This window comes from Athene noctua, chromosome 4 (genome assembly GCF_965140245.1).
Source record: "Athene noctua chromosome 4, bAthNoc1.hap1.1, whole genome shotgun sequence".
Lineage (NCBI taxonomy): Eukaryota > Metazoa > Chordata > Aves > Strigiformes > Strigidae > Athene > Athene noctua.
In genome coordinates, this window is record NC_134040.1 from 66,708,967 (window position 1) to 66,780,595 (window position 71,629).

The window sequence follows — 71,629 nt, forward strand, 5'->3', positions numbered from 1 at the left end:
GCTGTGATTTCGGCGACAGCAGGTGGTAAATGAGGAGATATGTATTGACGCACCACTCAGACAGCTCGCTTGGACCACGACCCCCCGAGGAGGCCGAGGCACGGCCCCGCACGCCGCTGCGGCAGCCCCCGGCGTTTCGGTAGCACCGGCCGGGTCCGGAAGGGGCCGCGGCGCCGCTGTCCCGCGGCCGGGCCGGGGCTCCCGGGGCCGCCGCTGTCACCTGCCGCGGCCCCGCCCGCGCCGCGCCTGCGCGCTGCCCCGCCCCCGCCCGCTCCGCCGGCGCGGCCGCGGCGCGATGGGAGGAGGCGGCGGCGGTGGCGGCACCGGGCCCTGCTGCGCGCGGCGCCGCGTGCTCCCGCGGGCGCGGAGGTGAGCGGTGGCGGCAGGGGTGCGGTGCGGCGCGGCGCGGAGGGGGGGGGGGCTCCGGGCGGAGGCTCCGCGGTGCCGGGGGGGTGGGGGCTGGGGGGCGCGGGGCGCGCAGGGGGCTCGCCGCCGCCTGTGTGTGTGTGTCCTTCTCCGCCTTCCCGAGACGGCGGAGGGGACAGCGCTCCCGGGAAAAGGGGGTCCCCTCCCCGCGGGACCCCGGGGTCCGCGGCTCCCCCGCCGCTTCCTGTCACCGTGCGGGAGCCGCCGCTGCTCCGCCGCTCCTCTGGCGCGGTGGGCGTGTGCGGTGGAGTGGGGGGCTGCGCGGGGACCGCCGGCTCTCTCCGCCGGGCCCGTTGCCGTCGGGGCCAGCCGGTCCCGTCGCCCGTGTGCGTTCCTCGTCCCCCACCCCGGGGGTCGGGCAGCGGAGCCGCGAGCGCGAGGGCGCCCCCTGCGGGCGGGGCGGGGCGCCCCAGGGCCGCCCGCGATCCGGCGGGAGCCCGAGGCGAGAGGGTCGCGGTTGTCCCCCCTGCGCGCCCTCCCCACCCCTCGGCAAGCCCTCGGCGCTCCCCCGTGGCCCGCGGCCTCGGCTGGAGGGGGTTACGGAGGAAGGGTCTCTCTCCGGGCCCCGGGGGTGGTCCCGGCGGCGGGTGCCTCAGTCAAGCACCAGCTCCGGACGGAAAAGGCGGCGGTAAGGCTGAGAGCGGGTCCCGGTCCCCGTCCCCGTCCCTGCGGCGGGGCGAGCGCAGCGGCTGGGGCCCGGGTAAAAACCAGCTGGAATCGGGCCCCCCGACAAAGCCAGTACGGCCCCTGCCGGCCGCGGGGGCCCTCTGTCCGCTGCCTCTCGCGCGCGTGGTGAACACGCGTGGGGTTCCCTTCGGGCAGGGCGGCCGTGCCCTGCGAGGACTCGTGTTGGGCGCGTTAGGTGGTTAAGCGCTAAGCTGCTGCCATAGCACGAGCTGCGTCTTCTTTGTATGTAACCCTCACGTTTTGGCAAGATCAGGGGATAGTTACACGAAGCCGTGTTTGCAGTTTCTTTATCTGCAGTTAGCAACTGGCTGCTGCGTTTACCTTTTCGTATGGCAGTTGCCAAGACCCAGACACCCAAATGCTGTGGTTGGGCTTTGGTGTCAAAATCGGCGTTGTTCTCATGAGAATTTGGAGGACGCCTGAAACAGAAACGTGGGCAGTAGAGAATACAAGGCTTGAGTTAAAGGGAGTAATATCTTGCAGTATGAATTATGAAATGCCTTTCAGCACATCGTGCATTTGACCTGTTAATTTGTGTATGCAAATGTGAGGTACGTCCGTCTCGGTGGCAACTGCCTTTTTTGCAAGAAACAAATTACTTCAGAAGGTTGGTCTTCTTACCTGGGGAGAAAGTTGTCCCCACCCTCTAACTCTGAAATACATTTCCAAGTTAGATTAGGTTGGCTAAAACAATGAATGAGACAAAGAAATAAAATATTTCTTTTATGCCAAATATGGGCACAGTTAAAACGTGCAGTAAAGACATTACTTTAGAGCTCTTGCAGTTGGGCTGTTTTGGATAACAAACATGCAATAATGAAGTGTAATTGAGACATCTTAAATGTTTGATCTTGGGTCCCTTTCTCTTTTTTTCCCTTTAATCCTTTGAAAAGTGCAGAGAGTCTCCTTAGGAGTTAAAATTTTGTTTGGGTTTTATTATGCATCCCAGTCCCGGCATGTCTCGGTAATCTGTAGTTCACCGTTGGAACGGCTGCGTGGTTCCCCACCTCCTCTCGCCGTACTTCCTGCTCGGAGGCACCTGCTGATACCAAGCAGCGGCCCAGAGCCTGTCCCGCCTGCCAGCTTCTCTCCTCTCCCACCCACCCACAGTAATGGCGGGGGTGCTGGGAACATCTTCGAGCTGGTCCTCCGAGAGGCAGCAGGAGAAGGGAATTTTGACCAGTCTCCTGGCATCTGGTAATTCAAGACTGCTGTCCTCTTACAGGCAGGTGACCTCTGTCACCTGCGTTGTGCTTATCTGTCAGAAGACAAAGCTGAATGCCAGCCTTTATGCTGTGTCTTTCATTTCATGCCTGCCTTCCAAATGCTGATTCTCCCTCTGGCTTCTGGGTGACGGTTACCTCATCTAAAGCAGTACAGGGCTCACTGGCTTGAAAACAGTTTTTCCTGTTCTATCTATCTATCTTTACATCTAGGCTGGGATGTTTTCTTCCCCTTGCGTTCTCCACTCCTTTCACTAGGAGTGTCCCTTGTCTAACTCAGAAGAGCTCAGGTCTGAGATCAGTCGTTTTCCACTCTTGTGTGTTAGCGCTGGGACTCTGATGATTCATTGCCTACAACTTTGTTTCATTAGGATTTGATCCCATTTTTCTTAAAGCATCTAGATTTATTGGAACTTTCACAATGAGGTTCTTGCATATTGCCCAGAGGCATGGTCGGTCAGTCTGTCTGTCTCTCTTTTCTTCCTTTTTATTTTTTTTTAAACTGTGGGAACCCAAGTTAGAAAATAATAGCTGTTGAAGACTGACTGCTTTGTGTTGGTGGAAGACTAGCTAATGCATTTTTCATTTTTAAATAAGTGGTAGGGAGGAAAAGATTTTTTCCTACTGGAATATTTCTTTAAATTAATGCAACACTTACTTGCTTTGAGTGGTTAATCTCTTTCCACCACCTTGCACCTGCTTTTTTATGCCTCTTTGCTTCTATGATCATGAACTTGGGAGGAGAGACATGAACGTACAGAGCTCTGTAATAGCAACTGGATGTGAATGCTGACTTAAATTTGAAACCCTCTATCCTCATCCACTCCCTTTGTAGCTCTAGCCCTTTTTACCCCGCCATTAAAATATTTTCTATCATTCCTATGACTTAAACCTCATACAGGTTTTTATATATGTTTTCTATTCTTGTGAATACCTTGATAGTGTAGAGTATAAGGTTAGAAAATCTGAAGCGGAAGAGTTTGTTGCTACCTACGCAAGCTTTTGACAAGAAAAGGTACAGTGGATCATTTTGTGTCATTTTCCATTGACTTCAGTGAAGCTGTGAGTGGCTGAGTCCTTGCAGATCAAGAGAGAATTTGCCCTAAGGCTTGTTTCTGTGACTTGGGTCTGTTTGTTCGTGTACACTCTAATGATGGATCTCTGGCAAAAATAGCAAAGGTTTTTCATCACTATTATACAATGTCAAATTGATCTGAGTTGCTATTAGCTCTATGTGAACCCTGCTGAAGAGGCATACGGCTAAATCAGTGCCAAATTTCTGATCTGATATTGTTCTTGTGCCAGTGCATTACTTCAGCTTTTTCTGTTGAGCTTTCCTGCAAGTGATTTTTGCTCAGAAGCTGTCTTCATTCATTTGTATTTTGTGGTATCTTTGTTTTTTGCAAATTCCCAAATATTTTCTTTTGAGATACCTTACAAATTTCCATGAAACCATGGGGTTCTTTATTGGTCTGTAATTGAAACACCTTAATTTGCTTTCTCTGAGACTTATTAAGTAGATCTGTTTTAATAGATTTGGCTTGTCAAAATTGTGCTTTTTGCCGAAGTCATGCTCTTACTTGAAGGTTTACTGTCAATAACAGCATCTTCATTTAGTAGGTGACAGTATAAGAAAAATTGCTCAAAACTGATGTGATTCGTGTTAAGCTGCTTCATGAGGTAATATAGGTGTAAAAGCTTTCCTTAATGTTTAAAGCTTTGCATATGTACAGTGCTTAGGATGTGTAGGTTACTGTTCCTATCAGCTCCTCTGTCCTGTCTCTCTCTCGGCTTACTGAACTGGCTATGTTAGCCTAGATACTGAAGTAACTTATAAGGGGCAGCTTAGTCAAACTGGGGTCTTTCTTCCCTTAGTGCATTTTAGGAAGTAGTGTAACCAGACCAGTAATGGTAAAATACAAATATGTGTATGAGTTTATGCTCAGTGAACATAGAGAGTTTAGGGACTGCTCACAGTTTTTCTCTTATTGACAACTGCATGAAAAATACGAAGGAAAAAAGCAGTACATTAGGTTAGATTGTTCAATCATTGACATATTGTTCGTTACTTTAATGCAGCTTGGATTAAAGCCATGAAGTAAAAGGATTCAAATAGGGTCTGTTTGGACCAGTTAATTCCGTGTAATAGTTAGTACTTGTATTTTCTAAGTGTGTGTAATCCTCTTTTTAAAAAAAAAAATAGGAGTGGAATAGTATTTGTTTGTTTTAGTAATTTGAGAAAAATATATTCTCTTACAAAACTGCACTGAACTGAGAGTAATAGGTGGGTTCAGTATTTTTATTTTCATATACGTTCTTGACATTGAGGTACCCAAAGCTATTTGAGATCCTGGTGTGGATAAATGTCATACAATTGCCATGGGAAAGACTTTTGATTCACTAAATTTCCCTTTTGGATTAAAAACTTGATAGCTGTTATACCTTCACTTTAGCGTCTTTTCAGGGCGAGGAACAATATCCAGTCTCTCTGATCTGAGTCTCCCTATTGTCCTTTGTTGTAGGTTGCGAAGATGGTACAGTCCCCTCTTGTGTTGCTGCTGCTGGCAGACTAGAGTTTGAGAGATCGTGATACCAGGTGCTGTTGCACTCACTGTTCAATGGTTCAAACCGATCCAAGGAAGTAACACTCTCCTCTTTGGAGAGGCCATAAAATGCATGTTATGAATTGTCTCTCCTTGGTCAATGATAAAGAAAATGGGGCTATTCCAGTTGCGACGGGATTAATGAATGAGGATACGACGACAGCATCTCAACTTTCTCAGCCTGCAGTACCACCGCCCCCTCCGCCATGTCCCCTCACAGGGGCACCCCCAGCCCCACCGCTCCCCCCGGGGATGCCGCCCCCACCCCCACCCCCTCCTCCACTGCCTGGGCCAAACATACCTCTGCCTCCACAGCTGATAAATGGGCATGACAACCATGGCAAAAAAAAACGAATGCGGAGCTTTTTCTGGAAAACTATCCCTGAAGAACAAGTCCGTGGTAAAAACAATATCTGGACGATTGCTGCAAGACCGCAGTATCAGATTGATACAAAGACAATCGAGGAACTTTTTGGGCAGCAGGAAGAAACGAAGCCCCAGGACCCCCGAAGTCGATCTTTAAAGTCTCCATTTAAAGAGACTAAAGAGGAGGTAAGAATTGAAATAAAACCTCTCTTTTACATAATGCTGTAGGAGTTGGTGTGAGTTCTGGCTCACCTTTGTCTTTTTCTCTATCATGTTTCATCCTTGTGGCAAATTTGTCTTGATTTGAAGGAGAGGGGAATGATGGAGAGGATAAACTCTTTGTTCTTAGTGGCATACATTTGTTTTTCAAAGAACTAACAGTGTTTTATTATTTTAACTTGGTAAGTGCTGTGATTTGATCATCTGTTAAAATCAAAGAAGTGGATTGAGATGAAGGCGTCTGTATTTACTCACGTTGGATAGCCCTTGAGTTTTCAGGGTGAAACATAGGTGTATTGTAACTTTTATCTTTAGCTCTTCTGCTGTGTCTGTTGTGCAGACAAAATGTTCTGCATGCAAACAGGCACCAGGCAGGAGGGAAGAGAATCCCCTTGCGAGGGTTAATGCTGTATATACCCTTGATGCCCTAGAGACTTCAGGAAGGGAAGTACCAGTATGACAGTGGGGAAAATGAGCATACTATAGTGATTAAGGGAATTTGTTGTTTAGGGGAGATAATTTTAAAATTGCAACTTTCATAAATGTTGCTTTCCTGCTAATGAAAACTTTATTTTGTCTACCCTGCTTTTTCTGGACACTAAAATGACCTTCCAAGAAGGTCTGAAGATTGTTACTGATTTCTGTTCTGGTGGTGAGAAGGTATATACTGAACACTTTCAGGTTCAAACACTCTGGTGAACTGATAAGTAGCTTTTCTAGTTCTTAAATCCCGATTTATAGACAGCCTCTTTGTGAAGCCTGAATTGAATTGTCTCAAGTGATCTTTCTATGAAGTAATTGGAGGGTGGAAATGCAGATTTAATCGCCTGTGTGTGTCTACATACATGTTAGCTTGTAAACAAAATACAGAGAGCAGAGGGTTAAGAGAATGTGTCAGTTTTTAGTGAGAAAATAAGGTCTTGAAGCTAGTGGTATCTTGCAGGATTGGGGAGATGTCAAAACAACATCAGCAGGGACAAGGTGAGAAACCAGTGTACCGATAGAATACATGTTGCACAGAGAGTAAAATAAGGGGTTTAAAACAGGCACGTGTGTTGCAGATGCTGAAACCCTGATATCAGGAAGGAGTAATTGGGGCCGTCATCAGAGGTAGTCATTAGCCTCTGCGCTGTTTTCAGGCTATATTCATCTTCAAATCATGATTGCAGCGAGTGGACTTCCTGTACTGCATACAGATGTACACAACTCTGGTCCTGCTTTTCCTTAGAAGCTTCCTTAGAAGCTCCCTCTTTCAGGACTGTCATGTGGTGAAAATCTAGCTATAGTAAAAACAATGATAAGTTTAATAAATGGGATGTGGCCCGTACTGTACAGTAGCTGGGGTAGAGATAACCCCAGCATGCTCCAGAACTCCTGTTTTCTTGTACAACTTGAAACTCAGGGCATCCTGGGGAGGTTAAGACCAGTGTTAGAGATTAAAATTACAGGCCTTCAAAACAAGGGTTTCTCCAAGAAACAGTGCTCTGGAAACAAAAAATTGCCTTCCTACAGGTTAATGTTTTTGTGCATCCGTCTGGAGCTGATACGGTGGTCCAATGCACCTCCACAGCTTGATGCGGGTCCACTCTGGTTCAGGGCTCCCACGGTGCCTTTGCATGTGGCAGGTGACGAGGTACCAGTACTTTTCTCTGAGTTATGTATGCTCCTTGAGTGACAAAATGTTCAACGCCGTTGCTAAGCTTTGTCAAGCATGCCGCAGCAGTGTGTCAGACAGCGATGAGCAATTTCTTGTGTGTTAATGGACTTTGCAGTACTAGCTGCTTAGCAAAGGAGGGAAGGAGATAATCATGAAGAGCTGTGTTATTGGAAGTGTGGAAGCACAGATACTCAACAGCTCACATGCCTAACGTCACTACAGGCATCATTCAACAAGAGTATGGAGATTCGAGGCTCAGGCAACGTTTGTGATTTCCGTCATCAGTGCTGTCAGCTGCTGCTCACTTCCTTTAATGTATGATGGTTATTCTGTAGTAAAACCTACAGATGTTCAAAGGGGTTGGGGCAGGTGGAGGTGTACAGCACCCATGTGACCTTGTGGAGAGCATGTTAGCATGGGGCTGAGGAAGCTGTAGTTCTGTTCCTGGCTGTGACACTGGCCTGGCAGGGGCAGGTGGACAAGACTTTTTGTGTTTCAGTACTTCTATTCCTTTTGTGTGAAGCAGAATTGATTTTAGAAAGTGCTTTATGGTCTAGCTGTGAAAAATGTAGTTTAAATAGTGGATTTAGTCTAGTCAGTGTAGTATGTCAACAACAAATTTTGAAGATAACTTCAAGTGCGTAAATTCAAGTATCACTTTGATCCAAATTCAAAAAACCCCGAAGCACTGTACAAAAGCGCGTGGCTGGAGAGTCTGCTCTTTGGCTCAGCGGGGTTCCTCTCGGTGCAGTGGCATAGCTTCAGTGGAAGTGGTGAAGAGTGCCTCTTCAGCCAGTGTTGAGGGCACTGCCCCAGATGCTGTGGTGGAGATGGGGGTTCCATACCTTCTCCAGAGATTGCTGTTGATTATGAATAAACTCTCTGTCCATGTAAAAGATTACGATATTGAACATCCTTCTAATTCCTCACTTGCCAGTTATTTATACAGGGAATTTAGATGTCCAACTCAGGCTATTGCATCCCAGTTCTGGAGGCTCAGCACTAAACATCATCATAACAGATGCCCTTTTTGAGATCTGAGTTAAACTCCTAAAGCAAATACTTTACTTTCTGTAAACAATCCCTCACCAAACCCTTAGGAGATTAATTAACGTGTTTCCTTGACTAAAGACTTAATTTCCCCTATGGTTTCATGTAATTTGAACCTCTGAAAAATAGGGGGAGTAGAGTAAGTTTGCACACCAATTTACTTTCCCCATCCTTTAGTGGTGTCACAGCATGGCACAACATACATTCACCTAGACTGTAGCTAGCCTGGCAGCAGAGCGAGGAGAACAGCTTGTTGCCTGCAAAGAGAGCTGGTCTTTCTTTCTCCTTCTGTCTCTCTGGTCTTGTCCCTCACCTCCCCCCATCTGTGCACAGGCTGGGGCAGTCATTGGACCCTCTGTAAACAGATTTAAGTAGCTCAGCAGAATGCTGTTGGGATTTGTTTTTTTTCCTACTGGAGTAGTTTTCTGCTATTGTAGTGAGTTTTAATGGCTTGTGAAAGGGTGCGGTGAATTCTAGAGCCTGTGCAAGGGACTAGTGAGTGGAGGAGAGAGAAGGCAGATGGAAGAGATGAACAGGATGTCTCTTCTCCCCTCCCGTTGCCAAGCCCTCTCTCTGTCTTCCCAATGCTGGCTCTGATGCTCATTCCACCTTCTTGAGAGCTGATTCACCCTGTTAATCCAGCAGAGGACTAACACAACAAAAAACCAATGAGATGAGTACCAGTGCCTGCCTAAGGGAAAGAGCAGGCTAGGAACGTGACACGGGAGGATGACATGGAGCGGGACAGCCCTGCGGGTTCACTAGCTGCTAGGTTCACTCTGCCGTGCTGTGGAAGTGTACCATTTCTCAACCACTCCAGGCAGTGCGTGTGGCTCTGAGAATAGACGCCAAAATATTAAACTCGACAGTGATGGTTATTGTCTTGTAAAGTCAAGAAGAAGCTGAAGCAGGAAGTTGTTTATACCCTTCCTAACCTCCAGCACGGAGCCTGCACCACCAGGCAGTTCCATGCTTGCTGTAGTTTGTAAACTGTATCCCACCATGTGAAACCTCATTGTTCTTATCCAGAGAATATATATGGTGTTTTGCTTTCACTGATCTGTCATAAATCCCCTTTGTTAAATTCCTATTCCTCACTGACAATCTCACGGCAAGAAACTCCTGTTGCATTTCTGCAGTCACTACAAAGTCAATATTGATGTGGGGCTCTTTGTGTCTCCCAGAACACTCCTCTGAATCTTTTGTGTTGGTTGCAAATTTGTGTCAGAGTTCAGGAGTAGATTTCCTTTTACCATCACATCTTCACCATGTTACTCAAGCTAATTTTCCCCTTAATACATATAACCAGCAGTGGATTAACATTTGTCAAACTGATGTTGTTACTACCCCACATCATCTGTGCCTGCTGCAGATTTCAGAAATACGCTGAGCTGAATACTATGGTGATGAGAAGTAGATTCATGAGTGAGTTGGCTGTCCTTGCTTCAAAGATTGCACTGTTTATGAAGGAAAGGTGGCAAGTGTGTGAGGCAGTGACATTTGCATTGGCTGGCAAAGTGCAGGTCTTGAGATGGTGAAAAGTATCTGAGAGGATTGTAGTAATTCCAGAGTAGGATAAACAAAAATTGAATAGTTTCCTCTGGCAGGAGAGTTGAAGAAGATAAGAATGGAGAAAGCTCTCCTGAATTTATCTAAAGTAAGTAATAGGAAACCATGTGAGAATTTTCTTGGGTATAGAGAATCCCTGGAGAGTCTGTTCTCAATTCTTACAGTCCAGAGTAACAAGAAGTCCAAGGGTATTACTAGTGGACAGCACATTAAAATGTATTTGAGTGGCAAACGGTGATTTGGAATGTGCTGTGCTGGCACCAGTGCTGAAGGTGTGTATGAATAGGAGATAGGAGCAGGCTGTGCAGAATTTATAAAAAGCTGGGGTAATATTTAAAGGGTAAAAAGCAACGGCTTTGTAGGAAGTCATAGGCAGATGGCTTTCTGCAAGGACAAAACTGAATGAAAGCTTGGTGGGGAAGAAGAGTAGACATTATGAACAGATGTTGAGGCTAAGATTATGAATCTAATATACAACTGAATGTGAGATGGACGATACCGTATTTGTTGGTATTTACCGTATATTGCAAGGAGTAGGAACTTGTATTTATGACGTGTCTGCCAGGTTCCCCTTCTATCCTCCTCATACTCCCATCTAGAAACTCCATGAAGGTAGCTAAGCAGTGACAGTTTTTTCAAACACTTTTGATGATCTGGAAGTGGACACCAAGCAAAGAGTGACCAAAAATTGAGCCGTGTGTTTTAATTGTGTACTTGAACAAGAAAACAGAGAAAAAATAGAGTATGGTCATATACAGAGCATGAAGTGTGTATAAGATTCTTGTACTTATGAACCCCTGTGACATTTGTATGTTGTGCTGATAAGGCAAATGCAGCTGTACATGTTGCCATCTGTTGTCTTCCAAGAGAAGATGTTAAAAATTTCACTAGTTTTGTTTGAGGTTGTACTGTAAATCTGAGTTGTGCCATGGAAACCAAAAGTTTACCCAGCTGATGGTCAGTCTTATTGTAACAGTTACTGCCCGTGACTGAAAATAATATGTACAGAACGTTAACGGTGAAACGTGCTTTTAAAAAACCCAACAAACAAAAGCTAAATGGTGATGGCAAATCTTATAGGCTTAAACTAGTACAGAGAAATCAGAGAATTAGGAGTGACCATGGCAATTGGAGACTGGAGCTGCAGTTTGAGAGGTCAGTGAGAGGTCCTTGCAGTAAAACAGTTGAAAAAGATTAGATACTGCAGGGGGAGAGATAGCTGAACCTGTCCCCATGTTAAGGGACTTACCCTTAATGATCTGTTGGGGGCCTCTCAACTCCTAAGATAACAGGAGAATAAACCATAATCTGTCCTCTTATCTTTGCATATGCTAAAACTGAAGGGCTTCAGGCTAGCAGTCATCTAATTAAAACTAATGTGCTGATATTTCCTGTGTTTTCTAGTCTTTCCTGGTTTCAGAAGAGAGGAAATTCCAAACTTTCAGAAAACTTTAATTTGATTCACTCTTTTCAGCAAATGAGGAGGCTGTCTCCTGGGTGTATGTTGAGGATAGCACATTAATCATACCTATATTTTCACTGTCACCAGCTGACTGCAGGCTAATTCAATTTTGTGATGATGCCAGCATTGCATTTATATATGTATTTCTAATTTGTGCACTGTCACAGAGGTCAAGACACCTTTTCAGTTGTCAAAACTTCAAACATCATGCGAGTCCAACAGCAGTCTTGAACATCTGTGTGTGCTGAGTTCATTTGTTGTAGCAGTTGGGTGACACAGTTAACATGAAACAATTCTCTTGTCCTTGTAAATCTCATGACTTTTGTAGCTGTTATCACCAAAATAGTTGTGGTAGAATTTTAACCTTAAGGACATGATTCGCTAAAACAGAGCAAACATCTCAGGTTTGAATTTGTGTGCTGTTTTAGGAAGAAAAACTACCATAAAAACAATTAAAAAATAAAAAGATAATTAGGGGAAAAAAAAGGTGGTTTTTTTTTCTCTGCTTAATCTCCAGAATTGTACACATAAGATGATATAGCAATTCATCTTCAAAATGTAAAGTGGGGGGAGATTATTATTTTATTATAGGTTTCTGCTTGCTTCTAGATGAGGCATACAGATTGGAGCATTATCTGTCTCAGGTTTTGATTCAAGATTGACTTACTTTCTGTGCATCAGCATGGCTGTTAGTTTGCGTGAATGAAATCAGTAGTGCGTATTGACCTCTGCTTAGAAAGCCCATCCTCACATTTGTTACAAAACCTCTGAATTAGGTGGGTTTTGAAGTGTGTTGCTCACTAACCATGGGGTTACAAATGCAACACAGTGTATTACTTGATAAGCAACACTTTGCAGATGCCACCTTGTGAAATAATCAAGATTTACTTTGTAATGAAATAGAACTTACCTTGATTCCTCCCTTTTATAAATGTTGCTATGGGGTTTTTTTGCTTCACTTGGAAAAAGGTGTTGTGGGTGTGTTGTGTATTTCCCTGGCAAAAACTGTAAGCTCTGTAATATATTATCTTTGTGGATAAGAAGTGACTATCTATTCATTTGGCCTGTGATTTGGTGGCAACTGCAAACAATTACCTGTAGCAATTTAAGAAATGATACCTGCATTATATACTATTTTCATAGGTACTGGTAGATTAATTTCTCTTGCTTTTTCTCTCAGGTTTCCATTTTGGATGCAAAAAGAAGTATGAACATTGGGATATTTCTCAAACAATTCAAAAAGTAAGAGTTGATTTTTCCATGCATCTAGTGCAAGCTACAGATGTGTGAAATTCTGTGTAGTTCTTATCAAAAGTATTGTACATTGTGCCCTGTTCCTTGCGAAGTTTACAGTTCTGTACAGGTTTGTCCTAAGTGACTACATTTCATAATTTGTTTTCTAATATGTTTAGTTTTGAGTGCTATTATGACTAAGCATCAAACATACAGAGTTTGCTACTATTAACCAATTGAAGTGAGTTTTCAGGTATAGTTAAGGGAAACCCTTATACAACTGCTTTTCACTGGTTTCCTTTCTTTATAAAGAATAAATAGAAAGGGGTGAGGTGACAATATTTTTTTTAAGAGCAAGCTGTTTCAATGCTATCTTTATTCACTGATAATGTTGCCTTTCAGTAAAGGCACAGTGAACAGTGCTGCTGTGGATGCTGATACATAACCTCATTATAATTCCTTTGAGTATCCCAGCCATGGGGTTTTTTTCAGTTTGTGTGACTATTCACCCTGCAAGTGTTAGAAATGTGTATGCTCATTTTTTTTTCAAGGTCTGCTGAATCCATCATTGAAGATATTTATCATGGAAGAAGTGAGCCCTATGGTTCTGAACTGCTGAATGAATTTCTTAAATTATTACCAGAAGCAGAGGAGGTAAATAATGGTTTTACATGGAACTTTTTTTTTTTAAGAATTCTACTGCCTGGGATTCCAACAGGAAGGTCTGTAAAAGAGGAATCCCAAAGCCTTCCTTGAGGCCAGGGTATGTAGGAAACCACTGAGTGCAAAGGTTTAATCTTGGTGTTGAGGTTGCAGTGTAGTCATTCCCTTCACATGCAGTAATTTCACCTACTTTTAAGGTGCTTCTTCATGAAAGTAGTGATAAGGCATTTTTGTTTCTCTGATGTCCTTTATGATGTCCCTTTTGTCTGTAAACATTTTAACAAGACCTGGAACCCTCCTCTCTGCAGAAAACTGCTTGGGGCAGTGGGCTAGAAAACTCAGAATCAAAGTGTCTCCTAATGCAACCAAATTAAGCTTCATTTCTTTGGCACCTGCCTCATGCTTTCCCATTGCAGAGCCTGCAAGTTGAGCATTGGTAGCCCTATGCTACTGTCTCTTCTCCCTTTCTGGTCTGCTGCCTGCTTGGTGCATCTGGATCTGCCTGCCCCTGGGCCTGGGTCACTGGTTTCCAACAGGGCAGAAAGGCTGCTTCACTGTGCAGCACCCAAAGAATTTACTAATATGGCTTAGTACTCCAAAGGAGACATGTTAGAAGGCACAGAATTACCAGCAGCACCATTTGCAATGTCCCCGTGCTCACCATACCACCAACATGCAAGTGCCGCTTTCTACCCTCCTGGGCCCAACCTCCAAGTCCATTCACATGATTAAAGAGGTGAAGCTTCATCGGCTAACCTGGGAGCCCTGCTTAATGATGCACAGTTCCTTGTCTGCTCATGTATTTGCGCTGACCCATTTGTATGTACTTGAGAGAAATGTATACCACAAACTTGACAAAATTAGCATTAGAATTGCTCGAGTGCTTCGCATCAAAGTGATGGCTGAAACCTGGGAAATTGCTAGTTAATGTCCACATACAGCTCAACCTCAACTGGCATGCTTTACCACTTCAAGGTCATGCTGTCAAAGCACTCTGTTTACTCTGTGCAGCAGCAAACCTCACATCCAGTCAACAGCAAAACACGTTGTATTATTTTGCTGTCAAATATATAACCCTAAATTGGGATGCTTGTGCAGGGAATTTTGTAAAAACTGCGTTATGTTATAATATTTGATATGTGTATTTTTTAAGAGCTGGGGGATATCAACAAGTTGAAATGTAATTAATCTGAAAAAAAAAGAGGTGACAGTAATTCTGGGAGTTCAAAACTGTTTCCCCTTCTCTCTGTTTGAATTTCAGTACATATTCCTGTATTTAAAAAGAATTTATCTCCCTCCTCTGAAAGAGTCAGACAGAGGAGAACAGTGAAGGACTAACTTAAAAAGAAAGTGACTCCTAGTTAACTTTGTGTATATTCAGCAAATTAGACTGAAAGAAAGGTATTTCTTCTTCTTTTCCTCTTTTTGGTTGTTATTTTACAAGTAGAAAACAAGTAGAAAATATTTCAGCTAGAACTGTAATGTGAGTTGTTCAATTTTATCAGAATTTTGCCTGCATTACTCAGCTAGATGCTTTAGATATCCAGTAGGTGTTGCTAAGCGTGAAAAGGTGTATTTATTACCTAGTAGATGATTTGACTATAGGACTTCCCCTCAAGATAGTGGGGTCAGAGCACTTAAGAAGTGATTTTAAGGAGACACTTGAGACATTAATAGAAGAGATTTTATGATGCAGAGGGGCATTAGAAATTAAGGGGCATTAGACATCAGATTTGTTGCTGTTCCCAAGGGGAGGCTGGAAAGAGGCTTGTTCCAAGTGTGCAGGTATTTGTATGTATTTAATTAGTTCCATGCTCCAGAGATCTCATTGCTCACCATCAGGAAAAGGAAAGACCACCTTTCCCTTTGTTATTCTCTCTGTAATTGTTTAACTTCTTGAGAGCTTCCCCTGGGGGGGCTGTGGGGTGGGTGGGGGTGGCAGAACAGGGAGCAGATCCTGAGTGTGCTTCTGTTGGTATGGAAAAATGTTTCAGTGCCTTTGTGTCCTCATGCTTCAAGGAATAAGTGGGTCCAGTAGCTTGTTTACTACTGTGGCTCCTAAAATGTTAGTGTGGTCAGTTAATTTTTTTTTTCTCTTTAGGAGCCTCAGAGCTTTTTTGTTCATCTTTCTCAGGATTTTCTTCCCTGAATGTATGTTCACTGTTCTCCTTTTATGTCCCCTTCTTTTTTGTTAATTATCTGTCTCGTAGTCTGATAACCTGTCTCCTAGAGTAGTGATCTACCATTTGCTAAGGGAAAGCCATCAGAACTATACAGTCCCTCTCCACATACAAATAATCCAAAATCAGTAGAGATAGCAGGTGGTGTTATTGGTTCTGCTGTTCCCTATTTTGTTTAATAGTCCCTAATTTTTTATTGATCTGGTTGTCATATCACATGAGATAGGTGTCATTCGGCAAGGTGTCATTACATTGGCCCGTCCCTGCAGAACGTTGCACCCGGCCTCAGTAGGGCTTCCCGTTCTCCTAAAGACCTGCTTTGTCGTTGTAAGGATTGCAAATTACTTTGAACAGAGACTTAAGCAGTCAGATCCTAAAAGGTTAGTTATTTAGTTACCAGTGCTGACTGTCCTGGTGTAGCCGTAGGGGGGCTTCTGCAGTTCCACTTTGTATACTCTTCTTTTCCAGAGCTCAGGTATTTAGAGTCACATTTCCCTGTAGCAGAGTTGTCTTGCAGGTTGGAATGAGAGACAAGTGCCCCCTGCCAGGCATGTGCTCCACCCCAATAACTGTATCTGGAGATGTCTACTACTTTTATATGATACCATAAACCTTTAGTCTGTAAAAAAGAAAGGAAAGAAAGAGGAACACCTTTCCTGGTCATAGCTGTAGAAAGGGCTACTCCAGACCTTCACTTTTCTTCTTTTATAGCAACAACCTTTACAGTTTATCTATTGTGAATAAACACTGACTTTATACTCCAATCTTATCTTATCTAGAAGTGTTGTGATATATAGTCACATTACCTGAATGTTCCCCTGGCCACCAGATTGACGTATGTGACATATTTTACATCATTTACATATTATCTCAGGCACACAATGGACATTTCAACGTCTTTCAGATGGAACAGCTTTTTGACAGTGGAGGCTAAGTACTCAGGCTAACAAATACATTTAACATCTTTTGTCTTTAAAATTATTCTTTCTTTTTGTAGTATTGTAATGTGGCAACTCTGTTTACATGCAGAAATAGGTGTCAGCACTAGTAATTTTCTACCTGTTTTCTATGAAAGCTGTTGAGATTGTTTGATATAAATAGCAAATACTGGCTCTTTGCTGAATGTTTTTGTCAAACTAAATAAGATCATTATTGAAATATTGGCACTGTGGTGAGGTATTTTGTCGAACTGAAAATGTTTGGGCATTTTCAAATGTTTAGTTTGAATAACTTGACAAGTTCTTGAAACTGGTAAACCTGGAGCTTGCTGCAGGGTTCAACAAGGTTTTGTTCAGGGCTGTGGGTGTGGCACTAGGTGAGCTGTCATACAGTGATTAAAAAATAAAGGCCAAGAAAAGGTATAAAAACTCAATACATTAACAAGTAAGATAAGATCACTGATTTTCCTTGTAAGCCTTGTTAGAAGTCCTGCTGTTTGTATCTTACCGTGGTTAGCAGTTTTATAAGAGGAAGGAATGCCCATTTGGAATCTCCTCTGCTTCATCCCTTTCACAGCTTATTTTTCCAGAGAGCCTTTGTCTTGACTGAAGCAATGGCCGCCTTTGCTATATCACTTCTAAAAAGATTCCTAGCTGGTTCTTAATGATACCCTGTTAAAATGGCTGACAGCTGTCATTTACTGGCATCCTGAGCAAAGCAGAGGAGAAGCTTTTAGCTGCTTTTATGTGCATATCATTGCACTCTTCAGCAGGCCCAGACTGGTAAAAGTTGAGCGAGTCCAGTGTTTAACAAGCTAGAATAGCCAGAATTTGTACTTTAAATATATACAGAAGAGAGCATATCATACTGCTAATCAGCTCACCCACACACATGCACGCCCAGGTTATCGACACAATGTCTTAACTTCCTTTATAATGTCTCAAGCCTGTCCTTTGCTCATACGCTCTGTTTTAAAACCCTAGTCATCTGTCACCTGCTTTACTGGAATTGTTCCTGTCTCTCAGCTCTACCCTTTTCAAACCATGTTTGTGTAGGTAACTGCCCCCTCCTTTCCTCAGCCAGTGCTGTATATGGCTGACTGTCCTTCATAGCTTTCATCTCCTGCTTCCTTTTTCACCCCTTATGATAGCTGCAGGTTTTTCTCCTTTTCTTTTTATCATTTGCTGATAAAAGTTTGCCACTGCCCAGGCATGTGCCCCATGGTGCCTCCCCACTTAATACATTAGCTGCTTTCCCATGTACCCCTGTAGCTGGATTCCACTGGGTTGCCTTTTGGGGTTTTGGTATTTTTTAACTCTGCTTTTCTTTAGTGCCCTGAATGTTTGCAATGGTATGGAAATATTAGGAAAAAATCACAGAGAAAAATGTTTACTCCTCTGGACTATTGCGCTTGGCTTTATTTTTTTATTTGTAATGTGGGGAATACTTGACTTAATTGATCAGAATGTGGAAAAGTACTTAGTTACAAGCATGTATGAGGATGTACTAATTTATACTCTTCTTCAAAGATCCTTTATAGGAGTGCAATATACCTGTTTTGTGCCATAAAGTAAAATCCCACTACTTGTAAATAAGTGCTACTGGTAGCTCAAAAATGACTGAAAACTTGAGTGGCAGGAATTCAGTAGCTTTCCTGTCTGTGAGGAATAATAAGACACTTGCAATAGGCATATCTACTCCAATTGTTCAGAAACCAAATCAAAGATCAGGCTTTCTCTGTGTCGTAACTGTTTTTAAAATGCAGCAAATTACATATGTGAGAACTTTCTGTATCTAAAATCTGATTTAGTGTGCATGGGCGTGCATGAACAGTGCAAATGCATATTCCATATACAAATACAATGAAAAATTAAATTAGTAGCTCTGCACCCAATTTGAGTAATACAGAATGGAGCATACAATGTAATTATGCTCTCTTGCATGTATACATTACACTGCCATATCTTGGTATGTGGCTGCATACTCTTGTGGAAAACATTTTGTTGTACTTGAAGAGAGAAGGTCGAGGCCAGAACCGATAGTTCACTGTGATTATAAAATAAACCATGTTTTTCAGCTCTACGTGTTCTCAGACTAATTTATACAATCGTAGAATAGTTTGGGTTGGAAAGGACCTTAAAGATCATCTAGTTCCACCCCCCCTGCCATGGGCAGGGACACCTTCCACTAGCTCAGGTTGCTCAAAGCCCCGTCCAACCTGGCCTTGAACTCTGCCAGGGAGGGGGCAGCCACAGCTGCTCTGGGCAACCTGTGCCAGTGTCTCACCACCCTCACAGTGACGGATTTCTTCCTTATATCTAATCTAAATCTACTCTCTTTCAAGTTTAAAACTGTTACCCCTTGTCCTATCCCTGATAGAAAGTCCCTCCCCATCTTTCCTGCAGCCCCCTTTAAGTACTGGAAGGCCGCTATAAGGTCTCCCCGGAGCCTTCTCTTCTCCAGGCTGAACAACCCCAACTCTCTCAGCCTGTCCTCACAGGGGAGGTGCTCCAGCCCCTGATCATCTTCGTGGCTTCCTCTGGACCCACTCGAGCAGGTCCATGTCCTTCTTATGTTGGGTGTCCCAGAGCTGGACCCAGGTGGAGTCTCACCAGAGCAGAGTAGAGGAGGAGAATCCTCTCCCTCTTCCTGCTGGCCACACTTCTCTTGATGCAGCCCAGGATGTGGTTGGCTTTCTGGGCTGTGAGCGCACATTGACAGGTCACATTGAGCTTCTTGCCAACCAGATCTACTCTGTCTAAATCTGTCTGTTAACATGATTAATAGTGAACATTGTTGTCAATTCCCATGGTTTCTTTGCAGTTCCTGGCTGCATTTGGTATTTGAATTTGAGCCCCACTTCTAGGAGCCATCAGAGAATCTCAGTTCTTTTGGGGAAGACTTGGACAACATGGCTGCAGAGAGAAGAGGCAAATCCCACGGGCTTTTGAGTAGCCTCCCTTGGATTGTGTAGGGGCAGCCATCCAAAATGTGCTTCAGTAATTTTTAGCTTTGGGGTTCAGAAGCTGTTCTTTTGGTTTATAGGTAGTGTCAATTCAGTCAGATAACTTGGGGTTTTTCTGCTTCATGGTAAGATAACTGGTCTTTTACAATTATGAATTTGTAATAAAGAGGGAATACAAAATAAATTGTTGTCCTAACTTTACCTTAGCTATTCCCCAGACTATTTACTGTTTTAAGGTCAAGTTAACAGAGGGTTTCATCTCCTGTGTCAAAAACTTAGACACGTATGGAGAAACAGGCTATGCTGTACTGAATTCCAGGATGAAAAGGACCTTATAACTCTTTTGTGTTTCTGTTTTGCTTGTCGTGGAATGGGTCACTATCCTCCACCTTGCTTGGGTTTTGGACTTGTCAGCTGAGCTTCTTTGCTGCTTCTTATAAAGGTAGTTTTGGACATCTAAGGCAAAACCAATGGGGGTTAAGATGGCTGCTGTGGGATGGAGAAAGTGTAACCAGGTGGTGAGCACATCTCTGCTTTAAGGCTGATTACACAGACTGTCTTTTGGGTTGATTACTGCCCAAAGCTTTTTTCATTTTGACATTCACACCCCATCCTACCCATCAGAAGGCAGCCTCATCAATGTCTTCTGTTGTGCATGTATAGGAAAGTTCCTCCTCTGCATGAATTCTACGATTTAGTACTCCCTTGTACCACTCTAGGCATTTTTTCCTAATATAATAGAAGAAAGAGGATTTCATCCAGTGTCTGTAAAATTAACATTCCACATAGGCAACATTGATTGCTACTTACTGTCAAAAGTATATTTAAATATAGTACAGGCAGCATGAGTAAGTTAATATTCCTGTGAGTATCTCAGGCTCTCCTGTGTATCCTGAGCTCTCAAATGCACTTTTTGTGCATTTAAATCTTAAAATTTCATCTTCCTTTAATCACCTGTGGTTTATATGATCTTGATTTTGCTGATATGGGGTGGGGTTTTTGGTGGGCTGATTTTCATTTTTTCTACCCCTTCCTCCACCCCAGATCTGAACGCCCATATCCTTTTCAGGCAAACTTTGATATTTGCAACATACTAAAATGAGGTTAGAGAATTTGCAATTTTTGTTGTTTAGGTTACAGACTACTATTTTTTGGAAGCTAGGTTAAAGAATACCTGCAAAGACTGAGATAGTATATGTGTCCCACTCCCCAGTTCATGATGTAGGAAAAAGTATTTATTTTGGTTTTGTTTCTTGCCATTTAACACCTTAGAAACATCAGGAATGTCAAGTCTGGTCTTTCCAGTTTTTTGTTGGCAGACTTCGTGAATGACTCTGTAAATTAGGAGTTTCTCAGGCCTCAGAAAAATGGGTATGCTGTTTATCTTCAGAAGGAGCTTTTGTCTGTCTTGAGTTAAAGGGAGGGGACAGGTGGTGTTAGGAAATGGAGTTGGATAGCCTGAATAAAAATTGCTCTTTGATTGGAATTCACTTTCTTGGTCATTTTTGTTGGTCTTCTTTTGTTGTTTGCGGGTTTTTTATAATTTGAAAATGGAGGGTTTTTTCTATTCTGGGTTTAATTTGTAAATTTTGTTTTTTCTTTCTTAATGTGCTCTCAACATTTCTACTTTTTTACGATGTGGAAAAAGAATAGGAATGAAGCAGAACAAAGCTGTTAAAAGAATCCTTTTCTTCTACTAGTCCAGAATTTATTTTAAATCCCTGATTTAGCATAGCATATGTTGTCTTCCACTGCAAATCAGTTACTTCTTTACTGTGAAAGCAGCAAAATAACTTCAGTGTTTAATTTGGTGCATGATGCTTTAAAAAACCTGTGGCTATCTTGCTAAATCGTGGCAACCTGGTAAATGTTGATGGCCTGATGTAGTGTGTCTCTCTCCAGGGTAGCTTAATATGCTTTCTAAAACTGAAGATAGTCTGTGTAAATGTGGTTGTGAATGGGCTTTAAGTGTAATGTTATAAGAAGGAAGGATGATGGGCTGGTGTGTAAATCAGTGAAAACATACAACCTATACTGGGTGTGAACTTGTTGGTTGAATGAAGAAATAGTGTAATTGAGAGTGAAATCTGCTTTTGGACACAGTTGCTGTGTTGGAAGATGTAGAAGAAATTCCAGTTACACTTAAACATATGTGCATGTATTTTCCAGTTCTTCTATTATAAACAAATAGTAAGTATGTGGGCAGATCAGTGGCTTCCAGATCATGCAAATGTATGGATTTTTGTGGAACTGGGAAGGAAGATCGGCAAAATTAATGCAGTGATATTTCTTTTGCATGTAAATGATGCTCTCAGAATACTGACAACAAATAACTTAAAATGCAAGATTGCATTTATCTTTAAAATATTTTGTGTGAATGAAAAAAAAAACGAACTCAAGAGCATGAAGTTTACCCCTTAAGAGAGTTTTAGAGGAAATGCTTAAAGAAAGTATCTGAAAAAAAACCCCATAACTTAAACCTCAGCTGCCATTGTGCCAAAGAGATCTAGGCAGTCCTATGCTGGAAATGCTGAGCACAGTCAAGTTTAAGCTATACGCAAGTGTATAACCCAGTTATTGCAGAGCTGAGGATAATTTTTCAGAACATCACTTAAAGCAGCTATTTCCTGGGCGAACAGCTAGAGCACAGCAAATGGACCAGTTGGAAAGAAAAGAACCAGTTCTCCTGGGGAAGCTGAAACAGCAGTGTCCTAAACATAGCGATGAGAGCAGTGATTGATCAGAGATCAGAATGATGAATTGGAAATCAGAAATCAGAATCACCAGTCAGAATGATGGCATCGTATTTTTTCCACTGGACAACGTAGCTAGGTTTCTGGGAGAAGAGTGATGTTACTGGTTTTATTTTTTTGTGACTGGGGTGTGCACAAATTACAGGAGCTTGGACAGTGAAGCCATTCAGTCAGTCACTGAGTGGACTCTCTAATGCCTCCTGCTAAATTAACTGCTTTTCAAGGTGTTTCCTTCCAAAGTCAAGTTAGTCTTGATCTTTGATAAAGTTCTTTGCTAGTGTTTTTTTCTCTTTTCTAGGTAAAGAAATTAAAAGCCTTTGATGGAGATGTATCAAAACTGTCTCAAGCTGATTCCTTCATGTATTTACTAATCCAGGTGCCAAAGTAAGGAGATTGTAGGTTTATTCTGTTACCGATAAATGTTCTCTTTTGGCTGTCAGTTCTAAACCTGTTTGTTTGTGTGCCCCAGTTATGCTCTTAGGATTGAAGCCATGGTGTTAGAGAGGGAGTTCTCACCCTCCTGTGCTTCTCTACAGGATGACATGAAAATTATAAGACGGGCAACAAAAGGTAATTAAGCATGTTGGGACATGCATAATACTCTTGTTTTTGTTAGCATGCTAATTACTCTGCATTATGAAGACTAGAGCTTGAATTTCAGGTACTTTAGCTATTAAAAGAAAGCTAACTCTCCTCTGACAAATGCCATCAGGGTGTGCCTGGCAAATCTTTGCTTCCAGAATCAAAAATCTGGAGACTTTGGACACACGAGCAATGAGTTCATGACCAATGCCTACAAGCAGTGTATCAAAACTGACAGAAGCAAAGGTGCCCATGGCCAAATTGGGATAAATCATCTTTTGGGTACCATTTGCTCATTCATGCATCTCAAACTCTCTGATTGAATGCATTTGTTACACCTCTCTGCTCACTCTTTCAGAGATCCATGGAGAAAATCACTGTACAGTTTCCAAATTCCTCTACATGCTGTTGCCTTTTGAGGTGGCAATATTGATGGGCTAAAATCTTTATTGTAGAGGCTTAATGGTATTGCTATTCCTTTTCTTTTCTGTTTTTGTTCTGTTTCTCTACATTTCTCTTTTGTTCTCTACATTTCACAAGTTTTGAAATACCACATCTGGTTATTTGTAAGGTAATCTGGTGTCTTCTACTCTGCAGGAAAATATTCCATTTCCTGGTTTCAGTTAAACATTAATGATGACTTTTTCAAATTACTTGAGTGCCTATTTGTCCTGTTCCTCAATATGAAACTCCTATTTCATGGTGGCAATTTTTTCTGACAGGCTACTAGAGCACTGGTTAGACAGCTTAGTGGTATAAAAAGGCACAGTAGTAAAAATATTCAGCCGTGAGCACCAATGCTTAGGATAGTCATTTTTTTGTGAAAGGAAAGGGAGAAAAGCCTGGTGTGTTTTTCCCACCAGTGGGGATTAAACTAGTCCTCCTTGACTCAGAAAAATGTACCTTTTCTTAGGCTGAGGTTTGTTTGGCCTTTTATTGGGATGTCTCTCAAATCACTGTTCTTTGTGTTTTGAGCAACAGACATATGTGAGGGAATATGTTATGTATAAAAGCAGCCATGCCCTATTGTCCTTCATGTCCTTCACGCAGGACATCTGTGAACTGATGCATTCATTCCTTCCAGAGGAGACGCTTTGGTCTCCAGCTCCTGCACCAGGCCAGTCATGCAAATCAGACTGACTGAGCTTCCCTGTTTTCAGTCCACTTGGGTCATGTGCTCTTCTCCATTTGGTCTTTTCACTTCAGGGTTTGTGGATAGCCTGAAGTTGTTTAGGAGTTATGTCTACTTTTCTATTCCTATCTCCTATGTGTCTTTCCTTGTAATTAAGCTGAGAGAACTCTTTACTTAAGCTGATAATCACTAAGGGTTAGGATGGTCTAAATAGCCTGATGGATTCTTGTCTGGCCTGCAAGTGGATGTATCTTATAGTGATGCTGAGCAGGCTCCTACTATGCAAAAGCTTTAGAAGTTGTCTTATGAAATTTGGTATTCTCTTTTGTATTCTCTCCTCTTTCTTCCTCCTTGCTTCCTCACCTATAGCTTGTTAGATCAAAGGTTATTTAAATTAGTTCTATTTTTTCAGGCTTTTAATACTGAAATCCAAAGATACAAGGGCTGCCTGCTTCCAAAATGATGGATTAGTATGTTAAGCAGTTAAATGCAGGGGAAATTACAGAATGTGAACTTTGAAGCAAAATAGTTTTCGAAAGTATTTACGCTGCAGTCAAAAGTATTCCACCTTTTATGACGTTCATCAGTGTAAAATACAGTACCTTACATTAAAATCAGCTCACATTATTTTTCTTGCCGTATGGTACTTGCAAATTTGGAGTTAATTAGTTTGCTGTGCCACTTGTGTAAAGCCCATTTATTAACTCTTTATAGTTCTGAATTTCTGTATCTTTTTCCTGAGGCAACCCCTCTGGTAACTTTTAAGCACAGACAAAAAGTATTGTTTTGTGTTCATATGTGGCTGAGTGTATGAATTCAAATAGAGCACTAATGTGCATTTTGCAAAAGATGGAAATATGTACAAAACAAGCTTCTGTGATGGAAGAGCTTTAAAAAGCAGTTTTATTCCATTTGACTCTTTGCATCACGCTGAATATAACTTTGTGCTAAATCATCTTTGATGTGGCTGAAGTAAAATAAATGCTGCTCTGAGCTGGTGATCATACAGAAATAAAGTCATGATTCATAGTGAGAGTGGGATAAGCAAGGAAAATTTAAACATTGCCTGTTATCTTTTCAGGCCTGATGGCTAAGGCTCCCAAAAAAAGAATAATTGTTCAAAAGCCCAATCCCAGCAGATGGTAAATGGAACCTGCAGGGTGCAGAACATTTGCCTCATGCTGGAATTAGTAGGTGGTGAGGATACTTAACCACTTGCATGAGACACTGCACATTGCAGGATTAGGCAGGATTTGTTAGCTGCTGGGGGTTGCCTTGGAAGTACTGTGCTTGTTAAACTAAGGTCTGAACATCCACTTGAGGTCTGTCAACAGTGCTTGTGAATTTGAGTTATATAGCACCATATTTTTTTGCCACTACCTTTTCAGTTTGTTGTAGTTACCTGTTAAAATACACATTTTCACCTTTAAAAGCTTGAGATGAAGAGGAGTTTTGTAACTGACTGTGTGTTTTTCTAAACAAACAATTGTTAAACTGCAATTTTCTTGTTCCTTACAGAGTTAATGACTTGTGAGGAGCTGCATTCCATATTGCACTTGGTCCTTCAGGCTGGGAATATTATGAATGCAGTAAGTGACATCTGAAATGGAGATGGCTGATTGACCAAAATTCCTTGTTAGTATTGCAGTCCATTGATGTCATGCCTCAGCTGTTTGCTTATTTCTTTTTAGGGAGGTTACGCTGGCAATGCTGTTGGATTTAAACTGTCGTCACTGCTCAAGCTGGCGGACACAAAAGCCAACAAACCTGGGATGAGTCTGCTTCATTTTGTTGCTCTGGTATAGAAAAACTTTTTTGTCGGTATAAGCAACTGCTACAAATGTAGGGCCATAGATGATAGACAGTAGAAGGGGCCATGTACCTCAGAAAAAGCAGCTTTTTTACAGCTTTGATCCTAATCTTCATCTTTATTCTCCTGCCAAAAAATTCACCAATTTACCTATGTCTGGTCATCCTATCCAGAAACCCATGGAACACTTAAGGGGTTTTTATCTCATATAAAAGCTTGTCTTCATCTAGCTTCATCACTAGCTTTTCTCTTATCATCCTGAATTCTTACACTGTGGAAGTGGCTTATTTTGATAAATATTCTTTCAATCTTCCTGTTGAATCTTTTGAGTAGCGTTTTTGGTAGAGACTTTTTTTCTCCCTCGGTGACTGACATGTGTTTTTAAGGCTGCTGCAGATTATTTTTCAAGTTCTTTTTCAGACTTCGTTTCAGAGTTCCTGATTTTAGAAAGGAATTTAAATGCTTCTATATGTGACTTCAGTAATCTGTGTACAAACTTAACAGATTTCCAGTCAGCTAACAATAGGGTATTAATTGATGTTTGTGCAGGAAACATCATATCTGCTTGAACAATGGGCATCAGTAAATTGTTCTTTCCCTAACATTCCCTATTAATATGCACGGCAGAAGCAGCTATTATTGTATGCTGCAAAATGGAAGCTGTTGTTTAAAGTTTCCAGTTCTGATCCCTGGCTTTTGTTAAGGGCTGTCTGCCACTCAATTGTGTTAGGATTGAATGGGAAGAAAAACAGTGCAGGAGAGAAACCTTTAAGTGACCTCCCAGAGGCTTTAGAACTGCTGGTCTTAGGGACTTTGGCATGGTGGTGGAATGTTAATGGATTGTGTGTGTTTTGGTTTTGTTCTGTTTGTTTCAGGAAGCCCAAAAGAAAGATGCTGCTCTTCTCAACTTTTCAGAAAAAATTAAGGATGTTCATGATGCCGCAAGGTAAGCCGAAAGAAAACTGAGAACTTACGGTTGGACTGTGACTTGGAATTCTCTTATTTGTGAAGCAATGAGGCTTATTCAGAGAAGTCTTGGCACAAAACCTGAGATCTTTACAAATGTTTACTATAGCTTTGAGGGCTTCATTTCCATTTGCTAGCAGAAGTATGCCTGCAATGTGCCTTCAGGTATGAGGTTTTTCACAACATGATCTCCACACGTTTTTGGTAGTTTTGTCTCTTTAAAATACTTATGTATATATGTTACTTTTAAGGGATTGAACTAAAAGCATGTTGCTGTTTTTCCTTAAATCAGTTTTCATCTGTCTCTGAGCACACTACAGTACTTTTTCAAATCCAGGTACAGGTACAGGCCCTGGCTTCTGTTAGATGCTTTTTGATATTTCGTTTGCTTCTCCGTTTCTGTCTTGGATGTCTTTGGGGCTCTATATTGTTTTAATCTTAAAGTCTCCAGCTGCGTATTTTTAAACTGAACCTGATTCATACCTCGGTAACTGTACTTGCTTTTTTTGAGACAGTGTGATCTAAAACCCCAAACTGGAAGATAGCAGTGCTGGAGCTCTATTCCCAGTTTTGCTACTTCCTTACTCTTGAGCTTTGGGCAATCTATTTACATTCTTTTCCCAGCTGTAAAATGGATCCAATCTCTTAGATCTGATGCAGGCTTAAGTAATGTCTGCAAAGGCCTTAAATCTTCTGAGAAAAGGAGTGGCCATGGAGTTAATCAGAAAATTTTTGAGGGACCACCTGTGTGGCTCTCTGCCATTCAACCCACACACCTTTTTGGCAGTCTGCCATGTGTCCTGCTGGGGAATGTAGCTTCCCTCGGCATCCAAGCCCCCTGGCAAACAGCAGGGGAACAGGCAGAATCCCAAATCTGGTAATATTTTTTCTAACCACTTGATTCCTTGATCACATTTGTTAATGCTGAAAATCTTCTGTAGTAACTCATGCTGAAATCTATTCAGGGAATGCACTCCGTACAGGAAAATGAAACAAAACGAAATACATGTCTCACCATTGGTCATGAAGAAGATCTTTATTAGAGACAACTGTCATGCACAAGTTGCTCATAAATCCTCCCAATTAGAGCATGTTAAAACAACTACCATTAAGTTCTTTATTTTTTATTGTTTTGCCTTCTTTGCTTGTAGGTGATCCTCTTCCTCCTTCACAAGCAGAAAAATATAGCCTGTACCTTCTACTGCATTTCTTATTTGCAAAAACACCCATAAGGGAACTAACCTTTGCAGATGAAGTAAGCAGAGAAAAACCAGCACACGTATTCATTTATGTGTGCACTGACAAACTTAGGGATGCTGTCACGATCTGCTGTCTTGTGCACTTCAATTGGTCTGTCACAAATTCTTCAGCTTTACTGTTTTAAAAACATGCTGCTGATAAAATGACCTTAGTTAGGAGCATGTGTACAGTTGTTAATTTTTATCGGTTTGGAAACTGTAGTGCTTCAATTCCTAGGCAAAGTTCAGTTCTCTTGTGAAGGAAGTGCCATAGACTTAGAAGCATTTACCCTCAAAGTGACCGAGAGATTTAGGTGGGAGCTCCTGTTGTATGGAACGTGGCTCTTGCAGGATAAATCTTAGATGACATCAGATCAGAGCTCTTTGCTGTGGTCTTTGATTTCTTAGTTACCTCTCTGCAGGAGCAGCTCTGCTGCTGGTATGTGCTAGAAGTATGAAATGTAGTAACTGCTGGGTTGAGACTGTAGGCTGCATTGCAGTGACTGCTTAGAAGAATGTCACATGCAATTTCATGATGCCAAATACTACTGCCAAGATGGGTAGTCCTGGCTGACAATCCCTTGTGACCTGCTTTTTGTTCCAGCTCCTGCACCTGAACAGTCACGTAATCAGCTGGACTGAGCAAATGATCCATCTGAAAGCAAATTGGTTTTTTGCTTTTCCTAGGTTAATTTTCAGTACACATATATGGCTGGCCATCTAGAAAATGAGTGCTTAGCACATGCACCAGGGAGAGAAAAGGAACAGCTGGTCAGAGGCAGGGCGGCATTACCCTTTCTCGTGGTAAGGTTGGGTAGGACTGGCTGGAGTTAGTCATGAAACCACACCCCACGGGAATCTTTTCAGATTGCTAATAAGGATAAATGTGCTTATCTCTCTCCTCATGTTCAGTGTCTACTCTGGAAAGATTTCCTGAACAGGCCTGTCTTGTTTGATAGCCAGGTTGCGCCTCATGTTTAACATCCATTTTTGAAGCATATTATGGCTAACCTGCGGGCAACTCCTTCCCCCCTCAGTAAACATTCTCTGTATATGCTATTTGTAGGTTATCCATTGATAATGTAGAAGCAGAGCTCCACTCACTGTCTTTCAAGGCAAGATCTGTTAAAGACAGCATTCAGCGAGACCCAAAACTCTTTCACCAGATGGAAAGCTTTCTCCAGGTTTGTAGGATATCTGTTAATGTGTTACCATCACCTGAATACAGGAGCATTCCTCAGCTAAATGTAATTTGTGTGGACATGTTAATAAACAGAAGTATTGTTTTAATATGTCTACCCTATCAGTTATACAAAGGTGTTCCAACTACTCGCTGTTTGTCAAGTCAGAGTGTTGGAAGGACTGTGTTTTTACAGGGAGGGATGCTGAGTGTACATTGCCCAAGGCTTGTTAGGCAAGTGTGTTTAATGGCTGTGAAATGACTGATGAAGATTAAAATATAAGACAGTTTGGATTGGTCACTGGTTTTGTACTTTGCAGCTGCCCAAAGTGTAGTATCTGCATGTTATGTTATACTGGAGCATGTCAGTTTTAGCTGAGGCTGTACTATGCATATGAATCCTGCTTGTTGAGTGGCTGAAGAGTTACTGTTAGAAGCTGAAAGGTTAAGGGACTGTTTTCTCTACCAATTTACCCTTAGCACAGAGTGTATTATTCTAAGTCATGCCATTACTTCTGGGTGGGTTCTGGTTTTTTACTACTGCAGTGACTTTATAGACACGAATGTTTATAGCACTTAACTTTGAAGCAGAGTTCTTGGTATTTTCTGAGTATGTGGTGATGCCTGGAGAAATACATACTATACTTCAATTAAATTATTTTTCTGTTTTACACTGAGATAATTATTAAAAGTAAGAAAGCAGGTGTTGATCTGGAATTTAACCCACCCTGATTTTCAACTTGCAAATGTAGTTAATAGTCCCTGCAGTTTTTCTGATGAGAAGTTGATGAAGAAAGGGGTGGGTTAAGATTGAAATACCTGTCCTCATTCACTCTGCATTTGTTGGCTTTTATCCATTGCACCCAGACTCTTTAATGTTATGTTCTAACATGTTTGGGAATTTTTTTTTTTAAATTTAATAGCTGGTTTTATGTAACACTACAACCTTCTTTAGGCCACATTCCAAAAGAAATGTTGGGGGAAAAAATCGTTTTACAAATGCATACCTTACATAAACACTTCCGGTTTTTGTTTCTAAATTACAGGTGATAACCGAGCTGATTTAAAAGTCATCTTTCATTATCTCATCCTCATGAATAAATTACTAAAATATGTGGGAGGAACTGCTTTTCTATGTATGCTTTTATCAATTGTCCAGTTTATCTTCAATCCAGCTTTTTATTGGGTGCTTTTTTGGGGGCTAGTTTGGTTGGGGTTTTTTGAGATTTAAGAAATAAGATTTGTTCCTACCCTACCGGCATAATTTGCCCAGTACCTTTCTGACAGCAGGGTTGGCTTAAGTGGTCACCAGTGCCTTCAGCTGCCTATTCCCACCCTGGTGCTACAGTATCAAAAGTATTTAGGTGACCATGAGTTAGACAGTGTCAGAGAACAGGTTTGTCTGAAAATTAACTTTTCTCCCCAGGTTACTTTGAGCCACATGTGGTCTCAGATCTGGGACTGTGCAAGGATGGGAGCAAGTGGCTGGTGATGCAGATAGGGAAGACAGAGGGGCAACTACTGAAAGTGTTTTAAGCAGCTCTGCTGCTCAAAGTTTAACCACAGCCTTATTCTTTTCCCCCTGAATCTTTTTCCACTAACCTGCTCCAACGCTGTCTGCATAGCTCTATGCTTATGACTCAAGATGCTACTTTAAGGAGATGTTTTCTGGATGTCTTAAACTATGCATATTTTCAACGGTTTCTTTCCTTTCTAGCATGAAAACCCTTTTGTTGTGGTCTAGGGTTAACTCAGGAAGGAGTTGATACTGTGATGTATATCCGTGAATTTACCCACATGGTTGTTTTAGAAGAGTGGAAAGGAGCAATTAATCCATTTCTGCTTAGCTGAAAGCTGCAGAGAAAATGGGAAGATCAGGCATGTGGAACTTTCAAGGAGCTTCCAGGTGGTCTGTCAGTGCCCTAGCACAGTCTTTGATTTTACGCATCTAAAAATTAAACTTCTAAGTTTGTTCAAGGGCTTTTGAACTTTTCCCTGGTTTGTATCCTAGTCACTAGAATTTACATTTTGGATAATCCATTTTTCCTGTCCTTCCTTACTCACTTTGCTGAAATGACATGCTTCCTTTTGTTAGTAAGAGTTCTCCTTCAAAGTGTTAATTTCCTGGGCTCTGTAACAGCTCAGTTGGAACATGAATTTCATAAGTTCCTAATGTATACATGACCTGTTGTGACCTTAAGTTTTCTGTCTGGTTCATGCCATATATGGGTTTTGCTGCAGTTTGCTGTCAGACATCTAAAGGAGCTTGAACACCAGAAACGAGAATTAGAAAAGGAAGGAAACGCTCTCATTGACTTCTTCTGTGAAGACAAAGAAACTATGAAGTTGGATGAATGTTTCCAGATATTTAGGGACTTCTGCATAAGATTCAACAAGGCTGTTAAGGTAAGAGCACTCAATGAGATTCTCACACGTTTGAAATAGATCCTGGCTCACGTGAATTGTTTTTTCTGCCCAAGGGGCATTTTATATCTTGTGGTATTTGATATATTTTCTCGAATGACTGCATGAACTGCCCTCCTGTAGGCTTTCCTTGCCAGAAGCTGGGTGGGAAATGGTCATTCTGCCCAGCCCTGTGTGCAGTGCTGCTGCTCTGCATCTTCTGCTGCAGGTGGACTAGACCATTGAGGTGGTACGTCAGGGCAGTCTGTTGGCCTGCTTGTACATGGACTTCTTCCTTCTTTTTTGGTGAGGAGGCTGGTGATTGCTGAGCTGAGTAGTGAGAGAGATTGCAGACTTCCTGACTGATGCTTTCTGTTCAGGCCTTGGACTGGTGATGTTAGATCACTGGAACGGCCTTGAGATGTGGCATCCTGTACATGGACGTACCAGCCTGAACAGTCTTTACATGACTATGCACACTTTGCCAAGTAAAGTAAGGACTGTGTATACTACTTTGTTCTTTCAAATGCTTTTTGGGGTAAAAACTCAAGAAATGGAACAGGCCTACAGCACCAAGCTACCTTATCTCCAGTGTGAATGATCATTTATGAAGTATCCTGAATTGGTCCCAAATAATTCAAGAAGCATACTAAGATGAAGGAGCAGTATCAGTATTAGTTACAGTTTTGTTTCGGCAGAGGCTGCCTCCTGTTACAAATATTTTTTGTACCTTTATAAATAGCATGATTTAGATGGATCCACATTATTTCTTTATTCTTCTGCCTTACGCAATCTGCATTTGACAGCACTTTGTGTAAGAGCTTTCGTTCAGAAAAGAGAGAACAGTTGTGATTTGTAGCAAGCTGACAGGATGTTCAGCTAATATGCCTGTTGTACCATTAGCTTACCTAACCTTTGCCACCCAAGACAGCATGTAGTTACGCATGCGTGTGAGCATTATTTAAATGTATAAAACCAAGTGGTGGTAACTATGGCAGACATTTTAGTGAGAGGTGACTTCATGTATATATGTTAAATTATTTGGGACTGGGGATTTAATTCATAGTCACATATTACAAGTGGTTGTTGGGTAGCTATTACTTCAGGGTCCAATGGGGATCTTCCTTCCTCTCTCTATAGTAAGTAGTTGCACTCTAAAAATGACAAATTAGTCTCTTATTTGCAAATGCTGAGAAGGTTTGTTTACTATGTATTTTGTGGGGATTAACGTCTGTCCCTACAAAATTAATAGAGCAATTCAGAATAAAGATTGCGTTTCTGACAAATGAATGTGATGTGTGGACAGCACAGCCAGCAGTCTAAAAAGCGGGCTCATACTACAATGGCCATGCGCACATATTTCAAATGTTTAAACATTTTTTGCAATTCTTTAACATGTCTGTGTGTGCTTAAAATAGGTTTTTCGTTCGAATAAAATCTCCTGAAACATGTTTTGGGTGAGGTTAAAAAGTTCCATGTCTAATATGAACTAAAGTAATAATATCTACAACTATTTTTAACCATTTCTCTTTACAATGGGATATTTAAAGTTGAGCTTTAGCATTTGACAAGAATTCATTCTGTAATTCCATACCTGTGAAAGAAAGCTGCCTGCCACAGACATTTTTTCTGAAATGCAAGTTTTTTTCTTTTTCCTTTCTTAACTGTTCAGGTTTCTTAGGTCTCTAATGCCCAGTGTAGACTCAGATCCACTTTAAGAGGTCTAGATTAACCCATTCATCAAAAAGCTTTAGCATTAGGCTTTTGTTGACTGAAAGCTTTCAGGCAACTTTTTCTACTTGTACAGTTCTTCTGTTGTCACAACAATGGGAAGATCAAACTAAACAGTGCTTCAGACAGATATAGGTGTGTTTTTTTTAAACAGTGTGTCATTGCTCAGAACAGATTTAACAACATACTGGGAAATTATGTAATTTTTAAATCCTCTGTCAAGACTAGCCTCCCCCTTCTTTCTTTTGCTGCAGCTGTACTGGCTTTAGAAAACCAGATTCTCCGTTTTGGAGAATAACCTGGAAAGTTCAACTGAAGGTTCAGCTAGATTAAATCTGAAGCCTAGAGGTGACAGTTAAAAGGTTGATATTCACTGCTAATCCGCTGCTAGTGATTTTAGTACAAAGGTGTTACTGTGTTGTCTTTCAAACACAAACTACCTGTTTCTATGGCTTCCTGAACCAAAACCTCTCAGCCTGGCTGCCAAAATCTCCAGCCTGCCCTGGGCAACTTCTGTGCAGTAGTTGCCAGTTTTTGAAGCCAACAGTGAATACGAGATCCAAAACCGGAATGAAACATTGATTAATGGTCCTTGAGTGGTGTCAGTTGATGTCTAAGTAATGATCGTGAGGCATTGTGTAAGCTTTTCTATTTGCCTTTATATGCCATTAAGTAATGTCTTTTCACAAAATTTCCAATCAGTAATGTTCAAGTGAGAGGTAAGCAGCGCCCCATAGAAACTGCACTTGCTGAGGAACAGTTGCAGTTGTAATAAGGGAGGATGGGAGGAACACATTGGCTGTGTGCTCATCAGACAAGTTTGTCTTAAAATATGAGTGTAATGATCAGGTAGAGGTTTACTCACCTGATAGAACTGCCAACATTAAATTTAGTGGGGACTTTAAGCTCTCCATCTTAGAGCAAGAACTCTTTGTCTGGACTTGACATCTACTTGAGTTTGATACGTCACATTCTTGGTCTCTGCAAGGACTTGTACAGTTTTTTTCTTATGCTGACCAGACTGATGTGTCGCCAGCATTAGTTATGTGGAGAACTGTTCTCCATATGGGTTAATGGTTGCAGGCTGTGGTTGCCATGGTGATTTTGTGTGTGTGTGTGTATTGGGGATTGGGGGAGGGTGATAGCAGTAGGAGCTAACTTCGATGGGAAGAAATAAAGGGAAAGATAAAGGATTGTGACTTGTTCTCATGCATAGGACAATGTCCTCTGAGACATGTATTTATGCTATTACTTGTCAGGAGAACAGGGAACGAGAGATCCAGGAACTTCATAGTCTGCAAAGGCAAAAGGAGCTGGAGGAAAAGCGTCGATCCTGGGCAGCTGGAGAGCTTGGGAGCTTCGGGCGGAGCAGCAGTGAAAATGATGTGGAGATGTTGGCCAAAAAAGGACTTGAAGAATTTCTTCCCTTCTTGCAGCAGAGGCCTCAAAGCCCTTCATACAGAAACCCCAATTCTAGACGCTCTCGACTGTCTTTGGGGATTACTGCAGACAGGGAGTTGCAGAGTTTCCTGGAAATCTCAAAAGACGAGGATCCAAACAAGTTTAACAGCCTTCCCCGTGCAAACACCCGACAAGCAAGACCAAACGTAGCCTGGACTGAATCCAAAGACACGAGAGATCTCAACTTAAATACCTTGCACTTAGACCAACAGTCTGAAACCAAAGTGAAAAGCGGTGCCCTACTTCAGGTGCCTTCAGCTCAGCCTAGTCACCTCAGTGGCTCAACCAGTCCTGGTGCCCGTTACTCACAGAGAAGCACCGACTACAACATGCACACTTCCAATGTGTCCTGTGAGGAGTCCACAGATATAAACGCTCTGGCCCTTGCAATTGAGGAGCGTGAACTTGTTAAAGGATTACGTAAGTTTGATATTCAAGGAGCAAAGCCTGCAGAGGATACACCTTTAATATATTTAGAAGATGCTGGTGGAACAGACTTGGAGACTTTAGATGACCTAAGCTTTCATTCCCTCAGCACTGCCGATGACGACCTGCCTCCAGCTTGCAGAAGTTCCAGAGAGGCCCATGACCATAAAGCCAAGGCAGTGGGTTGCAAGAGTGAAGCTTCAGAGCCCAGCAGCAGCAGTCCCATGTCTCTGGATACGAGTGTTTCAGGAAGTAGGGAAGATGGGCCAATGTTCTACGTGTCAGATACAACGACTGATTGTTCTTTGACATTGGACTCTGAAGAGGGAAATGATTTTAAATCAGCAGGCAATGAAATAAGAAGTGAGGCTGGCCAAACACATTCTTCTGGGAACGATGCTCAGCACAGGGCTAGAACTTTCTTCTCAAACCTGAATTCTGCTTCTGCCAAGGATCTGTCACTTCACACTTCCACAAATGATAAGGATGATGCCAATAGCAAGCACACCCTTCCTAAAGAAAAGCCCATAAAAACTAAAGACCCAGCAGCACCAAAGAGAAATTCTCTAAAAGATAGATCTCCAAGCTCCTCAAAATCCAGTGGCACTCGCCCTAGCCACACAGCTCCTTCCAGACCTGTAAGAACTTTGAATGCCTCTGAGAATGAAAGTATGAGGAAAGTGGTGCCTATTTCTCGGTCAAACAGAGCACCGAGCAGCATGAAAAAGCCAGAAGTCAAGCCAGTACTTCGTGAAACTAGTACAGTGGAAAGTCGTCTGTCTCGTCGCAGCTCTGTCCGAGGCACAACAGACACACTGCCAAGAAGTCCTTACAGGCATAGCATGTCAGTAGAAGAGCCAAAGTTACAAAGGGGCACTGTCACCTCGAGCAGTGCTCACTTTGAGAGGGACAGAGTCCCTCTCAAGAAGCCAAGCTCTAAACCTGTTAGGAGTAATGTCAAATCAAAGACAGATGAAATGAAGATGTGTCGCTCCAGTGTGAAACCCCAGACCCCTACAGATGACACCAAGGTTACCACGGTCAGTGTTCCCAAACCACCATCTGCTGTCCCAAACTTTGCAAGGAATACAGTGGCTTCTTCTTCAAAGCGTGCAAAAGTGGATCTATCCAGCTCATCCAAACCTCCGACCATCACAAGGTCTGTGTCCCAGAGGCTGCCTAAAGCCAAGTCATCAGCGGCCTCTGATGATCCGAGTCCAAAGGAGAACAGCATGGGTACCTTAAAGAGAGCAAGTAGTGCCAGAGTGGTTGGAAGAACCATCCTGCAGGGAGAAGCTGTCAACACTAAAGTGGAGCCTGCACCAAAGGAGCAGGGAACAGTGGAAAAGGCCTCTCTTAAACTGAAAGATGCAAACCGGACCACAATTGGTAAAATACTGAAGCCATTACTGAAATGAGGGAGAGGGTGTTTTGAATCTTGGAATGTGAACACTTGTTCAAGCACTGGATGCCTGTGTCATGAAATTCCTTAAAACAGTAACATTGCTGATAAGCAACATCGTGTGCTCATTAAAGTACAGCACACCGTTGGAAAAAGGCAAGTGGTTGGGTTCTGGTCTAAATCCTTTTTTTATGAATTTGAATGTATTTGAAGCTACTGTGATGGAATGCGAGCATAACAGCAAATTTTTGCATATTTGTGATACAGAAGGGTCACCAAAAGCTAACAAGTTTTAAGAAGTGAAACTACAAGATGCAATGCTTTGTGACAGAAAACATGGATAAAGGCCAGTTTTTGTGTACATAAGATTCTTCCTAAGACTCAAGTCTTTGTGCTGGTTCGTTCCTTATTTGATGTCAAAGTGAATCCTGTGGAACAGTACTGAAAATGAACTTGGGTGATTGTGCTTTCCGTTGCTTTCAATTCCCTGGATTCCGGAACTCTTTTTGCCTGTTGCGAAGTCCGTTGCTGGCAATTGGACAGACTGGGAACTGCTGGCCAAAAAATAGTAAAATGAGACATTTGCTGTTTGTGGCTGTCTTTAACCTCACTGAAGAATTTATAGCATGTTTTATGAATGTGTATGTGTGTCTGGAGAAGGTTTTCTGCGGGCAGGAGGCTTCTTCTCCAAAAATGTGGCAGCATTGTCTTGCATGCACAAGTAGGTACGGCTGGTGCTGCATCGAGTAGCACGGCTGGAGGCTGTGCCTGTTGGAAGGGCCATCAGTAACCATTGGGATGACGACGACTACTGACTCGTTTCGGTCACAAGCAAACTTGCCAGCTTTTGGTCATACAGAAGTGCCATATATTTATGATACGTATCAAGGATGTTTGCAGCACAACTCTTGAAGGCTGCGATGGAGTGCTGAGCACTTTCTTACCATTCCATGTTTCCACTGGTGTATCTACTACCAAGTTACTTGAATGTCGCAATGGCTCTGATTGAGCCATTAGTTTCCCTGCCACCACCACCGCCGCCTCCACTCCCTCTCCTTGTCAACATGAATATTTAGCATGAAACACAGAGCTTACGCATGACAATGTTTTTGTAGACTTCCTTGGTTGCTTCAAATGTGGTTTTTAATGTTTAAAGACTCTAAAGGATGAATTAAACTAGTATTTGATAAGCTTTTTACAAAATAAAAACACCTCTTTTTTCCTGCAGATACAAATTTTAACTCCTGTCAGACTAAGGTACAGAGAATGAGGGAAAACTTGTTCAGCATGCTGTGCATCTTCCCAAGAGCAATGTATGTAGGTGGGGAAACTGATCACTGTTCTCCTAAGCATCTTATTTAAAGAGTTGCCTTTTTATTCACTTATGAATGAAGCCTCATTTAAGAATAAAATAAAAAATAAAAGGAAAATCTCTTCGGACAAGTGGCATTGACTTACTAGTGGTAGATCCGTTTGTCTGCTCTATCCCTCAGTGCTGGGAGAGTGTAATTCAATGGGAATGAGCCGTTTAATTGCTCACCTGCTTCTCGTGGGCTAGTATCAGGGACAGCTAGCTTTGTGTTTTGGATTTGGCAAGGGGCCTTTGGCTCTTCCCGCGGACCAGCAAATCTTGATGCAGACATCATACCCAAACACCAAAAAGTATTGCATAGGGCCTCTTGTTTGAGTCTGTGCCACAGGGAGAATTTATATAGCCTGCTTTTCAGCAAGGGCGACTTTTTGCTTGAAACCCAATAAGCTTTTTGGATACTGCCTCCCTTGTGGGTTTGATACAAAAGCATCTCCCTTCTTATTTGTACTTGTGTGTATGTATGCACATCTGCAAGAGCAGATGATTAACTTTTTTTCCTTTTTTTAAAAAAAAAAACAAAAAAAAATTTATTGGTAGCAAGCTTGAAAAATAATTTAAATGTGTTTGGAATATGTAAATAAATTTCTATAAATGTGTAAAAGAAAACTGAATGTATTTAATGGAACATTTATACATTTCGGAGTAACTCGGTAGTTTAATAAAGTTCCCATTTACTGGGTATGAGGTTTGTACTTTCTCCTTCTTGTTGTACTCTTGGCTTTGGTCCTGGAGATCTCGAGCAACTGGAGTCTTGAGGGTGGGGGACTGGGAGAAAGTCCCAAAAGGAAGGACTTTACAGCAGAAATCCTGGTGTTTAAAATGCTAGGTTTGTTTTCATACTAAGACACACAATTTAACTTCAGTTTCTGAACATTTCTGAGGCGGGACTTTCTGCACAGGTTTGGGTATAACATGGACAGCATTAGATGGTGGATGCAGCACTTTGTGTACACTCTGTATGTTGTGGCCAAGATAAATGTTCATGGCACTGACAAGTCTGGATCTGTCGCTGTCTTCATGCCTTTTAGCTTAGCACACTTTATTGAGAAATCCAGGGTTACAACTCTGAGGACTTTGGAAATAAAGAATAGCTTGTTTTGCAGGAGCAAGTGGTGACTTTTACGCTGCAATTCTGAATTTTTCAATTTCGTCCCATTCTCCTATTATTTTTCCTTCTCTATTGCTTACAAAAGAACATCTATTCAGCAGTAAAAAAGTGAAAGCCAACCGGCCTCCTTGTCCTCAGGGAGCACTTCCTCCCCTCTGCTATGGAAATGATTTTTGGACTGGAATTGCTGCTATTTGCAAACTTGTCTAGCCCCTGACTTTTCTTGTTTGGTGAGTGTGTCTCTCCTTGTACGAGCGGCAAGCACCTGCTGTCTGCCAGCGCTGAGTGACGGCTGCTGGTGGAATCTACGTGGGAAAGCCCTTCACCATCAAAAGGTGTGTCTCAAAAGTTTATGTTTTTTTAAACTTCATTTTTATTTCAAAAGGGTTTATAATTACCAATTCATTATTTAAACTACCAGCTGTCAGAGGCAGTGATGCCCTGTAGGTTTAATTTCCTATGTCATGCAATTTTCCCAAACGCTAACAGGCCATGGGGCTAAGCCCGGTTGCAGTTGGTTTTCAGGAACTGAGACCTTTTCTCCAGCTTTGTCCTGCCGAATGGCCGATGCTTCTGGCAGCGGCCAGGGGGGCACCTCTCTCCTTTGGTGGCTGATGAGGTGACAGTGAAGTGGGGGAGCCCAGGGGACTGTGAGGGGATCTGGAGCTGTGGAGCTGGTGGAGATGGAGAGATAGGGGAAAGAGCTGTGGGAGTAAGAGGTGCTGATTCATACTTAGAGGAATTTAATATTCACATCTCATGTGGGAACTGCATACAAATGAGGGGCTCAGTGCATCCCTCATTACAACAGCTCATTAAATTATCAAGACAGACAGAAAGAGTTCCCATCACACCTCCCACAGTGTGCAAGTCTGGACGATGTCATTCAAAATAACCCATCGGTATCTTTCTAATCTTAGGGTATGTCTGCGTGGACGGATGCAGACAGCCACATGTTGGCTCCAACCTGAGCAGACCTGAGCCAGCTCCAGGCTGGAGGCGTACGGCACGTTAGCTCGGCGCTGACCCCGAGCTCAAATACCGTGGCTGTAATTGCATACCCCCAGCTCTGCGCGCCCCGGCGGGGCCACGCTGCCGCAGCAGCCCGGCACAGAGCACCCTGGCCGGCCGCCCCCAGGAAGACCTGCCCTCCAAAAGCTGCCGCTGCTCCACGTGAGAACATCATCCCTGCAAGAGAGGCCAGCAGAACACAGTTCCTTTCAGATTTGGCTGCTCAGTGTTTTCCATTAACTTGATACACGCTGTTTACATCCTACTGCTGCCAGTGCCAGAGATAACTGCCTTGGGAACAGCTCCCTGCAGGTATTGTTAACAGCTGCTGGAAACAAAGGAGTTTGTTTTAGCCACGTCACTATCTAAATAGCCAGAAATACATTACTTTTCTATTACTCGTAAACCAATATTAAAAAATCTGTTGTCTCCTCCTGGCTGAAAGACGCATTCTGGAAATCTTGCATGCTGTTAAAGCTGGCAGCTGAGCAAATGTCCTTGCATCTGTAAAAGAAAGTGACACTGAGGCGAAGGACGTGTGAAGGTTCTTGTTGCAAAAAAGCGTGTTTCTCTTCCCAGTGTGTGATTGCTACCACCAGCATCAACTACTTGCACTTAGAGAAAATTGTTTCCAGCGAGAGGTTGTTCCTTGCCATAAAGATTGTTTCTGTGTCTTTTCAAGCTGAAGTTGCAGGATATGCATGGCCTCAGCTAGCAACTTGCTCTGATAAAACAAAAAAGAAAAATCCTCATTAGCCTCCAGCTGCTGATGTCCTTCCTTCTAGCACAGAACCACACAGGGGAGCACGGAGGGGACACTGACTTTAGCAGTTGTGTTTAGGATGAGGTTTGCAGTGGCCGAGCAAATGCTCAGCAAGCGTGGCTTTGTCTGCATGCAGGGGAGAGAGTAACACAATTTCTGAGACCGTTCACCCCATCTGAAGCAGAGATTTTGGACAGACTCGCTTTGAACAGAGATGTGTCTCTTCTGCTTTTGATCAGGTCAGAACAATAGCTCCTTTTTTATCCTATTCCATCCTTATTGGGAAGAGGAGAAAAAAAAAAAAAGACAGAAAACTTTGATGCCCCCTCTTGGGTCAAGTGGAGGAAAGATATGAACTCAACTTACTTTTTTTTTTTTTTTAAACACTAGGACTTTGACTGATAAATAGAGCTGGTAGCTTCAAATAACTCTCTGCTGCACAGGGGCACCAGTTACTTTCTGTGCTGTGATCCAGCAGCAAAATAGGCATAAAAGCAAGAAGTCTGTTTAGCTCCAGAGCACATCCAAGTGACTGCTTCCTCTTTACTCTGAAATATAGCTCCTAGCAACTGAGCACAGATTATGTTCATTTGGGCACCCAAATGGAGCTGGCTAGAAAATATTTGATTCCACTTCTAAACAATGGTATACAATGAATTTTATTTCCTATTACTTTTCCATGTCCTCATCGTTAGAAGTGAAAAAGCTACCTTTGACAGAGAGCAGTAAAGCAGGGCTGATGGGTGCAAACCCACCACCCACAGCTGCATCGTTTCCCTGGTGCTTCCTCCTCACGGTCCTTTGCTGTAGGGTTAGGGAAACAAATTAATTGGCTGTCTATGTGCACTTTTGAAAGTTTCTTCAGAAGAGTAAGATTGTACATCTTTCCAGTGAGCTAGCACAAGTTCTGGGAAGGAGCTGAATGTATTTCTAAGATGGATACTTGTGCAATAGGTGTTACGAATTACTGAAGCCCAGTAACTGATGTGCTGCCTATGGAAATTTGGGAAATGTGCGTAAAGGAAAATGTGATGACGGCAAATGGATAGGCACAACTGGAGACAAGTTTTCAAAAACCATATGGGTCCTTTTCTCTCTGTCATTAGCATCCTCATGCTTCCCAGAGTGTCTGCTGTTTCTGGCAAGTCGAGGTCTGAACCAGTCTCCAGGAGAAATCAGGACTCCCCCGGGCCTGACTCCACTGAATCACTGCAGAAAGCATTTGACTGAGAAGTGCTGGAGTCACTTGAGTTCTGGGGCTGAAAATGTAACACGTTGCTGGCTTTGTGTTTTGGTCTCTGGTGTTTCTCACGCAGCATTTTAAAGTGATTCAGACATATTCCCTATGCAAATCTTTAATCTCCTTTTTTAGGATGAAAAATGGGTGTAAATGTGGTTTTGATTTTTCCCCACCCTTTTACAGCTGTATTTGCCCCTTTGCATCCCACAACTGCTTCCTCCCACTCCTATATCCTCTATTATAATTTTCCATCCTCCTCTGTTAAATTTTCCAACCTCCACTAATAATTCATCCCTCTTCTTTATCTTCTTTTCACATGGCAGGCTTTCTGTACTCTTCCGCTCGCTTCATCCTGCTTTCTCTCTTTCCCAACTCCCATGGCCGTTTTGCTCTGTCGCTTGCTTTCTTCTTTCTGCCAATGTGACTCTTTCCCCAAATGTCTGTCTGCAAAATCTGCAAACTGAGACTTTTTGCTGCCAGCTTCCAGTAAGATATGGGAATGTAGCAACAAAATGGACTCAATTTTTAAGCTTTACATGTCTGTATTTTGCAGCTTTGCCTTGTCACTACGTGTGAGTAGCTGGAGGAGGCTATTATCAAGCAACAGCGCATCTTTGCATCTTTTCTATATGAACGTTGCTCACCCCTTATGCTGAGCAGCCTACGGGGAGGGGGGGCAGGTGGAGGGCATGAGGAGCTGAGTGCATGGGGTGATTTGCAGAGGTGGGTGAGGAAACACTGTTCAAATAAAGGTGTGAGTAATTTGGAGTCTAAAAAGCCTTAATGAAAGACTGTCAACAACAGCTTAAAAAGCCGTTTGGTGAAGTGATTCCTCACCCCACCCATAATCTTGGTACCACAATCAAATAGATTTGTGGAGTCAGTTCAGTGCTGTTTTCTTGGGCATCAGAGCAAAATAATTGTATTGTTTCTTAAATTAGCACGTAGGTTTTCATGGTCTGGGTTAGCTCCAGTAGGTTTTCGTTTTCTCTCACAGGGTAAGGACCAAGACGTTTTTACAACAAGAGATAGGACACAGAAGCCCAAAGGTGGTTCTTGGAGAATATGTACTCAGTTTTCCTTCTGCTGGAAGGACCGATTACTGCATAAAATGGAGACCACTTGGAATGCATGGATAGTGTATTTATATAGAGCATGCACTGTTTATTGCTGCAAGTAATTGGTATTCACACGTGTTCTTTCTAAAAAGAACTGCATCCTGTTTAAGATGGTCTTCCCTTGCAGGAGATTATAGCCTAAGCCGTTGAATAGTTGAGCTGAGGAGGCACCTCTGGAGGTCACCCAGCCCAGCCTCCTGCTCCAAGAAAGACTAACTGCACGCGTAGGTCACTTTGCTGAGGGCCATAGAGGGGTGTTCTTAGCACAAAGTGATTATAAGAGGGAGGCATATGATTTTGCTACTGAAATAAGGGTGCTGAAGATGGGAAAACACAAAGGAAAATGCTGATCTTCTGTAGGCTATGGCTTGAAAACTGTTTGTCACCTAGTCCAAGGAATATATTGCAGTTTTTAATGCTAGTCTGCCTTAGGTGGCTGATGGTGATGTGAAGTCAGTAAAGCAAGTAAAGGCAGGAGTCGGAAAAGAAATCTGAGAGAAACCTCAAAACCAGGAGGGAACCTACTGGGTGCAAGAAAGAAAGAAGTTTGTGGCTTAAAAGAAACTAGAGGAAAAAAAGAACTGAAAGTTGCAGAGGCTTGTGAAAAAGGGTGGACATTTGCAGTTTGGATTAAGAGAAAGGAGGAGAGGGGAGAGGTGAGAGGTGTTCAGTAGCCAGGCTGTGAATCAGTCCAGGACTGTTAACCTGAGTATAGGTGAATGTGATCAATGGCTGGCAGTGCCATAATCCATCTGTGGGAAACTGAGAAATGACCCTCATGAGCTCAACCCTTCCTGACGGGTGTTTGCTTACCCTCTTAAAGGAATTAAGGGCCAAATAGAATAGTAAGTTACAGTAAGTATTCCTGATGACTAGCTTGTGTTCAGCAGGATGGGATGCCTGTTTGTGCATATACAGCTAAGTAGCAAGTCTCCGGATAAATGTGATACTTCCGATGCATGTCTTTTCTTGCAACATGGCTTTGCTAATGAAATCAGCACCCCCACACTTACAGTAGAGCCGCTGTGGTCATTCCAAGTAATACAAATCCGCATATTGAATGTGTAAAACAGCAGCTAACTGGTAAGCCTAGAAATCTAGTAAATATGTTTCCATTGCAGGAGAATACTGCCTGGGTTGCTCTGAAGGATTTGATGCAGTCCATTGCCAGAGACTTGTAACTTGACAGGATGGAGCGTGGGCTGGATCATGTGGCAGCTCCTGCTGGTGCTTTTAGTGGCGTCTGCAATACCTGAGGCTGGTTCATACCCCAGCAGAGATGGTCCCAGATCAGAGCTCATGCTCTGAAGGACCTCATATTGAGTAAGGCCTCAAGGAGATGGCTAGAGGGTGAACACGAATGCTCAAGCCAAATCTTAACCCCTGCTTTCCCTGTGCGTACCTTGCAGCAGGAGTGTAACTGATTCTTACTGACCACTTGGACCCACTAAACAAAATAACCAGCGAAAACCAGACCCTTGCCAGACAATTTACAGACGAGCTTCCAGCTGAAGATAGAGCATAGAGTCAGGGATGAGTGGCTGGCAGTGGGGTGTTAGCAGGGGGAGCTCTCTAAGCTATTGTGAGAAATATCCTTGAAATCATGGGCTGCTCTTTAAGCAGGGGAGCGATGCCACAGGGCACAGCCCTACTGCACCCCCGAGGTCCCAGTGGCCGTGGTGTCCCCAGCCCACACAAAGATGGTATCTGAAATAATGTGAAATGTGGCATAAGCGACCCTTAGGAGAAGGGCATGTGGAAATACAGCAGGAGACATTTTGTAATTGTGGAAGCAACTGACAGTATTATAAAAGACTATAAAGCAGAGATTTGTGTGAATGTGTAGCTTGAAAATTCAGCATGAATGGGCAAAGTGGGTCCATGACTAATCACTGAGGTCCATTGTATGATTGAGTCTAACCTCTTGTCTAATGAAAATACTTCTCTGAATAAGTCTCGTTTAAACTGCAGTAAATATCTCTGAATAAAATGTCCAGCCTTAATGTACAACATTTTATATGACAGAGAAATCACCCTAACCTTTGGTAAACAGTTTGAACAGATAATCAAGATCTCTGTTTAAAACTGTCATAAGATTTCTAGCACAAATTAATCAGGGTGGAGTGTCTAATTGCTGGTAACTGGATCTGTTACAATGCTGTGTGCCAAACTGGCAAGCTCTTATTATCGGATTTCTGCTTCTCAGATTAAGCCTTTGCAGGAAAGGAGCTGTGATTTCCCCTAGTGAAGACCCACAGTGGCTCTGGGGCCAGCCCGTGCTCCAGGGGCAGTGCAGGGTATGGAAGTATGTGGGAGAGGGTGGCCCAGTGTGCTCCCACTGCCAGGCTGAGTTGGGGCTACCTTGTTCTCAGCAGGGCATGGTGGCTTTTGGCATCGGGGGTAGGTTTTCCTGCTCACAGGCACTGGCTCTCAGCCTCTGGCCGCTCACCCTGTGGCTGCGTGTGGCCAGAGGGTGCCTTGGGAGAGCGGCACTGGCTGGCGGGCTGCCGCCTGCCTGCTGGCCTCAGGAGAGACCCACAGAAACCATTTAGAAACCTGTTCAGCAGAGTTTATTTTGACACAGGGTGGAAGCTCTGGAAGGTCAGACCTATGTTTGCTGCAGTGGTTTCTCAAAACCACTCTTGGTAACCCAAGTTTAGTCTCTGTCATATTAAAAACGTGACTAACAAAAGGGACTTGTTTCAGACCTGCATGATGGTTGTGTTTAAACATTTATTTTTAACTAGGCATCCACTATCTGACCAATTAAAGAGCCCAAATGCTACTGGAAATCTTTTGGTTGGACCTGTTGTACTCCCTGTTCCTTTATCCCTGATGGGGACAATGTGGATGCTGATAAACCCTATCAGCTCACCCCTTTGTTGTCTTCTGCAGCTGGCCTGCAGCTCTTTGGCCTTGTCCTGCTGTCCCTTAAGCTAGCAATATGCATTTTTTAGTAAACCTCTCTCCCTCCCCCCTTGAGATTGTGTTGAGCAAGGAGACAGTGATAACATCTGATGATTAATTTACTGACATCCTTTAAAAAGGGAGCTTTGACTCTGTCCCCTCTTCTTACGGGTTTCCTTCCCTCCTTCCCTTATGCTAAAGCTAATGAGGAGCCTGGAGCTGTTCTGTGGATTACATGATGGCTATGCCACCTGCTTCTCAACTGATCATTTTCTGACTGTGTTGACCATTTTCTCTATTTTAAGGCTGCCCTTTAGAAAGAGGGGACTCTTTTTTTTAAATTTCTTTTCCTTTTTTCCCCCAACCTTTTTCCTTTTTTGAGCCTACATGAGCTGTGCTGCACCCTGATCACTCCTGTTCGCTGTGCCACAGAAGAGGAATGTCTCTCAGTTGAGCACAACACCTTTGCTGCAGCGCCTCGAGGGGACTGTAAAACAGATGGCCTCATACTGGGTCATTCTTCTTTATTGATGTTATTGTGGAGCCCTGTGCTATGGCAACCGAAGGAGTTGTCCTCTTTGGAGCTGGAGTAGGGCGGAGGGAGGAAGGACTCTGAAGTTGCTGTTTGGGACCAGCCCTGCTCCAGCAGCCGCGGCTCGGCTGGTGCCAGCGCCCCACCAGCTCGCTGCGGCGCGGGTGTTTATCCAGCGCGGCGGTGAGTCATGGGTGCCACGCTCCACCAAAGCCACCTCCGGCATCTTCCCTCTGAATCACTGCAGCCTGAGAAGACTTGCAGCAATTTCTGGGCCACCAGATGGATGATCTCATTGCCTGCTGAGGGGAATAAGGATCAAGTCACGTGGAGCTCTGCTCTCGGAGCCGGGGAAAATGGCATCCCAGCAGAGACCTTGCGGGTGACCTAACCGGGCAGGTGATTCAGTGTTACAGGACCAAACAGGGCAAAGATTCTTCTTGCAGAGAAGGAAGGGAGAGGGCAAGACACATCAAATAATTTGAGGTGGCTTTCATAACAAAACCTGTAGGGCAAGGAGGAATGATATGGCACAGGGTCCACAAAGGACTTAGTTTTAAGTATTTATCTTTTCAACACCTGTTTTCATTTACTTTTATGATCCTCCAAGCAGTATTGCCTATCCTGGGTGATCACAATGTGAAGTCTGATGGAGCTGAGTTACCGCGATACTGTTTCAAACTCACTCGCCAAACCCAACTGAAGGATTTACTCAAGTTCAACTGCAGCTGAAATCCAGTGCTTTTGCCTCTTCTAAAAAAATTAATGCATGGCAGTTTTCTGTTTCCATTGGATTTGTCATTATTTCAAAGAGGTTGCACATTTCTGAGTTGTCATCAAATGGTCTTTTTTGATTTCAAATATAAAAAATAATAACCCTGTGCTCCTTCTCCTAAGACAGCTCTTGAAATGCTATGAAAAGTGCTATTTAGTTATTTAAAATGTGTGGTCTTGTAAAATCAAGACCAGGGCAGAAAATTGGTAGATTTTTTTGTAATTGTCTTGAAATTGTACAAGGCTGAAAATTTTACAAAAATTCAAAATCAACTCATGTTTTATCAAGAAAGGCTGGTGGAGTGGACTTGATGAAGCTGGAATTTGCGTCTGTGACAGAGAAGCAGCTCAGAGCTGCTCCTTGCCTCTGTTGCTGGCAGACAGAGTTCAGACCTCAGGAGAAAGAGGAGCTTCATCCAGAGATGGAAGCTCTCCGGAAGCTTCATCCCAGAGATCCCTGGGGTTTCAAAGTGCCACATCTGCTGACTCTGAAGCATGTACCCAGGCTGCAAGAAGCCAGGGGGCTGCAGTGAGGAGCAGTCAGTGGGGACCAACTCCTGCACACACTCACGTCTTGAGCTGTGAGCATGATGGCTGTCATCCCTCTTACCAGGCAAGGTATCCCTGCGCATTGATGCTCGCTGGATAGTGCTGACAATCCCAAAGTAATGTTTTGTCAGCTGCTTTCCATTCCTTGAGTCTGTTAGGTGTATGTTGGTGACTAACGACATTTAACAGCATGGGTTAGATAATGACATTTTTGGACTAAGCACTGATAGGACTGAAGAAACCGATTCCAGATAGGATTTCACCATAGACCATCAAACCATACCACCAAGCCCACCCCTGCTCACATCTGTTAATTTTCCCTTCCCCAGGGCCAATGCTGGCATGCATCACAGAAAAGACTTGGGAAAATCTCAACTGAGGATGAACGTGGTGATACTCAGTGGCATGTTGATCCAAAGGTATCTGGCCCCACGTTTGAAGTACTTGTGAAAATTGGCCCGATATGTTTTCCTCTTCCCATTCAGCTTCCCAGTCCGGTTTTAACATTTGTCCATCTCGGGGCAGCCTAAGTGCTTCCCTGGTAAAAGGGACAGGTTGTTAAACTGGGGCAAAGGATCCCTCTGCACGTGCAGGATGTACTGCGTGACCTGGGAAGCTCTCTGATGATTTTGCAGGTAAGATGGAAACTATCAGATAAAAGGCTCTTTGCCTTTTCCAGAGCACCTACTTTGCTAGTGCAAGCGTGCATCTGAGCACGGCCCCAGTCAGAGCTGGAGCACCAACGGCACTATTTTCACGGCCTCCATGAATACCAGCTCTGTTCTGGCTTGCAGGGTTTTAAGGAAGTGAGCTGCAATCGTGATGACATCAGGCAGCTAACACCAAATTTGGGCTCAGTGAACTCTGAACGTGCCTGCTCCTTGGAGGTGAATCTGGAGCCTTTTGAAAGGACTTTCCTTAGCCGCTTGCACTAACTCTTTTGAGTCATAACCGCAGCGTGCGTGGTGCTGCCCAAATGCAGCAAATGACACAAGGCTTGCTCTTTGAGAGCGGTGTCTCAACAGCTTTCAGTTTGGTGTGTTGGGTAATCCTGGAAATGCTGATATTTTCCTATTGAGCAGGTTTTTAAAAAGTCAGAGCGTGTGTGCATGGGAAGGGGTGCAGGACGGTCACTGTTCTCCACATCTCACTCCTATGGGAGCTGGAAGTGCGGCACCTGCAGCTGGTTCCCCGAGGTGCTCTCTGACAGCTTTAGAGATGAGGAGGTGGTCAAAGGAGCTAAAATCTTTGAATCATGGCTATAAATGGAAGAGGGTTTTTGAAATGTTCTCCAGTGAAGTTGCTGAAAAGCAAAAGCATTTGGAAATGTTCTGAGTGCAGAGAAAAGACATTGTTTATTATCCCGCAGCTCTCTTGGGCCTGCTTTATGCACAAATATGGCCAAAAATTATTTTTGAAGAGCTGCATAGTGATGGGGAAGGACAAAGAAGCAAGGAGATCTGTTGTTCTCTTGCCCCGCTTGCTGGAGGAAAAGGAACCCTGGGGGCCTTGTGCCGGGGAGGGGATGCTCTAAGGGGGACCATAGGCAGCCAGAGGTGAAACACAGCTCATGTACCCCGATTTTCACTGTAATACAGCCAAAGGAACCCTGCTCTTAGTCCTTTACCAACACCTGAATTTCATCCGTAGCCTCTGTGCCACCTGTTGTGCCACTGGCTGTTGGTGTGTTGGCAGTGGCCAAGTTGAGGCTGTGGTCCCACCGGGTGTAGCTCCTGCCTCCCCTGTCCTCAGAGGGGAGTGCTGAGGTGAGTGTTTCAGGGGCCTTGGCTACCCAAGGAAACTTGGCCCCTGTGCCCCCAAATCAGTCCTCTGCCCTCAGAGCTGGGCGCAGGCACCTTCTTTTCATGAATGGGAAAGCTCAGCATGCCCCGATATTTTTTTTTCTCCCCCGTCTTTTATCAGTTTATTCGTCATAATAGGATTATGTTAATGTTCATCTTGGCCGGATCCCAGGGGTGCCTTGTATCCGCTAGGAACAACCAACAGCCACAGCTAAGCCTTCACGTCTCAGGACAGATATCCGGGGCTGTGCGAATTGCACACCCTACAATTAACTGTGTGACTACAGGACTCCTCACTGTTGGCATGACATCTTAATCACTGCGACTTCAGTGTAGCCCAGCATCTGAACCGAGGGCTTCCTTTTGGTGTATGCCTGAGTTTAACTAGTGATGTGTACCATGAGGCATCCAAAATATGAATTAGAGGTCTACACAAACCGCTTTAGAAGGCACTTTGGATGAAGGAAGTATGTACTGTATGGATCTGTAATATCTAACAGAAAATATTCTAAAGACTCCCTCCTTTCTTTAGAGTGTTTTACATCATCTGCTTTACACAGAGCTGTGCTGCTTCTCTGGCAATTTTTGATATTCTGTGCTTTTGAGAGGTAGGATGCTGATGCTTTCTAGCGAGGAATCTGGCTCTACTGCCATGCATTAAAACCAAAGCTTTGTTATTCTATATTTTCTTTAAAGAAAGAAAGGAGGAACCTGGGGGAAAGAGCATGGGGTGGGAGATGAGTGAGCCAAAGGCATCGGTGGGTAGTGACCAAGAGGTGTGAAATGTCAGCAGGCAGGAGCAGGTGCCCGTCGTGCTTCCTTGCAGAAGACGCTGCTCCAGGAGCAGTCGGATTGAGGCATGTACCACGTAAGCGGTGAGCTGTTCCTCATTACTCAGGGGAGCAAGACAAATGAGAAATCAATTGAACATCAAACCATCATTGCTGATTGCTTATGTTGAAAATAAATGATTCATAGAGTGCTTTAATTGATACATATACATGGCAAGGAGTTCCAGTCTTGATTTATAGACCTCTCCACCAGTCAGGCAGGAAAGTCTTGCTCCCACTCACTTTATTTGTGCAACAAACATCCTTTTCTTTTGGCATGGATTAAACCAACCCACTTACAAACTTTTTTTTTTTTCCTCTTTGATTGTTTACTTTGCCTTTAAGTGATTGGTAATTCTACTCACTTACATGGTGCTTTTTTATTTGATTTTTATTTTGTAGCAGAGGAGCCTGAAAGGGATTGGGGATGTCTGTATGCACAGTGGTGGGCTCCATGCCCAGCAGGGCGAGCAGATGACCCCATACTCAGAGAGCTGCAGCCTTCAGCATACCATAGATTTACAGTGTCCACCACCAAATGAGCGGGAAAGGGGACATTCAGTGACTTAAAAGCCTTTTGTAACTCCTTGCGTGATATACTGTGGAGCAGTTTGTGTCTTGACATCTGTATGTCCTCCGTAGATACAAGCGGTTGCTCACAGATGTTGAAGGAGACTGTGCCTCCTCCCTGACACTGTGTCTCTGTTTACCCACCAGCCCCAGGAGGCAGTGTTGGAGATCTGCCTCTGCTTTTCCACAGCAGTTCGATAGGGTCGTCAAAACAGAAGGGAAACAAGGGGGTGTTTGCCGTAGGTGAGGGGAGGGGATGGGGAGGGAGGTGTATCCTGGCTTGCATAACTAGTGGGTGGTACTGCGGTGGGGAAAGGGTGAGGAGAGCTGCAAGAACAGGGAGGTCCCCCCGGCTGATTTGGGAGGGCATGTCTCTGGTGGTGCTGGCCAGGGGGAAGACAGTGGAAAAAAGGAAGGAAAAAGAAATCTGTAAGTTTTCTCAGAGTTTATCAGGTGGCTAAGGCAGAGGCAGCCTCTCACTAGCCCTGTGTGCCCCCAGACCTGTGAGGGGGAAATCACCTGCCAGCCCCTTTACCACCCAAGCTGTATTGTGGCTGCCAGTGCTGCTGGGTTGTGGGGTTTCGCCTAGGTTTTGTCCTGGGGCCAGGCTGCAGGGAAGCAAGCAGTGTGACTTATCTGGGGAGAGCCTTCTCCAGTCAAAAATACCATAATGCCACCAAACTCCTTGATCTGCCAGCAACCACAAGAGAGATGGTGACCAGCAACCTGGGGCTGAAACAGCAAGAGAAAAAAACAGCAACAACAAAACAACGGCAGTCTCCTGCAGTTACTTGCCACCAAGTAGAAGAGTCATAACTCAGTCACCCAGGGTTTGATTAAGGATGGAGCCTGACGGGCTTTTAACTTGATGCAGCCCACAGGTGCTGCTATAGGATGAACTGGATTGCAGAATTATCTGGCTAAGAAATAGTGCTTTCTGCCAGGTTGTTTTTCAGCTGGATTTTTTTTTCACCCAGCTCTTTGCACCAGTGCTGGGACTGGCGGGGCAGGAGAGGCAGCGCAGGAGATGGGAGCAGCAGGGGTGGTCAGGAGCTGCCTTTTTTCCTGTAGCAGTTCCGCTTCACTCCACACCACCACTGGCTGGGGCTTAGGCTGGCAGTAACTACACCAACCTGGCATAAAGGGTCACCAGCCTCTCTGCACAGGATTCCTTTGTGATTTGATTGACTGACATTTTTGGCTTGGTCTGTTTGGCAATGAAATGGCTAACACTGCCACCACATATATTTGTCTTTTTTGGGATGAGTTATTTTGTGTTGTACTGGAAAGAGTTCATGTCTTATGTCAGTCTGCTCAAGGAAGCCCTCACAAATGAGAAGAATAAACCCAGAAACACCTCCTGCTCTGCATCTGAGCTGTCTCCAGTGCTTGTGAGCCTGAGCCTCCTACCACCTGACAGCATAGCACGAGTGGGTTCCTGCCTGTTTCCCTAGTCAAATCCTGGATTTTGCACCAAAATGGTTTGAAAGCCTGTAAAGGACTTTGCCCCCTGTCCAGGGAAGCACTGGTGGGAGACCCCTGTGCTGCACCTCAGTGCATGCTGGCTCTCCAGCTGCAGGAGCCAAAGTGATAGCGAGCTCTGTTGGAGCTGGGTCTAGTTATTCCTCTCTTTCGTATGCCAGCGTCCCTCGCCCAGCAACGTTTCACTGAGGACAGCATGGACTAGGTATGGCAAGGCAGAGCAGGACTAAGGATTGGGAACTTTGACTTCAAAAGAGGGTTGGTGTTTTTTTGAGTGGGAGAGGTAGCTTGGGAGTTCAGAAGAAGCAGTCTGTGGTGAAAAGAAAGAAGAAGAAAAGAGATGCTGAAGATGGTGCTGGGCAGATAAACCTTGTGATCAGGTAGCCATGGACAGGGACCAAAACCTGGAAGGATGCTGGCTGTGTCTGTGCTGCTTGTAATTTCTTTTTTCATTACTGGTTAAAAGTCAGCGATGTAAATCTGGGGAGGATTCGGCATTCCTCATCCGAAGGACTTACATTAACAGAGAAGCACCTCTGTAAGCATTGCTCCAGCACTGGTTCTGCAAAGAGGTTGCAGGAACTCATTATTCATGATTTTATCTTGCTACCTGAAATACATAAATAGCCTAAAGGTTCTTATGATGGACTTCTTCCAGCTCTTTGATGTGCCAAAGATAATTTCTGTACATACTCCCTCAACCTGTCCCCACTCCCTACCTAAGGTTTAATGTTTCTACTTGTTATGTTTACCTGTCTGTACTAGACTGTAAGCTCTCCAAGGCAGGGACCTTGCCATCTTTCATGTTGAAGTACCTTGGAGGAGTTGTAACATCAACAGCTATAAAATGTGATAGAAATTATCAAAGCAACGTTAGCTAACACAGCTTACCTCCTTGGCCTCTTCTGTGCCAGACAAGCTTTTTGCAGGGCTGCCAGCTGCTCCTGACACCAGCTTGGCATGATCTGTGCCAGCAGCCCCAACAGTCTGGCCCCAACGGGCAGCCGCTGCCATGAGAGCATGCGGTGCCCTGCAAGCGAGTCCCATGGCTGTTAGGATGAGAGGGGTGATCTAGTTTCTGCCCGCCTGTAGTAGGGCTCCTTATGAGGTGCCTGTGACAATGAGGCTTTCTGGAAAGCCTCTACCCAAGAGAAATCACATTGCCAGCAGTAGGACCCCATGCCCCCATTGGTTTAAAAACTCAGTACTATAGCCCAGAGCCTCACCCTGTTCTGGATGAAAGTTCCCTTGTGTGACACTGTAACAGTGGAAGCAAACAGATGCACCCTTGCCTACAGGAGCTAATGCAAGGAATAGGCAGAGCCAAGTAACAAACACTCCCCTGCCCCAGCCTCCACAGGGCTCTGGGGCATCCCTGAGGCTGGAGCCACCAGCCCAGCAGCGTTTCTGGGAGCCGGCCACTCAGACCCACAGTTCACAGTGTGCTTGCAGCCAGGTCTCTCTCACCTTCCTTTCTTCAGAGCCAGTTTCTTTGTGCAGCCTGGGATGTGTCAGGGAGAGGCGTTGTTTTCATAACCTCCTGTTATGGCTGGAGGTGATGCCTCTGCGGTGATGGCTGGGGAGCACACTTTGATCTGGTCCATCAATGCCTCCTCTGGGAATTCAGGCCTCAGAGTCTTATTTGCCCTGGGCAATAGTGAAGAGGATTTCCCCTAAGTAAAGAGCCATCAAACCTTATCAGCTGTCTTGCTGTTCCTGTGTCACCGCCCCTTGAAGCATCTGTCACGGAGAGGTCAGGCAGAGAAATCTCTGGGTAAAAGCCCAGTGTACAGCCCAAAGCAGCGCAGAAGTGGGGGACACGTCCCAGGATTGGCCCAGCCCCATGGCACCCCCAGCAGCTCGGGGACTAGCAGCCATTGGGCCAAGAACCCACATCCCAGCTAACTCCCTGCCTAGCACGTGCTTCTCCGTCCTCCCTTTACTTTGCAGTGCATGTGGGCAGGGTGCCATCAGCAGGGTCTCACCAGCATCGGGCGGATCCTACGCACCCAGGAAAAACCCGACCAGAGCTCTGCTGAGCCCTGGCCAGCAGGCAAGGGGGCAAGCTAGGCTGAGGCCACGGGCACGGAGTTATTTGATCCTGCACATTGTCCTCAGCACCCACCAGTAACAACCCGGGGCTGGGCTGTGCTGCTGCAGCGTGAACAGGGCTTGCTTTTCGGTTTTGCAACTCTCATCACTGCAGTGTCACAGAACTCAGAGGAATGGGGGCTGGTGGAGGTGTGGGGTCAGGATTAGGGAAGGGACATCAAAGTTCTGTTTCTGGCTTTACTACACACCCTATCTTTTCCTACCTGTAAAAATGCTGTTAATGACTTCATGTTTTTCATGTCAGTTTGGTTTCTGAAGAGCTGACCATGACATCTGGAGGTAAACTAAGCTGAGCTGTAGTGCTATTGCACAAACAAGTTGCTTTTCTTCTTCACTCCCCAAAGACAGGGGAGTGGCGTGCTGTTAAAGGCCCCGTAAACTGGTTCATGCAGGGAGCTGCAGACCCTATGCCCAGCCAGACTGCCCAGCTCAATGCCAGTTCCACATTAGACCTCAGAAGCACCTGCAGTTTTGGTTACTTCTTTTGCACATCTGCTCCTGCAGACCACTCAAGGCTCTTCCATATTTCTTTCAAACAGAGCTATTATTTTACTGACCCAGGCCTGCTGTTCACTGATGAATTGGATGCTGTTCACTGCAGCTTGAAATAGTATTTCGCTACTCTTAATGCTTCCCATTCATTTTCTGCAGCGATCGGATTCATAACAGCAGATATGCAGCTTTCATTGATACTTGATGCAGCAGCAATACCCTCAGCAAAGGCTTTTTTGTACGTAGGGCTCCAAACCTTTCAACCATGCTATCATGGAAAGCCATAATGCCCTTTTTCTGCAATGCCCCAAGCCACCTGCAGGCCCTGAAAGAGCACATTGTTTCCCCAGTTAAAGAAACAACACGGGCAGTGTCTGTGCCGGTTGCAAGGGAGGGCTCTGGGTAATCTCTCTCCTGCCCCCATCTTTCTCCCCCCACCTCCCATCCTGTTTGAGGCTGAATTTCAGCCCCACTGCTGTTTAAAACTAAATGGAAGGGTATTTGCAGGGTGGGTTATTTTAGCCACTAAATGAGCCTCCTGATGTTACATTACCAACTCTCTTGGGGTGGCAATCCAGCTAGGAGCAATTCCTGGGTGCTGGGGTTTTACATGAACAGCCAGTTTTCTTCTTCCTTCTATGTCTGGAAAACCGTATGCCTCTAAGTGACCAGTGGAGGGTGGGACTGTATCCTTTTCTTTTTTATTTTCCAAAAAAAGCACTTGTGTGGGGAGAAGATGCTGCACTACCTTTTGCTCAGAGAAAAGGAGTCTGACAGCTTTGCACTGCTCAGAGACAGGAAAATTACTTTGTCTAGTGAATATTCTAAAGAGATGAAATAACAGGCCATGATCAAAATCCTCTGTTTAAAAGAAGAGCTGTCTCACTCCTGCTAAGCAAACAATTTCATTGTTTTGTTCATCTTTTGCAGAATAATCTTAGAGAAGGAATGGTGGAAACATCTGTAAATGCTTTCTGCTAAAGAAAAGGAAGATTCAAGCTCTAATCCATGTTGGCAGCCAGAAGAAAAATCTCTGGCCCAACAGATAAATTGTGGTTTATTATGGGCATATCCTTGCTGGCACTTGCCTGTTTCACCCACTGGAAAAAGGAGTTGTCACCTGCAACTCAGTGCTGTCAAGCACCACCTAGCAGCAACACGGCTGCCATTTGGCATGGTGTGATACCAACCCTTGCTTGTTTTCAATAAACAGAGCTATGTTTTGAAGGGAATGGCAATGCTGTTCAAGAAGAATAGAGTACTTAAAGAAAGATGGATTATACACTGAGCTAGAAAAGCGCCAGAGATGAAAAGATAATCTCTGAGCTGGCACGCTGCAGCCCCCCGGGTTTCACGGTGCTGGGAGAAGTGGCTGGCGGGTTGTTAGCCCACAGCCAAGGATACAGGGAGGTGGACATACGGCTTTGAATCACGACTTTTTCTATGCCCCACATTTTATCTTTCCTTCTTGTGGCTGTCTCAGAGCGGGTGGAAAGCTGGAATCACCTCTGCACCTCAGGAGCAATAAGAAGTCACCTTCCATGCCTTGCAAAAATTCCTCTCCTCCTTTCAAAACCTGTGCCTACGTTTTTGTCTTGCTCTGTGTCAAAGCATCTGCTGACACAGAGCAGGCACAAGCCTGCTTCCCTCTGTGGGGTGCACAGTTTGGGGTGAGGGGCTCTGGGGAAGCACTGGGGAAGCAGGGGTCTGGGAGCACCAGGCAGGCAGGGAGGAGGCCATCCCCTGGGCTCCCAGATACGGTTCTTGCTAAAGCCCTGCAAAAAAAAACCTGGCACGGGAATAGCTCTCCGGGATTCCCCTTTCCTGCTCTTCCCCTCGAGGGCTGAGCCACTTGTTTATCTTGTGGGAGAAGTCCGAAGCCACAGTTAGCTTTGCATATTTGATCCTGTCTGAGGTCATTTCTTTTCCTATCTGCAATAGTTCTATTGCAAGCGCCTAGAATTGTTTCACTGAGGTAACGCTTACAATTACTCAATGAACACATTACCTCTATTGTCCCCGTGATCTCAAATACAAATGTTGTGGCAGTCACCTATTGTTTGTGAGCTTAGTGACAGAGGCGCCAATAAGCAAGTACCCAAGGTGGCAAGTATGGGTGGCACATCAGAGCCAATGCCTGCAGAAGCCCTGGAAGCCAGGCATGGTGCTACCACCCCTCCACCAAAGGCAGGGTTAGCACCAAACACCTCCAGGACACATCTGCTGAGATGGCTGCAGTCAGTTTTAGTGCACAGCCCACAGCAGCAAATTTGAATTTTTAAAGGACGCGGTACCCAATGACTTCGGTTCCTACTGAACAACCTCGGGGTTGTGGGTGTGTGGCACTCCTGAAATTCAGGCTGGACTTGAATGGGACAAGGCAGAGACGCATGGCGGGAATGATCAGAGATGCGCAATGCTATCTGTATGCGATGAGACTGAAACAGTCAACTTCTGGGCAATGGCAGAGGTCTATAATGTGACAAGTAGCAGGAGGAATGGCAGCAGTTGCTCGTAAGAGAAGAGCTGAGGGATGTTAAATGAAATAATCAGGCAGATATTTTTTACAGCATAGAGGAGGAAGTCTTTTTCTCTTCACACAACCATAATTAATTGGTGGAACTCATCACCATGGGATGCTTCAGGTGCCGAAACAATACATCTGTTCAAAAGCAATTAGGCAAATTAATGGGACAGCAGTCTATGGAGGCCTGTTAGAGCTGCTGCTGCAGATGCAGCCTGTGGATTGGGAAGTCCCTGGGCTGCCAGGCACTGGGGTTTGCAGGGTTGTGGCAGGCTTGCCCTGCTCTTCCCCCCATAACCCCTATGGGCCAGAGCCACAGAACGGCTGTAGTGTGTCTTCTCTTCCCAGACCTCCCCATGCCAGACTGGAAATATTCCCTCTGTATGGATTTTTCTCAAATGTGAAAAATCAAAGGACTTCTGAACATCATAATGAGATACTGGGAGGGAGGAGACCTTGGCAGCCCTCACTTCTCTGAGGTGCATTATTGTGGGAGCATAAATTGGTCCTGTCTGAAGAGCTGTGGTTTTGCCTTCCTCCCCTTCTCTGAATTCATGCTGGCAGTGGTTCTGCCTGACCAAGGGCAGGCTGAGCCGCCAGGAAGGCCAATGGTGCATGCGAGGCTGTGGGGGCAGCAGGACAGAGTGGGGAGACAGGATCATGTTAGCTGCCCTGGCTGCACCCTCAGCCTCACATCCATACACCTGCACACCTTGTCCTTCACCCCGCCATGCCAACATGCTCTGTTTAACTGTGGGATGTGAAAGTGCCACTAGATGCAGGTGTAACATCAAGAAATTGTGAGGAAACAGCCCCCATGTATATACAGATGAAGAGAGAGAGAGGGGTAGTCTGCAGGCTGTGATTAAAACTCAGTGCACTTACATTTTAAATGCTTCAGTACTCAGTCAGTTTAGATAGCTTAATCTCTGAGAATTAGATAGCTTAATCAGACAGAAATAGAAGCTGCACAAAGAAGTCTCTGTAAAACCTCAGGACTCAGGGTACGGGAGCCCCAAGCTCGACTTAATTTTTGTTTAATGCAGTAGTTTGCTAGGCACTTTTTAGACAAGCATAAAGACAAAGTGCTGGAAAGAGATTTCATGTGCAGAGGTATGTAAAACAAGACCTGTGATTTGTTTATTATATTAAAGAACACAGCCAGAGCTTTAGGATAAAAGGATATAAAATAAATGGCATGGGAACCCAAACGGCAGCGGTTTTTGCCTGGCAAAGAGAGAGGTAAGACGTGGATTGTGTCAGGTCGCCTCTTGTGCACCTGCCTGCAGTTAAAGCAATGCTAACATTGGCCCTAGGTCTGCCCGACCCAAAGGTCTCCTGGTGCTTTCCAAGGAGTCGCAGTTTTGGGGTGGGCTTTTGTACATGGCCATCCAGATCCACTGTGGTGCATGTAGGACACAGGAAACCTGATGGGGTGTTTGCTGTGGCTGCAGCAGGCATCCCTCAGGGTTGTAGGCTTGGGGTCATAAGGACAACGACTGTTCTGATAAGGGGACAGTCAATGGATGTGATCTACAGAGAATAAAGCCAGAGGGACTCCAAGGCTCTTTACTGCAAACCAAAAATTACCTTTGAAAATTGGTCTTGGAAAATAACAGAAGTGACAGCAGTGCTTACCTGTGACACAGCATTCCTGGGCTTCCATGGAAACTCATGAGCCCTGCTGTATAATCAGGTCTCTTACTCCTGGTTATCCTATCTCGATCACCTGGAAAAACTGTATTCACCCAGGAGAAACATGCTCACCCCAAGGTGTGCAAGCGTGGGATTATTTACCAGTGCTCTCCACAGGGGTGGGTAGTGCACACCCTGCACAGAAACCCTGTGCAGGCTGTGGGGAGGCCAGGCTCAGCCTTTCCAACACCAGACAACAGACATTTATTTCACAGGACTGGAACATGTTATTGTAAGGAAATTCTGAAAGGATCTGCAAGGTGTAGGGTCATCTCCTATGCCCTTCATTCATCTGGGGTTTTTTGGTTTAAACTCTCCATTCAGTTAATATCATATTTCTTCTTTCATTGTTTATTTCCTCTATTACCCTCTTTTTCCTCTAGTGATGCTCGAGAAACACGAGTGAAACACTCATTTCAGTCAGTCTCCTTCCCTTTGTCCTTGCTCACTCCATGTGCACTCAGCTAGGCTCCCTCTTCTTCCCCTTTGCCTGTTTTCTGTTTTGAGGGCAGCTCCAGGGTTTGTCTCTGCAAACAAGCCACCCTGGGCAGGGTGATGGGAGCTCCTTGGGATGCAGCACCACATCATCACGCCCCTGCCCTCTCCCTCAAGCTGACATTCGGCTTTATGGCCTAAATGGAAGCAAAAATCTCTGTTGTTTCAATCCCCAGCCAGATAGCACAGGGCAGGGAGGAGGGAGAGGCTAATCTATTCAGGTCATTAAGATGTGGGCAGAACTCAGCCTGTCCTAACGATCCCCTTTGAAATCCTATATGTATATAATTCATCTTGTGCTCCAGTGGATCCTGCCTGAAGCTGGTATTGCAATTCCGTTTCTACTTATCTGTTTTTGTATTCAGTACATTGAGCCAGTTTACATAAATGGGTGGCTTTAATTTGCATTCCCACTGTAACTGCCTCACAGCTGTGTGGGGCTAGGTCCCCTCCACCCAATTTTTGACAGGGGCGGGCTTACTGAGGGTGGAAGGGCTCATTGCTCTCACCTGGAGCCCTCTGGGAGGTACCAGCAGGCACGTTCTTTGTGGCTGAAGATGGGGTAGTCCTGTGGTGCTGCTGACCCTGCTCCCTCCAGCCCCACCCTGCCACTCAGAGGGGTCTGTGGTACCCTCACTGTGCAGAGTGGGGCCAGAAAGGTGACAACTGTCTCCATCAGCCTGTGAGGGACACCCAGAGCTGGCTGGAATAGCTTTCAAAGCTAGCTGGCTCTATTTGTACAAGGGTTTGTTTGGTTTCCTTTTTGAGTGATTTTGAAGGATCAGTTGTTCCCAGAACATGCTTTCCAGGCTGGTCAGATTGCCATTAGCCATGACCTTCCCTGGCAGCTAGTTGTCGGCTCCCCTGGCCTGTTCCACATCATGGTGGAAATTGTTTGTGGCAGGGTGTGGGACTTCCTGCACCAGCATATCGCTCCACAGCATCTACCACAGCCCTACTCTGATCTTGATTTGGGGTCTTTGGATGTGACCACAACAGACACCTCGGGAGAGGCAAGGCAGGCCACTTCTAGGCATGAGAATTTCTGCTGTTGGGAGGCACCAGCTTTATTTTGGCAAAGCAAATATGGCTTTCATATGCGAGGGCAGGACAGCAAGAACTTTCTCTGACAGCTGCGCTTTCATCATTACCCAGCAAAAGGGTCCTAGGAAAAAGGCACTATCCTGGTGCCTGCAGGGTGTTTCACACCGCTCTAACCAGCTTTAATTTTAGCAGCTTGGCATAACTCTGCATGTGTGTGTGTCTTTTATGTCTCCCTTTGCAGTTTGGCTCTGGAGGACTTTGCTAGAGCTGGTGGCCTGAAGCCTGAGTGAACAACAGACAGGAAGATTTGTGATAATTGAACACTTTCTCCAACACTTATAGCAACTGCATTGATCTCAGCTCAAAGCTGAAACTTTTGCTATAAACAATAAATAACAGATGCTGGACTTAAAAACAATCTCTCATCTGTCCTGAGAGGACACACAACTCCTTTGTAAGTGCCGGAACCAGTCTTAAGGGCTACAAAGCAGCAAAGAAGAGGACGGAGGAAAAAACAGCACCACTGTGTTTAGTGCTCAACCTGTGGTGAACAGTGTCAATGGGCATATACACACAGAGAAAAGACACCTCACCTCACATCTTTCCTAGCTAGATGTTAAAATCACTGTTAGAGCAGGCTGAAAAATTGATTTTGGAGTTTGGCAGCCAAAGAGAAAACCTGAGACACAAAATGTTGTTTCTGGCAGATGCAAAAAGTAAGGGATCATTCTGTCTCCAGTTCAGTGTCACCTGTAAGCTGAGTAGCAGAGCCAAAACAACCCTTTGCCATTTCATCCAGGTGATCCTTCTCATGTGTTGGCAATTTTTAGCCAGGTTTTCTTCTCCCGCAGGTAGGGAGCAGTGCTTTTCCCAGCTGAGCCCTGGTATCCAACAGCACTGGCTTGGTAGCAGCCTGGCACCAGCAGCACAACTACCCCTGCACCTGGCTGGGCTCACAGTTTTGCAAAGTGACTACCATGGGGCAGAGGCTGCTTTTATAGCTCCCTATCCAGCCACCTGTGCTGGGAGGCAGGGAGCTGTGTGTAGGCAGTGGTTATAGGATTACTGTGCCTCGGTTATCCCCATCAGTGCATGGACTCTTGAGAGATGCCACCTGAGTCCAGGCATCACTTCGGACCAGTGTAAACCTGTCAGACGACCAGGGATTCATTAGTCTCTCTTGCCCCCATATCAGCCGGTGGGCAAATCCAGCCAGTCCTTTAGCGAGGAAGAGTGGTTTGCCCAATTTCCCAACTAACTGGAAGGTGCTGAAAGCTATGGCCCCATGACAGAGATTTGGCAGCATTGGAAGTTCTCCCCCTGCTGAAAGAGCATCTCTTCCTCCTGGTCCCAGTACAAACCACTGCATTTCAGTTTAAAATGTACCTTTAATTCAGCTTACTGTACTCATGCCCTGTACATGCCCTGTACTCAGCTGTGCTGTGTTAGTGAGGTCTCTGGGTGGATACAAAGACACCAGCTCCCCTTGTGTCTCTCCCTGCATGCTGCAACTCACCAGCTCTCCTCTTCCATCCCCCACCAAGGGTGCAAGTCAAAACCCCTGAACAGCAAAATTGATTTATGCTTGGTTTTTTTATTCAAAGTCATCGTAGGGTGTTGCAGCTCATAGGCAGGATTGCCTTTTAAATGAGAGGTGATCTGAAACTGGCTGTCAGAAATCGTCCAATTGCTCCCTGCCATGTCCCTAGCACAGATGCCAAAAAATCCCTGGTCCCTTTTTATCTCTCTCTCCCTTCTTCCATTTCTTGCACTGAGCTACTTGCCTGCACCATGCTGTATGGACTTGTAGTAGGATTAATGTGAGTTGAAGCCTGAGGCTATATTCAATGCAGATTTATGTCAAAGGCATGAGGTCCACAGTGCTGGAAAGCAGGCAGGCCAGCAGTGGCTAACACTGCTCAGCAACTCCATTGCAGCATGAATGTGCAGGAGATAATGTCAGGCTGGGAGGGCCAGTAGACGGGGATCCCCTGGGCTGGACACTCACATGGCTCTTCCACTGTGACAGTGCCATGCTGCCCCCATCCCCTCATACAGATGAGGATGAGGGAGTTTCTACTTCATATCCACCATGAACCAAGGTCAAACTGAGCTTTTGGGCAGTGAGCTCCATGCGCTGGCTGCTCTGAGCCCCCAGAAAATTGGGGAGTCCAAGAGCCAGAGAGGACCCCCAACATGTGCAAGGCCACCATGTGTTTCTTACAGGGCAGAGGCAAAGCTCACAAAACCCCTCGGGCCAGATCTGTGCTCGGGGCAGGCTTCAGGCTTCGGCATGCTTAGCCTTGTGACCTGCACACTCTTGCAGAGTCACCTGGGCAGTTGGCTGCCCAGCCAGGGTGTGCAGGGCTCAGTGCCACCCGTGTCCAAATCCCTGGGCACCACAGATGTGATGAGCTGGGCTTGCACGAGGATACCTTACTTTTCCCTCTCCAAAGGCTGCCCTGGGGAAGCTAGAAGTCCTGACCGGAGGCTGGTGTGCGAGCATGCTGGGTGGCCGACAAGTCTCAGCAGGTCTGGAGGCAAGCTGCCTTGGTGGCACAGGCAGTGCTGCAATGTGGGACCTGGGAAACAGAGCACCTCTGCACATTTTAGAGGATGGCCAAGGAGGCTTTAACATGACAGCACCACATCAGGGCTTCCATTTGTCCAAGTCAGGTAGCACAGCTGAAATCAAAAGCTAAGAATGCCATCTAAGTTTGCCTAAAGCCCAATAGGGTAGGAAAAGAAGAGCTATATTTTCCAGCTTCCCAACATTGGATTTCAACTACAGTAGATACTGATTTCCTTTCTGAAGGCAAAGTTAATTATCAAATTAGATTATAAATCATTAGAAAGCTTTTCCTGTTCAGTACAGTTGGGTAATATATGTTTAGACTCTTGAAAATTATCAGTCTCCTCAAAATTGTTCACCAGGCAGAGAGGGCCCAGTTTTTCTCAGCATATAATCATAGAATCATTCAGGTTGGAAAAGACCCTTGGAATCACTGAGTCCAACTATCAGCCCTACTCTACAAAGTTCTCCCCTTCACCATATCCCCCAACATCTCATCTAAATGACCCTTAAACACATGCAGGGGTGGTGACTCCACCACCTCCCTGGGCAGCCTATTCCACTGTCTAACGACTCTTTCTGTGAAAAATTTTTTCGTAATGTCCAGTCTAAATCTCCCCTGTTGCAGTTTAAAGCCATTCCCTCTTGTTCTGTCACTAACCACCTGTGAGAAGAGACCAGCACCAACCTCTCTACAATGTCCTTTCAGATAGCTGTAGAGCGTGATGAGGTCTCCCCTCAGCCCTCTCCTCCTCAAACTAAACAGTCCCAGCTCCTTCAATCTCTCGTCACAGGATCTGTTCTCCAGGCCCGATCTTACAGCTGTGGTGAATTGTCATCAGTTCTACAGCTTGTAATCCTACATGTAATCCTACAGCTTCAGTCCTGTGTGCTCCTTGAAGCTTTCTGTAAGGCATCGGATGGTCACATCACACTTCAGTGCCTGCATGTAGCAAGGCTCACTCATACTTCTGTTTAGTATTAATGTGGTTACCAAATGTCACCTGTCACAGGCAGCTAACCAATGTGACATTGGTGACTCATCACACATTCCTGGGAACATCTTGGCCCAAGAAGACACACTTCTGTGAGTGTACCACACCCTTTCCTGCAGGCTTGAACACACTTTGACTGAAAAGCATCTTAGCATTGTTGGCTTGAGAAAAGTGGTCCTTGGACAGGTTAGCCACTTGACTACCATTACAGAAACCTACTGCTTGTACGACCGGCTTTGCGTGATGTACCGTTAAAATATCTTAATGGCGTTTGCCTGCAGACATTTGCCACTTAAAGAGCTGGGATTCAGAAAGCATATAATAATCTAAAACTGAGGTTACCACAATATGACACACACGTGAAATAAAGAAAGTGAGAGATGATATACTGTATCTCTGTAGATACATCCATTTGATTGGGTAAATACCAAAATAGACTTATTGTGGATACATTTAGGCTTAGACAGAAACAGTGTATTTGCAGATTCATCCAATAATTTATTAAATATTTTTTTCTCACATGAACACGTAATTTGCATAAGTACATTGCAAAATTTAAGATCTAATTCTATTTTCCCAATAGTTTCTCCGAAGTTGATACTGGACCCACTGTAGTGCAGATTTAGCTAATCCCTATTCCCATTTCATCGCATAACCTAAATAATGTTAAATGTTACAAGCTGTGGTTGTATTTGCATTCTGCTCCCAGCTCACTGCAGTCCATGATATTCATCAACAGATATAATTCAAATTTAGTCAATCTGCATCCTAAAAAATGTGTAGATGTTGCCATTACCTGATTTGCTAATATCTTTTAATTTTTACCTTTTCCTCCTTTCATTTCTACATTTGTTTATCTACTCTGCTTATAACATCTTTAAGAATCAGATTTCCTGCCACCATACTTGTTTAGATATGGAAGCGTTTATAGGTAAACTAGGTTACAAAATAAACGGGATGGTTTTAATCATCTTTATGGTGGGATAATCCCTTCCACTGGAGGAAACTGAGCACACTTAACTCTGCCTGCCTCTGAAGAGATGGAGACAGATCACTGTCAACGCTCTGTATAAACAAGACCTGGCAATGTCACTTCTCTCAGGTGGGGCATCACAGGGCTGCATGTTTCTACAGCACCAGTTTTCAGCCTCTCGGCACCATGACCCATGCAAGATGAGAGTGACAGCCGTTTTGCTACCAGATGTGCCTGTATTTTGATTGTTTCCCTGAAATTTCTGCTCTGTCCGGACCATGAAGCTGGGTTTTTATTTTAGTACTGCTATTCCCTGTACTTCTCTCTCTCTCTTGCAGTATCCCTCACCAAGGAAGACAGGCACTTTTGTGTCCTGTTTGCTGTCATTGGATCATCTGAAAGGCTGGAGAAGCTACCCCGGGGGAAGTAGAGATGCTTCCCGCCTGTCTCCCAGGCTCTCTGGAGGCTGTCAAGAGCAGAAGTGTTTCACTTAACAGCAAAGAGCTGCCAGACCCCCTGGTCCCTGCATAACCAAAGCAAGCTATTACAGAGGAGGCTTTTCCACACTATAAACTGTGAGACATGCAGAAGCCCCTCCTTTCGTTTCCCAAACTCATTTCTGGCTGCCAAATCTACCCGCACTGACATCATCCTCTGCTAAGGGTGAATCAGCGCGGTTGGGGAGTACGGTTTTGCAATCTCTTGATGACAATTCGCCACAGCTTGTCCCTGTATCAACTGGCCAGGGAAACAACGTTACTGCCCAGTAAGCAAGAAACATGTTTAAACCTGTGAATTAGGCAATGCCGCTGATGCTGCAGCTGTGCACATGGCCTGGGAGGAATTTTGTTGCTCAGCTCCACCTAGTGGCATCGTTTTTGGGAAGATGTTTGTGGCCGTGGGAGGGTACACGGCCCATGGGGATGGTGGGTGTCCGTCAGGCGCATTTAATTATAGCTTTTCTTCTTTTGGATAGATGCATGCTTAAGCGTGCATATTGGTGTGGAGCTCTATAGTAATACATACACAAAACGGTGCAGAAGAGTTGAAATTATGCAGAACTATGAAAATTAGGCACACAGCTGCTCTGCATAACACCCAGTTCTCCTGTAACACTTCTGCTTTCTTTAGGGGATGTTTTGCTCAGTTGCTGCATCTTATCCCAGTCAGAAGATGAGCTCCAGGACCACCACTGGGTGTACCTGGGCAGCACTTCATGAGACAGGTCCTTAATCCTGAGCTAGGGTGTTCCCTGCTCCTGAAATACAGTGAATAATAATCCAGAAGAGGTGGTGAAGTGTGGAAGCAACTAAAGAGAGCATGATCCTAAGTAGCAGTTTGAGTCTGGAATCTGTCTGGAGAGCGTTTGGGCTGGGTCTCAGCTCCAGCCCTGGAAAGGACCTGGCCAGCAGGCCTGGATATGGAGTCACAAAATACTCTTTATTTCTGGCTGGGGATCAGCTGGGCTTCAGTAAACCTTGGAAAGTCAGTTCAGCTCCAGGAGACAGAATGGATAAGATTCATGTCAACCTGCTGGCAGGTTGTAACACTTTTTCTTTGAATTTTTGTATTTCCCATGGCAACTTAACGTAGGAGAACCAGAAAGCAAGTGTGACTCAAAGCAATGAAGAAGAGTTAATGCCAAAATCAGCAGGATTGTATAAAGCTTATTTGCATTTTTTTCCTGGGGATGCTCATTTTTAATATAGAGAGGTGCTAAAAGTAAGGATATTTGCTTAGAATGACATGGGGTTTATTAATGACATCCACAAATAGGAATTTCTTGGACATACTATTCTGTTTGGAGATCGGAGTGCATCGCAGGGAGTCACACTCTGCACTTTGCTGAGTAGAGGCATGTTTTGAGTGGCTTTGTGAGTCCTTAAGATCAACAAATCCATATGAAAGTAATGCTCAGCTTTTACATGCTGCAGAACCTTTCAACTTCAAAGTGCTTCGTACACATTAACTCATCTGAGATGCGTTCCGTCATGAAACTGTTATACCTTTGTTTTTTTGTACCACACTATTATTATATATATTAACCTGGTGCCTAGAGGCCCAGCTGAGCTCAGGGCTCTGCTGTGCATAGATGGAATAAGAAAACAGTTTCACTTCAGATGACTTCATGATCTACTAAAGCAGCAATGGGTGGGAAAGAAGAGAGAGGCATGGGGAAGTGAAGTATGCCTTGTGTCACTCAGCCGGCAGCTTGCGGGGCGCAAGCTTTCTGAGTCTGAGGCCAGCACGCAATCCATTGGCTTCCCTGTCTCCTGTTAATGTTCAAGTTGGCAAGAAAGCCTGACAGGCATTTTGTTTCCAGCTCAAAACAGGCTAATACAGACAAAATTGTACATGACACCCTCTCACTAGTCTTTTGCTTGGGTTGTTTCCTTCTGGTCCCTTAATCCAAACTAAGGATTATTCTCATTGAAATCACTCTTTACATGCCATATATAAAAAAACCCCCTCAGTTATAGTGTCCACTGTCTATGACCTCAGCTGGATGACTCACACATCTAATTTACAGGGTTGTGTATACATACACATGTGCTGAAGTGGAGATTGTCAGGTCTGACATTTCCCTGCTATAAATTACCATTGTACCTGCACTCCAGCATCTTGAGAGCTTGGGCACAGAGCAGATAGATGGTTCTGTGGAATCTGAAATGCTACTAGAAAAACTTTTCTATCAGCTTAGATAGTTAATTTGTTCAATGCTTTGAAGATATAAAAGAGCAGAAAAATAACAAGTGTGATTATTAGTGGCAGCACTCAGCATAAAGTATTTGCCTGTGCCAGTGAGGAGCAATGCCATATATCCACAGTAAATTCAGAAATGTGCATTTAAAGTGCTAGAAGGCTGTGCAACCTGGGGCATCTTTGGGGGAGGAAAAAAAAAAAAAAAAAAAGAAAACCCAGGGAAGGTGCAAATGCACATAAGCTGGTTGCAATATATGTGTTGCAAATAATATTCCAGGAGACAATAGATACATGAGCATAGGTCCAGATATTGGGTATTAAACTGCATGCCAGGTCTGGAGACTTGCTACCAGGACCCTTGAAGCAGGGGGACCATTAGCTTCCCAACACTCATTCTGTGGAAAATCAACCCTGAGGATCAGGTAGGTCCTAGGCGTTTACTACAGACTGGCAACATTCCTGTGGGATTTGATAGTGACTTCTAGTTCTGTAGCAGATCTCTGAAGGATGTCTCTGGGGCAGTATAGAAAGTTTGGCATTTCAGACTACCTAGGCAGACACTTTTATCCAAGAATAATTTCCAGTGTGTTTTAGAGTATTAACCTCACTTCCACAGCTAGTTCATTTAGGCTAGATATTAGGAAGTATTTCTTTAAAGAACGGGTTGTTAGGCATTGGAATGGGCTGCCCAGGGAGGTGGTGGAGTCCCCATCCCTGGAGGTGTTTAAGAGTCGGGCTGACATAGCGCTGAGGGATCTGGTGTAGTTGGGAACTGTCAGTGTTAACAGTTGGACTGGATGATCTTCAAGGTCCTTTCCAACCTAGATGATTCTGTGACTCTCTGATTCATTCAGCTTCTGTTTTATCCTCCTCTCTTCCACCTTGTACAAGGACAGTATAAGTCTTTTGGGGGCAGAGACTTGTTCTGCTTTTACGTGCCTAACATAACAAGGCCCTACCCTGAGGGGCCATAGGCACTGTCCTAATAAATAAACTGAACTGATTGCACGATCACCTCCTTTAACCATGTGGGAGGAATAATGCTTTTTCTTCTGCTGTCAGTTTTTCAGAGTTTCTTTTGGATGTTCATGGTAATTCAGGCATGTGCCATAGAACTTGCCCATGCAATCTGCCTTGGTGAAGAGGCCCACTCCTATGGCCTCTATGTTTTCTTGGGCTTGACAACATTTTTTAAAAGTAATCTTCTGATCTGGTGACTCAGTTCCTCATGATGGTTATCTGTCCCTCTGACCAGTTCAACACAGGCTTGTCAATGGCAGTCAGGAACAGTCAAACAGCAAATCCACAAATTGTCTAAATTATGAAGAAGCAAAAAAATACTTACAAAGATTTTGTTTCATTTGCACTTCGCCTTTATGTAATTTATCATCTTTCAACATCTTGCCTGCACTTTTTAATTACTGCAACCCTTCCATCATTTTAGTAATTTTTAAAAAGCCAATTATATGACAATCTTGATTGCCTAATAGTTGTAGCAAAATGTGCATATGTATAAGTAAGGATGATTGTTCCTTCCTGTTTGTTTTTGTACTATTCGCCTTTCAGATTTCTAGGTTGTATAATTGTTCCCTTTGGCTTCTGATCAAGTTTTCAGATTAATGATGACTCTGCTGTAGTGCACCGGGGAGTTGACATATGGCTAATCCACCTGACAGGTTCTGTCTCCTCATTCCTTAAAAGCATGTGGATGGAGGGTTTTCCTGCTAAAATGGCAATCAGTCATGTCTCAAGTGAAATCCAGGTCCTGATCTCCATCTCTAAACCAGCACTAAACCCAACAAGTTCAGTGCTGGAATACAGTGCTACTACTCTTGCAAGACAGGCTTGCAGATATATAGGAGCCTCAGCTCCCTCTGGCTACTGGGGGGATTATACACGCTTAGCAATTCTGAAAATCAAACACGTATAAAACTCAAACTCACCTTTGTTTTCCCCAAAGTAATCACATTTGAAAAACACCCTTTCAAACCCTTCTCTTATGTATGTAGGACATATGGTATTTTGTGTCCTACCTCCAGAGAAACCTTACTTGTAAGGTTTCCATGCTGCAATCTATTATGTGTCATTGCTTATGTGTATTGGTAGAGTATCTGGCAGACCATCCAGCAGGCTGACACCAAAATGGCAAGCATTGAACAAGCAGAGATGACAAGATAGTCCATGCCCCTTAAGGGGTATAAAATTGAGACAAAAAGTCATCTGAAATGTACTCTTATCTTAGGCTATCTTAAGACAACACTTTAGTGTAAGAATGTGACTAAGTTGTGCCCACAAGTATTTGCAGGAATGCAGGCCCAGGTCCACCCACCCACACAGCCCACCAAGCAAGGTTTTGTGTGGGTATAAGGTATGTGTGCCCATTAAGAGCAATTTGCAAGGGGAAGACCTGATAAACCCCTCCTTTGCCAGCTGTTGTTGGGTCATTGACAAAATAAACTAATAGAAAAAGAGCTTTTTAAAAAATGCTTCCTAGGTACCCCAGGTTGTGCCCCTTCAGATAGAGATGCTTGCAAAGTTCAAAAGGAAGTATTAAACAGTAATGCTAAGAAAAATGCTATTTTCAGGATTTGGAAAGAGGATTATAAAAAGCAAAAAGCTTCGAGAATGCAATTATCAGATCACTTTGCAGGCAACAAAAAAACCTGTCATAAAAATTACAGGATGTACGAAACAAAACAACTGGGAAATACTGAGACTCAGTCTTCCCTGTGAATAATGACCAGTTCATTGCTATCAAAACAAGACATAAACAAAGCTATGCCAAAGTGATCCTGTAGCATATGATAAAAATATACAGTAGTGGAAAGAAATAAGGGGAGGAAGGAAGGGTTTGGCTTGCTGGTGCTGCAGGTGGGGAGGTAGCATGAGGACTGAGGATACTCCAGGAAGAGATGGAGGAAGGGGTACATTTCTTGGGTGGAAAAGACAGAGGAGTGAATTCAGATCAAGTTTGAAGTCTGCAGGTTAGCCATCATTAGATTTTATAGCTTAGTTCCTGCAAATGTTAAGAGTCAAGATAAGGGGTTGAGACATTACATTAAACATTAAGTTAGTTCACCTACTATAAGCAGCAGCTCTGCGATACAAAAACCCCCCTATATGCTTTCATTTAGTTCATTATATCAGTTAAATGGTTGAAGCAGGCAATGCATCCAAGGACATCTGAAGATATTATTGTATCTCTTTGTTGCACCCACTTCAGTGTGGTCCTACCACTAAGCTTTGGCAGCAATTCTTAGAATAAAATCGCATTTTAAAAATTTATATAGCAAATTTGCAGGCCTAGATCTCATAGCTGGGTGCAGAGGAGGGGCTGCCTTTAGCTTTTCTGTCAAAGTTGGGTTGGTTATTAGGTGTGAAAATGTTTGCCCTAAATTAATTTTCACTCTGTGGATTGACTTGACAAAAGGGGGAAAGCTGAGAAAACTCAGGTTGGCCACTTTATGCTTAGCAATGGGCAAACTTTGAAACTTGCACCCTTCACAAATACAACCCCATATAAATACAGTTTTTCTCATATTAAAAAGCCCTCTGTAAACCCAAAAACTCTATAAAAATGTGCATCATACATACACATCATCATTTGCTCTTTCTCTGCACAGGTCCCTGGAAGCTAGGA

General features: G+C 44.1%; 1 protein-coding gene across 1 annotated transcript; it reads left to right on the forward strand.

Annotated features, from left to right (window-relative positions):
• Positions 1 to 265: 265 nt before the first annotated feature.
• Positions 266 to 38,356, forward strand: FHDC1 (FH2 domain containing 1). The gene is made up of 12 exons (XM_074904036.1): positions 266 to 369; positions 4,859 to 5,491; positions 12,443 to 12,504; positions 13,047 to 13,149; positions 22,294 to 22,379; positions 22,465 to 22,565; positions 25,228 to 25,298; positions 25,401 to 25,508; positions 26,395 to 26,465; positions 28,790 to 28,907; positions 31,145 to 31,309; positions 34,297 to 38,356. Exons 2-12 carry the CDS (start codon positions 5,009 to 5,011, stop codon positions 36,340 to 36,342), a joined length of 3,414 nt encoding a protein of 1,137 aa, XP_074760137.1. The 5' UTR covers positions 266 to 369; positions 4,859 to 5,008; the 3' UTR covers positions 36,343 to 38,356.
• Positions 38,357 to 71,629: the final 33,273 nt, after the last annotated feature.

Bases quoted from the DNA above. Each gene is read 5' to 3' on its own strand.
- FHDC1 (XM_074904036.1), top strand. From the start codon at position 5,009: ATGCATGTTATGAATTGTCTCTCCTTGGTCAATGATAAAGAAAATGGG. The intron at 22,380-22,464 runs GTAAGGAGATTG...TGTGTGCCCCAG, and splicing joins TTACTAATCCAGGTGCCAAA to TTATGCTCTTAGGATTGAAG. The intron at 22,566-25,227 runs GTAATTAAGCAT...TGTTCCTTACAG, and splicing joins TATAAGACGGGCAACAAAAG to AGTTAATGACTTGTGAGGAG.